General features: G+C 35.4%; 1 long non-coding RNA gene across 1 annotated transcript; it reads right to left on the bottom strand.

Moving 5' to 3' along the window:
• Positions 1-36,334: 36,334 nt before the first annotated feature.
• Positions 36,335-52,772, bottom strand: LOC125117697 (uncharacterized). Its single transcript, XR_007132691.1, has 3 exons — positions 52,684-52,772; positions 37,815-37,880; positions 36,335-36,427 (listed from the first exon to the last, which is right to left on the bottom strand). It is a non-coding gene; the product is annotated as an uncharacterized LOC125117697 (long non-coding RNA).
• Between the last annotated feature and the right edge of the window lie 19,317 nt (positions 52,773-72,089).

Here is a 72,089-nt window from a genome sequence, read left to right as displayed (position 1 = left end):
CCTCGCTCAGTGGGTTAAGGATCTGGTGTTGCTGTGAGCTGCTGCGTAGGTTGCAGACATGGCTCGGATCTGGCGTTGCTGTAGCTCTGGTATAGGCCAGTGGCTACAGTTCTGATTCAACCCCCTAGCCTGGGAATATCCATATGTCTCGGGTATAGCCCTAAAAAGACAAAAATTTTAAAAAATGGTTTGTAACCCTAAAATCAGCATTTGTGACACTTCTGCCATCATTTATAGAATGCACAGAGCAGTGAAAAATGTGAGGGACTGAATGTACACATTCCTAGCTGAGGTCAAACAAGCTGACCTTCTTATTGCATCTCTCATTTTTTAAAGTGTCCTTTCCATGGTCTATTCAGCACCACAATTTTTTTCACATTTTAATGCTTTTTGTCAGTGATTCCACTATTTAAAATGGCCCTCAAGTGCTGATGTGCTACCTATTGTCCCTAAGTGCAGAAGGACTTCATGTGCCTTATCCAGAAAAAAATATATGTGTGTTAAATAAGCTTCTTTCATTCATGAGTTGCAGTACTGTTGGCCATTTTAAATACAGTGTTAGTAAACCAACAATATATGTTTTAAAAGGAGAAGCATACATTACAAATATTATGTAATGATCAGCTGCTGAAAATGTTCTGAACTCAGGCTGGCAGGAACCTGATTCTGTATTCCCCCTAAGGAGCAATTGTTTCAGTGTTTGCAGCAACTCTGTGGAATTAACTACCAAGAATAATAAGAATCAGTTCTAATTAACACTTTGGAAAATATTCACTCTCACTAGTAAAGAAAAAAATGCAGCTAATACAAATAAGATATATTTAAAAATTCAAAATAAATGAACTTATCTCTTTTTTAAACATTACATAAGCTTCGGTGTACAGCATTGTAATTTGACATCTGTACATACTTCAAAATGATCACCATTATGTTTAATTACCTTGTAGTTGACCCCCTTCACCCATTTCGTCCATTTCTGGAATTATCTCTTCGTAAATATCTAAAATTAATGTTAAAAAATATTAGATTAACATATGCAAATATATGCTGTGTGTGACAGTGGAAATTAGTAACCTTATTCCATCAAAAAAAGATGACCTTAAAGTCCCTATGCACCTTGATATACAAATCCTATTTCTAGTAATTTATTCTAAAGATGTAATCAAAGATGTACATTTAGGTAGGCTCCTCTTTATTCCAACAGTATTTGTAAGAGGAAAAATTACAACTTAAATATTTTACAGTGGGGCAGTATGCTAAATCTATAAAATGTACATAAGCTTTTATGTATATATGTGTTTTATAATTACCAAAATTATTATGAATAATATTTTAAAACTAACATTTGTTTATAGAGTGACAATGATTCTGTTATTCTTTCCAAATGTCTGTATTTTCTAAATTTTCTTCGATATGCATATCTTTTGGAAGCCATTCCATAAGACCTATTCAGTCCTTGAAAGGTGTCATAACATAAATCTGAAGATTTATTAAACTCTTGTGGCTGTTTTTTTTTTTATTATTACTCAAATGAATTTATCACATCTGTAGTTGTATAATGATCATCACAATCTTATTTCACAGGATTTCTATCCCACAGCCCAAGCACATCCCCAAGACTGTCTCCTCCGGAGACGATAAGTTTTTCAATGTCTGTGAGTCAGCATCTCTTCTGCAAAGAAGTTCTGTCTGTCCTTTTTTCAGATTCCACATGTCAGAGAAAGCATTTGATGTTGGTGTCTCATTGTATGGCTGACTTCACTTAGCATGATAATTTCTAGGTCCATCCATGTTGCTACAAATGCTGGTATTTCGTTCTTTTTAATGGCTGAGTAATATTCCATTGTGTATATGTACCACCTCTTCTTGATCCACTCCTCTGTCGATGGACATTTAGGTTGTTTGCATGTCTTGGCTATTGTAAATAGTGCTGCAATGAACATTGGAGTACCTCTGTCTTTGCGAGTCATGGTTTTCTCTAGGTAGATGCCCAGGAGTGGGATTGCTGGATCAAATAGTAGTTCTATTTTTAGTTTTCTGAGGAACCTCCATACTGTTTTCCACAGTGGTTTCACCAATTGACAATCCCACCAACAGTGTAATAGCGTTCCTTTTTCTCCACACCCTCTCCAGCATTTGTTGTTTGTAGACTTTTGGATGATGGTCATTCTGGCTGGTGTAAGGTGATACCTCATAGTGGTTTTGATTTGCATTTCTCTAATAATGAGTGATGTTGAACAAACTCTTGTGGCTCTTGAAGAGTGAGACATCACTCTGAATCTTGTAAATGTTACAAGAGCTGAAAAAGCAGGAGTGATAGTGTCTACACTATTTTTACCATTTGAGTATTTGGGGTAAAAATAATGCTTATAGATTGTCATTGTTGTTGTTTTATTTGTTGCCTTTTTCCACCTTTCCCTTTTCAGTTTGAGAATCACTTTGATTTCGGTGTACATGCCATGGAGAATTGGTTTTGCTTTGTGATCAACTTTGAAAAGTATTTTTCTCTTAACAGGCAAGTTTAACACATAAATGTCTTTAAATTATTGGCAATTTTCTTATCACTTGAAACTGTGTTTCCCTTTTAAGTTTTGGTTTTGCATAAATCATAACAAGAAATTCTGTATTTTTGGTTTCAGTGGCTATTTTAATGTAATATATTTGAGCCCTTTCTTTTTAAACAATATCTATGTCTTGCCTATTCCAGCAGTAATTATTATTGATTTTGCCTCTTTCCTCCCTTTCCCCTATTTTTACATCTAGTTGAGTCAATGGTATTATTTTTCTTCTTCTTTACCTTTAAATGTTAATGTGATTATACCTCTATAGTGAGGTTTGTGAATTGTCATCTTTAAGACAATCAGCTGGATTATTCTCCTGACCACCTTATTTTCCTGACTCTATAGGCCAACTCCCATTATTATTACATAGGCTGTTTCTCTACTTGCTGGATTTATAACATGTACATTATATTCAGTTACCCTTACCCGCAACTTTATTTTAGACTTGGAGGGAAATATATTTGGACCTTTTGCTGAGATTTCCTTCACTGACTTCTTGTTTGAAGTTAATCATCTAACTGTTTTCTTAGAAGAACTCATGTGAATAATATCCCATGAGTTCTCACATGTTCAAAACTCTTTGACCATAGCTTTCATTCTGTAAGCACTCCTTAATATAAAATGCGTGGCTCACATATTCTTTCTTTGAGCATACCATAAGTGTTCTCTTCTGTTTTGATTGTTTATTCGTAAGTGTAAGGGAGGGATTCTGATCTCTGTTGCCTGCAGGTTCAATAAAAGCTCTGTGAAGAAATATTTAATTTAATACATTTTATTTTCAAAATAAGGAACTACATCTGATAGGGGAAAAATCACAAAGAAAACTATGCCTTTGATAAGACAATTGCCCTAAAGCCTATTCTTCTCTGATGAGTGGCTTCAGACTGTGCTCACAAAAAATATACAACAGACACATTCGCAAGCTGTTAACTAAAATCATGTTTGATTTTCCCATATTTAGATATTTAGCGTGAAGGAGCATTATCAAAAGATCTCAGTTGTAAAATTTTACCAGAAAGTGAAAATTCTGGCTGTATCACCATATGAAATGTCTTTAAATATAGTACACTGACAACACCCATTTTCTCTCTAGCAAATAAGCTGTTAAATTATTTCTGTGGCATCATGCATTCCAATAAAAAAATTAAAGGTTCCTGTTAGGAATATCTGTTTATGTAGATTAATTGACAGGGCAATTGACATCTTACCTAAGAGTTTTGAAAGAACTCAAAGGTAAATTAGGAAATCACTAGCCAAAATCCATAAACTATAGTTATAAACAACTGTATCATTGAGGAAATAGCGAATTTCTTTTTTTTTTCTTTTTAGGGCCACACCTGCAGCATAGGGAAGTTCCCATTCTAGGGGTCAAATCGGAGCTGCAGCTGACAGCCTCTACCACAGCCACAGCAACATAGGGTCCAAGTGGTGTCTAAGACCTATGTCACAGCTCAGGGCAAAGCCGGACCCTTAAAGTACTGAGCAAGGCCAGGGATGGAACCTATATCCTCATGAATACTAGTGGGATCATAACTTACTGAGACACAACAGAAACTCCAGGAAATAGATAACTTTTTAATTAGCTTTTCCATACACAGCAAAGATGTAAAAATCACCCTTAGAGGATTGCCATGACTTTCTTTTAATCTACTGTCTTTAATGATGTTGTTACAGTTCAGCCCATACACAGTCACAGGAGTTCTAGTCCTCAAGTATCATTTTGTCTATCAATCCTTAGCTCAGAAACCACTTACTGTATAAAAGGCAGACGCCTCAGTATTTAACCCCCTACTCGATACGATATCAATCTCTTCTTTCAATTGTATCTCACATCATTTTCCTCTTTGATTAGACCTCTTTGAAAGGGCTAACCATTGCTCGTGGAACATATAAAACAGAGTTTTGTCTTTGCTTATATCCTTTCCTATTTTTTTAGCCCTATTTTTTTTTTTAGGATTTTTTAGGATTCCCCCCTTTTTCTGTGAATATCCATCATTTCATTGAACAGCCAGTACAAGTCCCACAACTTCTGTGAAACTTTGCCCAAGTGTTGTCTCTTTTCCTTGAAATTATATAACTCCTGTTGAAATGGAAACAAAGAAACACTAGATTTGGATGAGAAATACTAAAATTCCAAGGCTCTACACTTTTACTTAGCACCACATTAATCAGATAATGACTGGATAGGGTTTAAGACCCAAAGGATGTTTAAATTAAGAAATCCATTATTATATTTTACCACTTCAATAGGTCAAAGGACGAATTGCTTCTATCCAGAGATACCAAAATAGTTGATAAACACATAATTTCTGATAATAGCTCTTAATAAACTAGGAATAGAAGGGTACTTTATCAGCATGAATGTCACAAAAGTTACTGGTGATTTCCTGAAAGTATATCTGTTAGTTGAGAGACAAGATAAGAATGCTGCTAGCACAACTTTTAAAATATTTTTCCTGGAAGACCTAGGCAATAATATAACAAGAATAAATATAAGAAACCAATGTATCCTAAAAGATGATGAACACAACTATTTGCAAGTGATAGAATTTTATGCCCAGGAATCTCAAGAATATTATTAAAAATATCACATGTAATAAAAATAAGCAAAATAAATAAGCAAAATAAAAATAGCTCTCCTTTGTATCAGTTAAAAAATAGTCCCAAATATAGGTTGCATTTATAATATATTAATTTAATGCAATTGAAATAAAAATCAGTGAGGAAACAGTAAATATTAAATAGAAAAGGGTATAATTGCATGAAAAATACTCATTCACTCAAATTAAAAATGTCACTTTAACCAAATTAATGTCATTGTATTGTTTTGTTTAGAGAATAAACAAGAAAGTAATTATACCCAGTGTGGAAATAAACATGAGAGAATTACAAGGTTTTTTTTTAATGCCTTTAAGTAAACTATGGGCATTTTACAAAGAAAATATGACTTTAGTAATTATAGAAACACCTGTGAAACTGGTTAATAAAAAATTAATTCAGAGAAACCTCTAAATCTACACCAAAAAAAAAAGGACTATGGTGTTAAACTATTAGACAATAGAGAGGTATTCAGAAATATGGCTTTATATGTACTTTAGATTTTTATTTTTTAGCTTTTTTAAAAATGGTTTTTAGTATGGGCAAAACAACCCAACAGAAATTCAATTAAGGAGGCTCTTAGGATTGCCAGAAGTGTGGCTTTTTGTTTTGTCTCCTTCAAACTACTCATACCCTCAAGGCAGTTTACTGTTCTTCGATATGGTTTAAGTATAATGTGTAATTCATTGAGAAAAGGAAGGGGAGAAAGAAAGAGAAAGAGAGAAAAAGAGAAGAGGGAGGAAGGAAAAAGAAAGAGGGAAGGAGGAAGGGAGTCAGCCACTGTCACTTGAATTTGGCAGAGACTCAAAGGCAGGCAGAAGAGCTGGAAAGCTTTATAGTGGAAAAAGGGATGACCTCTGATACTCCCTGTTGGGAGACTGTTAGCATGGGGAAGCTGTTGGCGGGCTAACTAGAGGTGGGTCTTCCTCTGTGGTTGGTCAGGAGTGCGTATTTGGCTTTCTCTGGTTGGCCCTAAATTGGAAGCAGGGACAAAAGTTAGAGAAGCTGTCAGATATTGGTTAAGTCCTGGTCATTTGGGCCAGTTGTTACAGGGCAATTGTTTGGCTTCTTAAACTGGTTTTCAGAGACAGAGGTTTTACTTTCTACATGTTTGACTTGATAGTAGATTGGCTTCCTAGGATGATGCCTGCAGATTGTGGGTCTAAGTTCTGTTTTTAAGTATGGTTTGGCCATTGTCTGATTGTATATTCAGTTTCTCACCAGTGTTACAATGTTTGACTAGGAGTAGGACATATGTACACTGTCAGCAGATGTGCAAATCAGTAACACTCCAGGAAGACAATTTGGTATTTTACATTGAAAAACTCCAAGTTCAAATTACATTTGAAATGGTAATTCCACATCAGGAATATGCTACTCAATTACTGATGATGTATATACAGGGACACTTACTGCAGCATTATTTAGAGTAATTAAAAAGTAAAAGGGAAAGCTAATGTCCAACAATGGGACAATGAGGAGGAGAAATTGAATGAATTAAGTTAACCTATAATTAAAATTTACTAAAAATGAAAATCATGTAAAAATTTTTATTGGAAAGAGGGTTTTTTAAAGAATGTACATAAGCTTTATAAGCAATCTTAAAATCAAACTACAATATGTCATTATAGATAAAAGATGAAAAGAGAGAGAAACCGAGCAGGAAAGAAGTTAGAGAAAAGGGAGGGAGGAGAGACAAAAATGAAGTTATATCCTAGGAGGAAAGTAATCATCTTTGGATTCTAGCAACTAAAATAGAATTTTACTATTTACCAAGTAAACTTCTAAGCGTTTTACCTGTATTTAATTTTCATCACAACCTTAGAAGGAAAATTCTTATTATACTAAAGAGGAATCTTGGGCCCAGAAAGATTAAAAAAAAAAAAATTGTGAGCATTACAGAGTCATTAAGCAGCTGGTTGGAATTTGAACTTTTGTTGCCTGATTCTGAAGTATCTACTAATCTGTAACAGTAACTAATAAATGGATGCCTATGGGATGCCTGTCACTTTATGATAGCATATAATTGATATTTATAGCTTATGGTAGTATTTTAAAGTGTAAATTACTATACTATACACATCTTCGTGGTCTATAGTTTTAAAATTTTTAAAAAGAAAAGCACAGTAGCCCCTTGTCCTTGCACTTTTTTGCCAACACATTCAGCACCTGGGGGATGGTTAGGACTGATTTTTTTCTTTATGCTAATTTTATTTAAACATAGATATGGTATGCCATTTTCTATAGGTAGAGAATTATCTCTAAGTTTGTTTTTAATCAAAGATAGCATTCTGAAGAAATATTACTGCATACTCTGCAGATTGTATACAGGTTAGAAAAATATAACATGTGAACAAATAATTACTCCCCCCAAATTATAGCATTTTGGAAAGAAGGGAAAACATGTATATTTGTGATATCAATAGTTTAGATTAGCATACCACTTTTAATATATTAATGCCTTTATGAAATGATAAAATTTCTGTAATTCAAAATATCTTTATTTCTTACATTACCTAAAAAATACTTGAGGGGATGAAGTATTTAAGAGTGTTTATACCAGATAAATTACTTAATTAAAAAATGGAGCACTCTAACAGAACTGAAAGAGTTCTAATAGAAAACAATGTTAAGAAAAATCCAATGAAAATGAGTCTAAATAAAAATAAGCACTGCTAATTCCCAATCATAATTCTGTCTTGCATGCACAGGATATCGGGACAAAAATTATACACATATTGTGTCTTTAAATTAATCTTGGAACAAATAAGGCAGTGATGCTAGAAATAAGGAACTGCTTATTGTTTCAATTCACATAAAAATGACTACAGTAAGTGATATGAATCTTAGCCCATAAATACACATTTACAAAATAATCTAACTCCTAGTCCCATTCCATTCAGGTGGAATGAGATTCCCTCTTCCACTTTTTAGTGTTCTCTTCAATTATGAGGATAACATGATCCCAGAAAAGAGTGAAGAAATGCAGTATTTTCCAAACTTTTGAACAAAAAGTAAAATAAATTTTGACGAAATATTTATCTCATCAGAGCTGTTGGTCTACTAATTTACTTAATTTTTTTGAATTCAATTTAAAAGGATTCTGCGTACAATCCCCAAATGCAATGCATATGACCTACTAAAGATTCGTGACACACCATTAATAATCACTGCTGACGTGAGTCAGATTTGCCCCCCTGATATCTCTAGCATGCCAGACCACAATGGTCCCTTGATATCCTATGGCACTATAGCCAGATAAAGGAATGTTTAATGAGGCAGGAAACCCCAGTGCTTAAGATTCAATCACTTGAGATACATCATGTAACTAATATAACTGACTTCCTACTGCCTAATTTCTCAGAAGTGTAATAAGATGTTTTATTACATTTCTCTCAGCAGACCAGGGGAAGTGCCTTTCGCTTTCATTCTAATCCTCACAAACCACCCTCCACCATAGTATACAGAGCCTGTAACAAACTTTCTTCTTGGGGTTTGGCTTTTTCAAAACACGTGACACATGTGAGTGTTACACATGCACAATTCCTGACACAAGGTATGTTTTAAAGTCACCTTCTGAAGAGGGGTTACGGGAAAATATGCGAATGATTATTTTGAAGATAGTGACCAGAATTTGAGCAATTCAGTCATTTGAATTTTCTAGGACTTAGTCTCCATTTTCATTAATGAGGTTTGTGAACTCAATCCAATTTAGCATTTTTGCATGAATCCATCATTCTAAATAGCTTAAGACTACAGGTATGCTCATTTTATTACTTTGCTTTTATGAAAGACCTATATTAGTAACTGTTTTTGCTAATTAAAAGAAATCCAGAGTATTTTTGCCTTTACAAAAAAAAAGCAAAAATAGTATTTAGTGTTTGTTTTTGCAGGATGCCTTATAGGGGCAGCATGCAACCAAGCAGAGAGAATGGCCCCGCAAAGTTCCTTCCTCAGGAACTACACTTCAGCATCTCAGCATCAAGCCACCATAGTTTTGGACTGTATCTGTGAGGGTCTGTGCTTTATCTCAGTTACCTCTCTCCATCTTTATTACCATGTATACCAAGCTAATTGCTTCTTCTCTTTAAGTGAAGCCATTCAGTTTACAAAAAGGATTTATGGAACTCTCTACTTTCAGATAGCGGAAAACCTCTATGCATATGTTTCTTCTATTTATTCATACTTTGAATAATGATTAAATAGCAGCTAAAAATACTGATAAATTATAGAATCAGTGATATTATACATGAAGTCTTGCTACTGTCCATGTAACTTTGAGCCACTTAAGCATATTGGTGTTTGGTTTTTGTATATGTACATTGGGAAACTATACCTACACCAAGGAGTTAGTGATTTAGAAGATTAAATGACATATATGTAAGAGTCCTACTGCAGTATTTATGAACTAAATGAAAGATAACCTCATCCTCCTGCTTATCACCATAATTATTATTCTTATCATCATAAACATTACTATATATTTACATAATCAACCTACATTTATTCTTTTTGCTAATACATGTAAGGAACGATACTGGGTTAATACTAGTGGGTAAGATGTGACTAAACTTATACCAAAGCCAAATCTACAATCACAAGTCAAAATATTGGTCTATCCAGGAAAGATAAACTATATTTCAGAATGCCTGAACAACACACCAACACTTAATTCAATTATTTAAATAATTCATTCTCAGAATCTAACCTGTCCTTGAAGATCTTGCCAGAGGCCTGCATCGCAATTTTCCAAACTGTGTTTATAGGGACTGTAGTCACATCAGATGCTCCTGGGGAAAAAGAGCAGGCTTCATGATAAAGTAAGTGGGGAGAACACTGTATTATGTCTCCTTTGGAAATTCACAATGCATAGTAGCATATGAAATCCTCTGAGAAATTTTTCAGTGATAAACTGTTGTATTTTTCCCCAGAGCAATAAAAAACATTTGACTGTGGAAACCTCTATAAATTATGACTTTTGAAATCCTTTGGAGCTAGTGTTATGTAAAGGTACCTAATTGTTATGCAATAAATTATTAAGAAAACACACATCTATATAAAAACTTGAAATGTCAAGTCACTAAAAAAATTTTACGAATATAAATAATATCTGTGTGCATGTGTGTATTTTAAACATTTTAAACTAGTAAATCAATTGTTTTTAAGAGGTAGGATTACTGGTGACTTTATTTTTAAATACTTTTTCTAGATTTTCTATATTAAATAAACATTTTTTAAAATAATCACAAAAGTAAATAAAGCATGGATTTATAATATATCTGAATATTAAAAATTAAAAGAATATCTTAGTAATTATTGTACATGTCTTTGTATGAGAGTTGTTAGATCACATAAAATGTCTTCCATTATTTATTACTCATATAAAGAGGTTAGTAATTTTCTAAATTTCTAATGATCCCCATATTCTAGATGCTATACAATTCGAAGTCAACTTAAAAGTACTGGTCCATGGATCTCAGATAGTACTTTTTAAGTATAACACTGCCTTAATAACATAGAATAGTTGCCAACTTAAACATGACACAACCATGAGGTACACATATGACATTAAAACAAACACATTGATTTCATTGATTACTGCAATTTAAGCATATGTAAATTTTCCATTTGCAAAAAAAAATAGGAAATTATTCACTTTTATATTACCTAAAAGTTAACTCATCAAAACATATTTTTAAAAATTAACTTTGTGGTTTTATTTATCTTTAGTAAAAATTAGAGGTGGCTATTTTACCCTGGAATAACTCATAGCAACTTTGTGGTGCTTAAACATAAAAATAACAAAACACTACTGTATAGCACAGGGAATTATGTCTAGTCACTTGTGATGGAACATGATGGAGGATAATGTTAGAAAAAGAATGTGTATATATATATATATGTGTGTGTGTGTGTGACTTTGCCATACAGTAGAAATTGATGGAACACTGTAAACCAACTAAAATGGAAAAAATAAAAATCATTTAAAAATAGCAAAACATTAACTATAATGAAAAAAAGTTAAATGAATCTACCCTTTTATATAGCTCAGTAAATCAAATGTTATGGACTACATTTCCAAGCCATTGAAAGAAATTCACTCTCTAGTCAGTTGTCAATATTTATGAAGTACCCCCAAATTTTGCAGTACCCAGAGTAAATAGGCCTATAGCAATGTTTATATTTATTTTTCTGTAATCCCTTCACATGTTTTCTTTAAGGCATGCAGTCACTCTAGGATTCAATTCATACACCCCCCCCCAAGTATCTAGAGGTAAAATTCACTTCTTCTACATACACATAAAAAAAATATGTCTTACATATTTCAGGTCATTAATATCTTTCTCTGAAATTCTTAATCTGTATTTCTTACCTCAGCAGTCTGTTAGCTCTTCTTACCAGTGCCTTACAACTGAAGGAAAATTAAGGGAAAACTGGCACTCTGCTCCTCTGGTCATTTTTAGAATTCCATTAATGAGGGACCATATTTGAGAAAGGTGTCTCACCATGTAAAGGGGGAGAGGGAGAGAGGGAGAGAGTGTGTGTGTGTGTGTGTGTGTGTATCACAGTCATGAAAAGAAGTCAAGATGCGTCATTTCTACAACAGAAAAATTAGAATCATTCTTCTCTTTGAAGGACTTGAACTGTGAACTAAAGTGTTTATCAACATTGATCAAAAATAACTGAAATCCAAAAAAGTGGAAGAAATTTTGCAAGACCACTTCCTTACTCTAAATGAGTTTAACTTCCACTGCCAAAACAAATTGACTCCAGGGAATTGTGGTATATAGATGAAGAGATATCAGTTACACTTAAGAAATCACAAACTTTCTCAAGAATGGAGCCAGAGAAAAATTTCTTCTACAGGAAAAATAAAAAGATGGGGTGAAAAAGCTAATGAAATTTGGTGCTAATTTTAGAGTTTTTAATTTTTTTAATCTTCCTATTTTGGTACAAAACACTTACCAAAAGATCTCCTCTCTTGAAAAAATTTAAAGTGCACAATACAATACTATTAACTCTTCACACTGCTGTACAGCAGATCTCTAGAGAGTATCTTGTATAATTGAAACTAAGATTTTAAAATCATAAAATGATAGGTTGTGAGCACATTGAAAGCAGTAAAATCCATGAAGACCAAAGAATATATTCACTGGGAACAAGGAACAAGAGGTATATTACCTTTTTTGCCAGGGTTTCTAGATTGATAGATCAAAGAAATATGGTAGAAAACAATTTGTGTGAATCTCAGCAAAAGATTTCATATGTTTCTTTAAGAAAGGGAGAAGGCTTGGTTGAATAACCCATTTCAGAGAGCTGAATTAATAGACTGATTTACTTAGAAAAAGAGGCATCTTTTGGCATTATGTAAGAGCCCAGTCTCAGCCCTTGATTTATTATCAAGCAGACATTTATCACATGACTTCTATATGCCTGTCAATATGCTAATCACCTAAATGAAAGGGCTATACTATTAACCAGGGGAGATTTGCATGTACTCAGGAAATGACATTGTTGGGGTTATGTGGAAGGAATTCAAGGAAAGTCTACAGAAAGTCAGTTATCTTGCTGAGTTGTTGAGTAGAAGCAAAGTTAAGAAGAGTGTCATTGGAAGAACAAATTTGCTTCTACTCAAAGTTGTTGAGTAGAAGCAAACTAAGAAGAGTGTCATTGGAAGAACAAATTAGCAAGTATAAATAAAATATAGCAAAAAGATGTACAGTTCACATGGGAAATTTCAAGTAAAACATAAAGCAAGGAAGAAAGTGGTAAAGATGTAAGCCTCGTTTTATAATCAGAATCCAGAAGTGAAAGTGCAAAATAAGTCATGCTAAAGAGTTTAGCACTTCATCTTGAAAGCTATAATAAAATATTTAAAAGATATAAATAGTACCTGTCAATTTGGAACTTTACTCTGATGAAAGGGGACTTGAAGATGGCAAGCAGGAAAAAACAGTAGAGAAGTTATTGCAGGCATTCCAGTATGAGACATGATGGTCTAAGACAAAGTCCTCGCATTGAGAATGGAGGGACAGAGGCATCTTTTAAAAATAGTGGTTGATTGGGAGTTCCCGCTGTGGTGCAGTGGGTTAAGAATCTGACTGCAGTAACTCAGGTCACTGCAGAGGTGCAGGTTTTTGATCCCCAGCCTGGCATAATGGGTTAAAGCATCCAGTGTTGTGGCTGAGGTTCAATCCCTGGCCTAGGAATTTCCATATGCTGCAGATGCAGCCATTAAAAAATAATAAAAAAATAAAATAAAAATAGTTGATGATTCATTGAACAAATATTTACTGAGTATTTGTTATGTGTATCCAGCTAGGTAGTAGGACTTTAGAGCTAAATATTACTGATTCCATTTTTGCCTTCAAGAAGAAATAGTGAGTGTTTGCCAGTTGCCAGATACCAAGTCAAAATCATATTCTCAATGACTGAGCCTAGCCAGAAGCAGAAAGGAGCTATAAGAGAAGCAGGGGAAAGGAGCATGCGGGATTGCCCCTCTACCCACCCAAGATGGAAACTTGTTCGCATTTTCATGGAGTTCACCTTTTATCCATAGAAGTTTGAGAATGTAGTGATTTTCCTAAGATAGTAAACAGTAGGTTAAGATTTGTGTTTTAGATAGATTAAATTCTAATTGAAGTATGGGTGTAAGGAGTGAAATGATTCAAGATAAACCAGAGAAGGCAGCTGCAAGACTTTTGCATTAGTTCAGAAAAGAGAAAGGGTTCAAGGGCAGCAGGATACCATTAACCCACAAAGGGAGCATGAGAGCAGAAATAGATTAGGCTGAGGAGAGAAGGTCGTGGATTTAGTAAATGCTAGTTTAAGGTGTTCCAGAGAAGAACTTCAGAATAGAAGCTGTAGCTTAAGCACTGGCAGAAAGGAACATTTATTGTTGAAAGCCCTTGGTTAATATAGATAGTAGTTGAAACCATGGGTGTGGTTGAGACAATTTAGAGTGAACCAAGAAATATAATGTCAAGATGTCCCCAGAATGGTATCATCAATTCTAACTAGTGTAAAGAAAATCAAGTAATAAAACGCCTCCGTAACATTTTGTAAAAATACAGCCTATATGGATCAGTGGGCATAGAGCAGTGGAGGTGAGCTAAGTGGTCTGTGAAGGGCCCTCTTTTGTCCATTTAGTGCCACTAATGTGCAGTGAGCTAAGTGAAGGCAGGAAGCAGAAGAAAGTAGATAAAGTCTCAACATTTTTAAACAGATAGAAGGTGGCTATCAAGTGTGAAGTGTGTGTGAAATAGTTATCCTGAAAAATGAATTCCCTTCTGCAAATTTTAGATGTTAGTGTGATTCAACAGATTTGTATTTCTGTAAGCTAGATTATGCCTTTACTTTTCCTTGGATAATGACTATATTCATAGATATAAAGACATTTTAATTCATATCTTAATAAAATTGGTTAATACAAATCAAAAATTTTATCTATCAAAGATACTAAATAGATAGAATACTTGCGTTAATGAATGTGCATATGAATATACACCATTAAAGAAGTTTAATAGAACAATAGTAGGTGCTGATTTGAAAAGCCCCACAATAATCTGGAGCATATACATGATATATGCAAAAAGTTATAAAGGAAATAGTTCTCAGTTCAAAATGTTTAAAATATCTCATACAAGTAACACCTGAAAATTAGTGGAAAAATGTAGAAGACCGTATTTATAATCACAATAGTGAAAACTAGAAATTTATCTGATTACTTGATGAATCATGGAGTATTTTAAAAATACAAGTCAGGCTTCTGAAAACACCCTTCCCATCAGAGAAGTTTTTAAAAGACACTAATATGCAAGTTATTTATACACACTCACCCATACATATATTTTAAGAACTACTCAATATCTTAAAAGCAATCACAAAATCAGTCTTCAGCTTAATCTTCATCTGCATTTTAATGATTTTAAAATATAGCCACATTATAGGGCTTGAGGTTGCATATTGCTACATTACTAGTTTCATAGCATTGTGGCTTTCCATCTTGATAGCAATAAATTCTAGTAAACAGAGCCATTAACAGCATTTTTATAGGGTCAAATGGAGCTATGGCACTAGAAGTGTGGTGCTAAGTAAAATTTGAAGGCTACTATGTTATACTCAACTATTTATTAAGGCACTAAAAAAAGGTCTTCCCAGGGATGTTTGAAAGTTTTTCATGATCTTTTCTCCCCTTGACAGTTCTAGCTTTTATGTGGCAATTTGGAAAAAAATGATTGCCTAAGATTTCGCAAAGTTTGAAGTTCTCGTTAAAAATATGAGCTGTACAAAAGAATCTGGCATTCTGAACAAAAATAATTAAAGTTAGATGGTAAGTAAAAATGCTCATGATCTTATTTAGAAATATGTATGCTATATTAAAAATTTGAATACACATAATAATAATTTTGAATATGCATAATGCATGGAACATCTTTAATTAATAAAATTCAACAAAACTGGATTCCCTGGAATATATCAAAGATGTTTCACCTTAATAAAATCAAATACCAACATAATGTTACCCTATAAAATCATCTTTCAGTTTGGAAAATCGTCATTTACTCACCTACATATCTTTTCAGGCTGTGAAAAACTTGTTATAAGTTTTATTACACACATGTAATTTCATAAAAGATGAAAAACTTCTATGAACTTCAATTTTCTATTTTGACTCATTTAGAGCACATAAAAATAGCTTAATCCTTGAAATAATTTACTGTGTAATTATATCTTGAATATCTTATATCAATTAGATTTTACCATAATTTGGTAAGATACCGTTGGAAACAAATTTCGTGCTGTCATACTACTGATATTGGAGATTATTTTAGTTTGTTCATTGGCAAACACATTTTCTATAAGCAAAAATATGTTTATTTTAATGCAAATTAGAAAAAATATGTCAAATTTCATATTCATGATTTCATAGCCACTATTTATGATGTGGATAAAGTTAGACTGTAAGTTTTAGAAACTAAATTGACAAAAAGTATTCATTAAATAATAGGAAAAATGGCACATAGATATGATGAAAATCTTGAAGGTGATGTGTGGATAATTAATATCAGAGAAGCACAGACATCGTCCATTCTCTGCATGATTACGAAAGAAACCGGGGTGCAGGGAGATGAGATGATCACACAATTTGACAAAAGTCTTAAGTCCAAAAGCAAGTCAGAGTACCTGCCTCCCAGTACACGTCCTTGGGTTACACAAGGGCAGCCACCTCCCATCTGCCATCCTCTTCACAGTTGCATTGAAACAGAGCTGAGTGTGAAAATTAGGAAAATCAAGCCATCAACTCAAAACTACCCATAAATACATAGATACATACCTTGGCACTTTCTAGAAACAAGTCATGACACATGGTCTAAAATCACCTATGCAGTTTTTTGTTATGGGTGGGTGGTCATTTTGTTTTTTACTAAATTTTGATAAAATTGTTTTGGTATTTTCTTACTGAATTGAAATATAAAATAAGCATTTATTAAGAATCTGACTTTCCATCTCTTTGTTTTATTCTGGTAACTTTGTATGCCACTGCATACGTAAATATTCAAAAAATGGTCAACTAGAATATAATTTACATACATTTATTCTTTAAATGTATTACTTAAGCATAGTGATGAGGGCTGTCCTTACATTATTGATGTATAATCTCTTCAAAACCAATGCAAGACTAAAAATTCAATTGGTGGCTGATAGCATTTGTAGTGCATTTTCTATAACAATTTTCCCCATGGATTCTAGAGAAATTCTCCATAATTTTAAAAGGGTATTCTCTTCTGGGGGATTTATAATCATCTAGGCTTTCATTAAGATATCTTGTAAGGTATACAAGCCTTTAACACAACCATAAATTCATCCCCATATAGTGGAACTTAGTAGATTTTAATGTAAATTAAAATGTTCTTTTTTAAAGTTCATAAAAGAGAAACTTTTTATGAGTGTTCTTTTTCTCCCTATGAACTCTATGTTAAGATCTGTTCACTTAGTCTGTTCCCTCATTGTCAGAGAAGAATACTTACTTGAATAAGTTATATTTACATGTGTCAAGTATATAAAGAAAATCTACAACCTATTTGACAATTGCCCAAATATTCAAAATCCAATTATATAAATTGTTTACAATGAAAACCCTACTCTTTTTCGTTTACTTTATACCATTTTATGTATGAAACACCCATGGCAATGGAGAAGGAAAAGAGAGATGGAGTATAAACTTTATCATATTATTTGATTACTGATTAACATGGCATTTAATCAGATTTTCCAAAACTAAAATGAAAAATTTCAATGTAAGATTTCCGTATGTGGGCCATTCGCAGACTCTTTCAGGAAGCCAATTAAAATTTTACTCTAACTAATTAAATTTACAAGATACTACCACACATCATTTAGAATGTCTTTAAAAATAAGGTGACTATACCATGCACTGGTACAGATGCATAGGAAGTGGGACTCACATACATCATTGATGGAAAGATAAAGTGGTATAGTCACTTTGAGGAACAGTTTCTCAGTCTCTTGTGAAGTTAATCATACACTTATTATCTGACCCAGAAATTCCATTCCTAGACCTTTGCCCAAGTGAGAAGAAAAATTTCTTTACACAAAACATTATGTGAATGTTCATAGCATAATAACTCAAAATAGGAGTAAATAAGCATATCAGTAAACATTCAATGATGGAATACCACTCATCAATGCACTAATGTACCAGTAGCATCACTGAATATCAGAGGTACCCATGGTAAGTGAAAGAAGCTGACCTCAAAAGCCCATGTACTATACAGTTAGTATATTTTCACACAAGGACGTGCACATGAATGCTTATAGAAACAATAGTCTTAAGAGCCAAAAAAACAAGAAAGAACAGAAATGTTCATCATCTGGTATGTGTATTACGTTATATCTAAACAATAGAACATTATCTAGCAAGAAAAAGAATAAACTACAGATAGATGCAGCAACATGCATGAATTTCAAAAACATTTTAAGTGAAAGGAGCCAGATGCAAAGACCACAAGCTATATAATTCCATTTATATGAAGTTCTAGGAAATGCATGTTAACATGTTGACATAACTCTATAATGTTACAGAGCAGACTATGTTTGCTAGGGTGGATGGCAAAAGACATGACTGCAAAGTGATGAGGAAACTTCTGGGGGTGATGAAAGTGTTCTGTGGCATGATTGTGGTGATAGTACAGTAGTACACATTTGGCAAAATTATCAAATTATATAGCCAAATTTAATAAACTTGAATTTTGTAAATTATATCTTAATAAAAGTGACAAAAACAAAATATGATTGAAGACCCCAAGGAGCTGTTGTTTTCATGGGTCATATTTATGACATTTAAGTTAATATTGTGAAAAAATTATAAATATGTATTTATCAATTTATTAGAAGATTTTCTATAAGCTTAAAACTGTTCTAAAATAGTCTTATTAATTAAAAATATATGTGATGTCCAAAATCATGAACATAAATAAAATATATTTCACTCTTTCAAAAAATAAGTTTACTACACTTTAACATATATTTTATGAAAAACCTATATCTTTCAAGACAAAATTAATTCCATGAGAAGAATAGCATTGTTTTACATTTTTGTAAACCTTTTTAATGTCTCACTTAATAGACAGCTAGATTCTCATATCTACTTCTGTATTTAATTTGTTGTGACATGCTTATGAATAAAATCTAGTCTTATGTAAGTATTTTAAATTGGGAGAATATTTTATAGCTTTTGAAAGTGATAGTTTCTTAAAAATGAGTTACATTGTGCAATATGAAACCCTGTAAATAAACCTGTATTATTGCATTGCACTTTAAATGGATCTAGTATTACCCATGCATGCAATAAAAAACATTGGCTGAGATATATAGCAGTAAGACCTAGTAAGCATTCCTGGTGAGGGGAAAAAAAGCTATACACGGTGAAAACAACTTGCCATTACCTCTTAAAGCTGAACAGGTATGGACCTTAGAAAAATGTCCACACCTGTGCCCAGACAGTATGAAGATATATATTGTGGTATTGTTCGTAATACCAAAAAACAGAAATCTCCCAAATGACCATTAAAGAATAATGTATAAATAAAGTATAGCAGAGTCACACAATGGAATATAATTATATAGCACTGATGAAGATTGTCAAAAATATATACAGATTTTAGAAAAAATATTGTTGGCTGAACAAAAATAATTGCTTAAGAACATGTATTATAAAATGCCATGTTAAAATCAGGTTTTATAATAGGTAGAACTGAAAAAAATATTATTTAGGGATATATGCCTTGTGACAATGATAATCACAGCAGTAAATAAGAAATAAGTTCAAAATCATGAAGTATATCTGAGAGGAAAGCATAAGGACAGAATCAGGGAAGAAAACAGTTATCTTCATCAAAGAGTAACATTTCTAAATTCAGTGCTTATCATTAATCATGATTATGATTCATAACTTACATTTAATTTGCACATGTGCTTGAATTTTATCTATGTACATGCTACAGTATTATTTTAATGGAATCATTAATCCTGAGGTAGGCCTAAGACACTGCCTTGCCCACTTCCCTGATGATACACTTTCTGAAGATTTTTGAGAAAAGGACTTTGGATCTTCTTTATAGTCTGCTGGGATCTCATATAGTCACTTATTTAAAGTAGGATGTCACATAAAGTAGTACCGTATATGATAAGATTTTCCTAATAGCATGATCAAAGAAAAAACATATTGCAACCATGTAGATTTTTTTAAAAAATCCACATAATATGCACACATGTAGACATATATCACATAATTAACGGTCTTATGACTCAACACAATTCCATTGTTCCATTAATTTCTGTTCTACACAAACACATGCAGTGCTTTACATGAAATATGCCTAGAAACTGTACCACAAACACCCATTCTTGTGAAAATAAATAAAAAGAAGGAAAGGAAGGAAACTAAATAGAATTTCTCATTCTATTCATGGCACTTCATTTTGCGTTCTAAGGGGTTCTTTTTAAACCCGTGCAAATTCATTTAAGCTCTGGTGATGCGATACAGCATTTATTTTCATGACTGTGCTATCAAATTTAACAATCAGGCAATAACAAGAGCCTATATATTTTCACAGCATTCTTTCAGGATATTAAAATATAATAACTTTGAATTCTGACCTTATTTTCAAGGTCAGATATATAGTTCTGAAAACAGCATATTTATGGTTCTGTAATTGAATATTCAGTGTTATGCAGAAAAAATTCTCTGTAGAATTTTATAGGGAACTATCACAAATATATTTTACTTAGTAAGGCTCATTGTTGAATGTGAAGTGATATAAAGAATAGAGTGTTATTTGATATTCAGCCTCACTGGAATGGTCACAGTTGCAACATTAGTAATGTTCTTTTTTTCTGATTATCTAACCCTTAAGTTTATTTTGTAGTGACTTTAATGTCTTTCAGGTTTAAGCTTTGTCAAAGAGTTAATGTACTCTAGTTATAAAGTTGCCTTTAGGAGTTGTATGTTTTGATTGTAGTAAGTAGGCTGTGTTATGTTAAGGCTAATTATCATTGACAAGTAACACGTTTGGAAACCAATAAAGAACCAGTATTTTTATATAATTATAAATGTCCTGAAAGGAAAAGAATATGTGTTTTGTTTTGTTTTTAATGGGCACACCCATGGCATATGGAAATTCCCTGCCCATGGGATGAATCCAAGCCTCAGCTGCAACCTACACTGTAGCTGCGGTAATGTCAGGTCCTTTAACCCACTGTGCCTGGCCAAGGATCAAATCCACACCTCCTCAGAGACCCCAGCTGCTGCAGTCATATTATTAGCCCACGGCACCACAGTGGGAATTCCAAGAATATGTGTCCTTTTTTTAATAGTCCAACTTGTATTTCTTGAGTCTCAAAAAACAAATGAATTATAAATAATGTGTTGATTTTCATTTTAAGAGACTTCCTTTTTTACATGCTGTCAATAGGATAAACCTCTTATAATAAATCTACTGGGGGTTTTTTGTTGTTTGCTTTTTAAGGCCATGCCTGCCACATATGGAAGTTCCCAGGCTAGAGGCCAAATAGGAGCCGCGGCTGCTGATCTGCACCAAGCCACAACACCACCAAATCCGAGCCACATCCACAACCTACACTACAGCTTGCAGCAATGCTAGATCCTTAACCCACTGAGCGAGGCCAGGGATTAAACCCATATCCGCGTGGATACTATTTCTGGTTCTTAACCCCGCAAGCCGCGATGGGAACTCTTAAGTCTGCTGTTATTGATATTTTATGCTTTTATAATCAAAAAATATATACATAATGCCAATTTTGTTATCAAAACACTATAATACCATGTCATTAAAAATACAGTTCTTAATTAGAAAATATCCATATATTTTATTTTGCATGGATATATAAATAGTAATAACAAATGATGAATTACCCTTATGTTCCCCATACTCAAAATTATCACTCAAATATATAAAGTATCTCTAATACTGATTATCTAAGAGTTGTTAAACTCTGGCCCCTTTGGACTTAATACTCATAAGCCATAACCTACAAGGCTGGGGTCTCTATAGGTCAGGGATGCCTGATTACATTATATAATTCTGTAAGCCATCCACATGTATTAGTTACATTGAATAGAGAAAGATAAACACAACCACACTTAGGTGCCAAGAACCGTAAAATGATAAATAATACTGGATCTTCTTACTAGTACAATCAGTACTACCAGTACTTTCAAGTTAAAGATGCTTGAAATATATTCCCTAGTTCCTCCATGATTCTCTACAGTTCTTTATTGGCAATCCCTAAGCTTGTCGGAATGTTGCATTTAATCCCATCGCTAGCGTTGATGAGTCATATAGATGACGATTCGGAAATAAGACTGTGAAAGCTATGTCCTGAACTCCCATAAACTAAAATGAAATTGATGAAGGCTAGCAACATCAAGGTTGAAGAAGGTAACATAGCACCAGAAGTTTGGAGTGTCTGCCGGTTAAAATGACTCTATTGTGCATCTGAAACAGTAGCTTTCTTCTTCACTGATACCTAAAAAAACGTTATCCAAAAAAATATCATTTCATCTACTAACAAATATGCACATCATTAAAAGTGAACAGTTTGGCTGTGCACTTTTCTAACTGGTATTTCTAATTTGAATACAATAAGAGATTGGTGCATATAATACCAAGTACAAAGGTTTTATCTGAATTCATTTGAAAAATAATGATGTCTCAGAATAAAGACAATAGTAAGACATTTTCCTGGATCGTTAGCTTCTGAATTATATCCTTTATTCCTCACTTTCCCCTGCATACCCTAACTCTTCACACTTGCCAAGAGACGGAAGTAAACAACCATAAACTCCAAGATTTTCCTATGAGTATATGATGGGGCCCAAAAGTGACATCAGGCTGGAGAAAGAATAGTCATCTTTGGCTTGAAATATTTCTTATGGGCCAGTAAAACAGCCTCAACATCAGGCATGCAGTCCGAATGCACATAGAAAAAGTGGCTTAGACTTATTCCTAAATAAACTTTTAGAGGCTTGATTCCTATAGAATTAAACTCTCTGAAAGGCACATTATGAAAAGTCCTAAATAAAAGTATAGCACAGGGAGAGTAAAACAACGCTTATGTCTCATTTCTCTATTTTTATTTTCTATTTAAAAAAGTAAATATATTTCAAAAATTCTACAAAAAAAAATAATTTTAAAGAATATGAAAGTTCCTGTTTTGTTAGGAATTCCCTAAATTTGAAGACTTGTATGATTTTGTTTCATCCACCCATTTTTGTACAACTTGTGTAAGAATACAGACTTGGAAGAGTCAAGTGCATTTTGTGAAAAAGTAAATAAGGTACATTCAGATTTTATAATAAACATAGAATTATGAATGAAAGAGTAAAGCCACAGGCTGAATAACCATATATCTAAAAGTCTTGTTAGAAAAGTCATAATTACTAAAAATTAAAAAACAAAATGAAACTGCATCTACTGGTCTTTTTTCACATGAATTAATTGAATTCACCTTATAATTTACCGTACTCCAGTAAGTTTTCTGGAAACGTGTATATAAAATTCAGCACAGAAAGGTTTTCTTTATCTCAAGACACATTAGAATAAAATTTAATACATCAATAGAACTTATTTTCCATTGTACTTACTGTATCTCCCTTAAGATAAAGAACATTTTGGTAGCTTCAATCCAAAGGCTGGGATCAGATCCAGGATGGGAGTGTATAGGAAGGCAGGATGTAGGACAAATGTCTTTGTAGGTTAGCATCATGCCAAAATCCTGCAGAACTGTCTCATGGGTTTTATTGCATCAGAGCCAGCTCTCCTAAAGCTGACAGAAATCTCTGTATCTCTAATTGTTATATAATTGTAGAGGAATAATATCAGCCTGCTTTGATTTAGCAAATGGAAATTTTTTCCAGCAAACTCTATATCAAGGTTCAATTGAAACAGCTGCGCAGCTCTTGCATGAACCAAACAAAGGGAGACCTTTAAAGCATAGACAAAATTCCATGCTCTTCTAAGCTCCTTTGAAATGGAAAAGAAGCATTTTCTTCCTAATGTGAATAAAGTGATATCCTCCCAAGGTCATTTTCAATAGAATGAAAAATCAAGTTACAGGGAGATTCTTCCACTTTTATGATGATCGGAATATATGACTAAAACTGAGCAGAGAGCACCAGTGATATCCTGTGTTTACACCCCACCCACTTTGTCACAGTGCCCCCTGTATTATCAGTTTATAAAGCCCTTGGTCATGCAATTCAGACCATGTGGAGAAGCGGCCCTTAGTAAATCCATGTTGAATTATTCTTGGACTTCTTTTTTTTTTTTTTTTAAATCCCATTTGCTGAACTCATTTTTAACATATGTGAAAATTATTTGTGACTACATTAAAAACTTTTGGGCAATATTGAATGATTTCTGATATAAAAGACGGAAAAAATTAGCACTCATCTGCCCTACCTACCCTCCAAGCTTCTTGATTTTTTAAATTATATTTTAAATATTAAAATGTCTCAGTTAAATAATAACTTAATTAAGCCATACGTTTATACAGTTCTCAGGGTTGCAAAAATGGATGTAAAGCAGCCCTTCAGCTCACAGGGCCTCATGTGGATGGGAACAGGTAGGTCACAACCTAAGATGAGAGGGACTGGATGAGGTGGTGCGGGGTTGGCCAGCTTTTGGAACGTGTGGGACTCTCCACCAGGAGATACAGAATGCCATGCTATCATGGCAAGTAGGACCCCATGATCTGAATTGTTGGTAGATATGAGAATATGTTCAGTATCAACCTATACTCCTTTTGAGCTTAACTCTGAACCTAAGCATTTCTATCCTGTCTATGAATTTTAAAATTTCCAAAGAACTTGGAAACTAATAGAGTAGGATTCAACTGGAGACTAAACTTTGAATCAGTCATGTCTGTTGATGTGGAATTTATCCTCACACATGTCGATTTGCATGGGATTCTTCATCCATAAGGGCACCTGGGAGGAGGAAGTTCTTTCCTAGGTAGGTGGGAGATGGGGCATTAGAGCACACTATGTGATTGGCTAATTATTCTATAAATCTGTATAGAACAGACAGCTCTCTAGGGATTAATGTGTCAGTGGAATCCCAGGAATCACAGCTATGGTGAGCCTGGAGAGAAGGAATCCCCAATGAAAGGTGGCAGTTCTCTTTTGTTGAAATCAGATGTTTCTATTAAAAGGTGACCATGCTCAAAAGAATGTGTGAAAATACTTAGACATGCTTGTGAGTGGGCATGGGAAAACTTGTTTAGGAGCCAGTGTTCTAGAATTGAACTGGTTAGGAAGATGAGCCAGGAAGATAATAGTCTAAAGGTAAATATAATCTTATTTGTAACCACAGGCTAGTGATAGCTGGAGAAAGTCAAGTTACCTTAACTTACCTAACATCAGTTTACCCAGGGACTTAATTAAGTGACTAAAAATTAAAGTTGCCCAAAATGATATCTGAATAACAATGGGAGCCCAAGTAGTCTCATTTCTCTAATTCCAGGGAGCTGCCGATAGAATGCTTTCCAGAAATAATTGTGTATGAAAATATCAGCCAAAGAACCAGTAACATACCTTTAAAATTAATTTTGTAGTATGTAAATAACTATTTAAGTACAAATTTGAGTGAAAGTCATGAAAAATGGCAATGGAATCATTGAAAAAGTGAAATATAGCATCCTCACACCCAAACTCATCAAACAGTACACATTTTCTTTGTATATTGGTTATACCTCAGTTAAGCTGTTAAATGAAAGAATAAAATATTTTTTATATAAAACAAAAGAACAAGAATGTTTAAACTAGGTAATTCCTAAAGTCCCTCAAATATTCTTTGGCATCATGATTTTTTATGCATTATTTTTTAAAAATTGAAGTATAGTTGATTTTCAATGTTGTGTTAGTTTCTGGTGCACAGCAAAGTGGTTCAGTTATACATATACTTTTTCATATTCTTTTCCATGATAGGCTATTATAAGATATTGAATATAGTTCCCTGCACAATACAGTAGTACCTCATTGTTTATCCAACCTTTATATAATAGCTTTTATCTGTTAACCCAACTTCCCTCTCCATGCCTCCCCTAGCCCCCTCCTTCTTGGCAACTACAAGTGTGTTCTCTGTTCTGTGAATCTGTTTCTGTTTTGTAAATGGGTCATTTGTTGGCTATTTTAGATTCTACATATAAGGATATCATACGGTATTTGTCTTTTTCTGACTTAGTGTGATAACGTCTAGTTGCATCTATGTTGCTGCAAGTGGCATTATTTCATTTTTTATGACTGACTAGTATTCTATTTTTCATATGTGCCACATCTCAGTCCATTCATCTGCCAGTGGACATTTGGGATGTATCCATGTCTTGGTTATTGTGACTAGTGCTGCTGTGAACATAAGGGTGCATGTATCTTTTTGAATTATAGTTGTTTTTTTCTGGATGTATGCCCAGGAGTGGGATCATATGGTAAGTCTATTTTTAGTTTGCTGAGGAACCTCCTTACTCTTTTCCACAGTGGCTATACCAACTTACATTCCCACCAATAGAGCAGGATGGTTCCCTTTTCTCCACACCCTCTCTGGCATTTATTATTTTTAGACTTTTTAATGATGGCCTTGAAAATTAATTTTTGCCATTTTTGCTACAAGGGTTAACTTCCATGATTCTTTCAATTGGTGAATCTAGACTTTGCAGTTAAAAGAACTTTTATATATTTATCTCTCTTCAAATTAAGACAACATACCATAGGTATCATATTTTCATACTACTGCTTTCTTTTGTTATTTTGTTAAAAGAGACTTCATAGTCATAAAGAATACTAGGCAAAACAGGACAACCTGGAATGTTGTTTATTTTACCCAAGTTTTGCAGCTAATAAGAAAGCACAAAGTTAAAATGCCTATGGAACTCAAATTATTATATAGGAATATAAGGGTAGATATATTCCTGATCACAAATACAAAACCCAGTTATCATCCTCAAAACTGGAACAGTTTCTGGTGTGGCACCAACAAATGCTAGCAATCACACTGAGTAACAGGCACAGAAGTATTTGTAAGGAATCCAATCAAGGCCACACCTCTGAGATCCTGACATTTGAACATCTCTTTGATAGCTTGACTATGTGAGCAGATGATTAAAACAGCTGAGGAAATAATGTCAGTTCAGATATACTCTCCTCTACCTTCTATAGCCTGAAAATACCTTTTTTATAAGTCTTCCCAATGGCTGCAGAGACCACCAGAGATAACATGCTGCCACCAAAAAAAAAAAAAAAAAAAAAAAAATTCTCAGAACATTTAGCTTTGTTAGCTATAAGGTCTTGACTTTATGGCTGTACCCAAGGGGTGTTGCTTGAGAAAAAAAATAGTAAAACATATAAAATCTATGCCATTCTCACTCATTCCCTTATAATCATAGAAAAGTTATACTGAGAAAGAAATAGAATGTTTGGAAGCTTAAAAAGACAAATAAAAACAAACATTTCTCAAAAGGAGAAAATTCTTTTTTATTCAAAATAAGTGATCAAGATGTCATACATGTCCCTTTTGAGAGGCAAGATGGAAAATGTACAACAAAAACCTTGCATATCACTGGTGTTGAAGATTCTTTAATATCTTTTCTATTCCTCTCTGCTCATTTTTTTGTCATGAAAGGAATTTCAAATGTATTTTCCTCATATCAGTGGCTACCTAAGATCACCTTTGGAGAATTAAAGGATATTTTTTAAAAGTACAAAAAAATAAAAGCATTATTGGAAAATCAGTGTGTTATTTTTGATACCAATTACTCTTCCCTGAGGAAAGAAAGAGTTCAGCATTTACTTAAGACAATTGGAAACTATACCTGGAAAAACATTGTAATGCTTTTAGTAACAAAGCTGCCAAGAGAAAATACTTTAGTATAGTTAAAAGCCAATAAAATCAATGCAATTTGCCTTTAGGAAAAATAAATCACAAGTAAAACCTCCCTTTTTCTACTGTCCCTTGAGGATTTTTTATGAGCATTTCATTGAATTTAAACAAGAGGACTTGTGCAAATGGAAGAAGACATTGTTTAACAACTGTCTTAGTATACTTACAAAAGAGAAATTGGTAACAGTCTTGGAATACCTTTAATATTGTGGGGCTAATTAAAGATGAGAAAGAACATTTGCTTATGTTGCTTTTGTAATAATGAATTGGGAGGAGTTCCCGTTGTGGTGCAGTGGAAAGGAGTCCAACTAGTAACCATGAGGTTGGGGGTTCAATCTCTGACCTCGCTCAGCAGGTGCTTAAGGATCTGGCATTGCTGTGGCTATGGTTTAGGTCAGCAGTTACAGTTCTGTTTTGACCCCTAGCCTGGGAACTTCCATATGCCATGGGTGCGGCCCTCAAAAACAAAACAAAAAAAAAGATGGAGAAGTTTTGAAGGGACATTCTATTAATTCATGAATATGGTCTAGTGATATTATTGGAGATATTTATGCATTGATACTGAAAATGTCTAAGCAACAAGATTCTGGATGAGAGTTTTTAGGACGAGATGCATATAAAAGAAATTTAGATGAGCATTGGGTGGTGATGGCATTCTGTCATAGAAGGCAATAATCATTCACTGGCTTCGTTACATCTATCAAAATGGTCCTGCAAATGAGCTCAGAATCATAGGCATATCTCTTTCCAGAAATGGAAACATCATGTGTTAAATAATAGAGATTATTATCATCATCATTCTCCTCTCTTCCTCCTCTTCTTCATCATAATGGCTGCCATTTATTGACTTTCAAATAAGCCAGCGCTGTACTAAAGAGTTATCATATTTTTCCAATACGATGACCTTCAGAGTTTCTTTTCCTTAACTGCCTCCAAAGATAATAGTGGTGGACACTGAAAAATACACACAGCTTCTCTGAAGGTAAACTTAGAGTAACAGATGGAGATCCTAAGTTGTATCACCAGGTAAAATTTGACTAAACACCAGAGTTCAATATACTTAAAGTTAGCCAAACAAGACATGTTTAATAGGTATAGAATTTCACTTTGAACAAGTTGAACAAGTTTTGGAGATTGGTTGCACAACAGTGTGAATATACTTAGCACTACTGAACTGTACCTTTAAAATGGTTAAGATGGTCAGTTTTATGTTATGCAGTTTTTAACAACAATAAAAATAATTTTTAAAATAGTATCTACTTCATGGAGCTAATGCAAATGTTAAATCATACACGCAAAGTGCTATATTAAAAACAATACCTGAAACATTGCAAGTACTCAATAATTGTCAACTATTATTACTACTTTAGGACTGAATTTCTGCTATGCCCACCATTTCTCTTTTGCCGCTGTTGTGGCTTGCTAAACACTGCCGAAGCAATGGATGAATTTTATACAAATTTGCCATTATAATGGAGAGTACTTCCAAGCTATCTCTATCCAGGAAGTATACCCATCAGAGGCATAATTCATGGCTTAATTCTCACTATCAGGAACTTCTGGCTTTTCACACTCGGACTTTTGCTATATCACCATTTCACTTATGTAGAGACTACCGAAATCCACTGAAATTAGATAAAAATATAGCTGATATTTTCTGCATGATATTTTCCAAAATTACACTGTTCAGAATGGGACTAAAATAAGTCACTTCCATAAAATTATGTATTATTACTTATGGCAGCATGTGGACAAGAGGTGTTTTCTTTGATTTTTATCTCCACTGGGATATATCATTTATGACCATCCTCTGCCGCTTCACTTAACATTGACCAACAAATGAATAAGATCAAATTTAAGGTATTTTTCATGTTTATCTAGATTTAAGATTAAATTGCAACCATCAAACATAGCTGTGATTTCTGTCATGAGTCATTATTTTTCTATATGATGGCAGAATTTGTAGGTTTGTCTTGTTTGCAGGCTTACGAAGATTGATTTTTGCATATCATTGAGAAGTGCTTTGCAATCCATTCCTGTGCAAACTATTTCCATAAAAGTGTATACTAGCCTGCTGTCACTCTTCAGTCTATTGCCACAAAAGATATACATTTTTCTGAGACATAAATCTCCATCTTCAGTGGTGTAATGGGTTATAGATGAGTAATCTAAATTGTTAAGATGAGAAAGCAAGCAAAACCTATTTCACAAAATGTCATAACATGCTGTATACCTGAAAAAGAACTCTTATGGAACCCCTTCATCATTGTAGCAGCTGTGATTGTAATCAGTTTTAAATGATGTGTTCCACTGAAAGGGTTGATCGCATACTATGTAAAGTTAGAATACCCAAATATATCTCCTTGTCTTGTTTTGTCATCAGATGAATGAAAGCTTATCTACTGCTCTTCATAAAATCTAAAAATATTCTATACACCCCATCAGTGTAAAACAGTGTCTGTCTTTGAATCCTGGTTCTCAATTACTCAGCTGTGATCCATATGTTTGATGTGTCCCTTAAAAACAAGCTATAAATACACATAAATGACATGTAGCTTTTAAAAAAGAATAGTAATTCTAGATCTTCCTCATTAATTATAGCAGTATTCCATAGTTAATAAATCTGAGTCAATATGAGAATGTAGTGCTCTTTTCTTTTAAAATGTTTCTAGAGAACTGTTAGAATTTGTTTCAGAATGATAGAATGGTAGTTTGCTTGGTCCCCGCCCTGCTATAGCAAAGCACTGAAATGGCAGGTGTTCTACAAATTTATTAAAATGAAAGTACATTTTCAGAGAGAGAGATTGCACTTGCGTGCACAGGTGAAAAAGAGGGCCTGCTTTTATTTACAGTTGTTTTTATACCCCATGCCTGAACCTGAGCAGGGACCCAATTCTCCTGTCCCAGCCTCCTATACCATGCATAAGGGCTGAGTGTTGTTTGATTTCTATGTGGAGCGTATTTGATCTTCTGATCAGTTTTGGGCAAGATGCCCTATTTGCATGGGGAACAGATTATATAGAGGTGGGTGAGGAATGGGTGACATTCCTTCCCTAGTAGGGAGTGAGCAGCCCAGGTTGTTCAAGTTGGGGGAAGGGGCATTGCACTGAGAAATGACCGGAGGCTTTGGGTTTAATCTCCTTGAAGGGGACTTGAAGTCTATAACAGATCTTTGAGATTTTCTCTCTTTATCCATAAATGGAAATGTATTGAATTTTTTCCATTGGGTTGAGGACACTACTGTCTAGTCATTTTGAAAAATATAATTGGACAATAAAGGTGATGTGTCTACTACATGTCTATTTTGCAGAACTGGAGTGTATAACTTCAACAGAGAATGTTCCTTCAGCATCCATAAAATCCTAACTTTCTTCTGAAAGTGATCACACATGTAACCATGAACTAGATCCGCCCCTTTGAATGGTCCCCACCTTTGCCTAGAGAAAGTTAAGTGTGCCTGTTCCTGCACTCAATCTTCTTTTGACCCCAATCACACAGGTTATCAGGAATCTATCTTTAACCACATGTCACAGGATGTCTAATTCTCCTAGAAATGCCACAATACCTCCCTTAGGGATCTGTGCCTTTCCTTTCTATCATCCACCATAGCCTGTTGGGTTAGAACCCAGAATCACCACTAAATTCTATCATTTCCATTCTCCATGATTTGAATTCTGATTTAAATTTGCTATTTATACACCTCTGACCTTAGACTTACCATTGGCAGAGAAATCCTCATGGGAAACTTTGTGTGAGATAATTATCGTCCACAAAACTCTCCAACTTTCAACTGTCACCCAGATTGCCCACTAAACCTTGCTTACCTGCTCGGCATGTGGCAGATCCCTGTGTGCAGAAATGCCTTCTTTGACTATACTTCTGAATTTGGGTTGGTTATTCCATATCTGTTTCTAGAGGTGGATTTCTGTGATAGGGAAGAACAAATCTGACTCCATATTTGATCTGTTTCTTTTCCTTTAACCTTACTGTAAGCTTTGTCCTCTGTCACTTGTGCTTAGTCATCCTGGCTCTGCACCTTTTGCAAAAGGATACTGCCTATAGCTTGAAATATACAAGCTAGTCTATTCTTAAGGCTGTGACCTTTAAGATTATTACATTTCTAGATAAAAAGTTGCAGAACAGAGAATAGCATCTGTTTTGTTGGAGGTTTACAGGAATATCATGACCTGACCTAGGTGGACAGCTACAGAAACAAAGGATTTTTGTACCAAGAAATTTATGACAATTAACCACTCCCTCCCCTTTCTTGTATATTAGGAGACACAATTCTGACTGATGGGAAATGGCTCTTTGAGACATTAGGCTGCCATCTTCTTGGTTTGCTGGCTTTCCAAGTAAAGTCGCTTTTCCTTGTCCCAGCACCTCCTGATTTATTGGCCTGTCATGCAGTGAGCAGAATGAGCTTAGACCTGGTAACATTTCCACCCTGATTTCTGATCATCCCTTCTCCTGGGTGGAGTTCATTAAATTACCTTATGATCTTTACCTTGTGTTTACACCTGTGTTGTGGCATGAACAATGGAATAACACATTGGGATTGAACACAAAGTGAATGATTTTAACATAGATTTTATTCACAGAGACTGTGGGATGTTGGTAAGCATAATTCACGTGTATATATTACATTTTACTATATTATTTTAGAAAATAACTACTTCAAAGGCATGTTAATAAGACAATGAAAAGCAAAATTCCAAAATAATATGGATGCTTACTGTTTTTGCATAGATAATCACATAATAAAATTATTATGGTTGTTCTTATATTATTATTAATGAAATCCTTGAGTCTTTCATACACTGTCTGCGCTTTTAGCAAAACCTACATCTAACTAGCCTAATTTAGATGCAAATCCCATTTTGTTCTCTTTGAAATTATCTTTTTATCATCTCTACTTTCTCTTTATATATTTCATTGTTTTCTTGTAATCTTAGATTGCCTATTATTACAGTCATAAAATAGCTATAATTTATTAAATATCAAATTTATAATTATATAATTTATTTCATTTTCATACCTTTAAGAAATACATATTTTAAATGTTATTATGTAACATGAAGAAGCTATAAAATTGAAATGATAAATACCTTGTCCTGAGTCTTTAGGTCAGGCTGTAAAGACGATGCTCTTTCTTCTCTTCTGTTCCCTTTTTAAATAAGCCTGGGCACTTTATCCCTTTTTAGCTTATTCTACACCTATTGCATTTATTCACAGAGTGACAGTTGTTTAAAATTGAGTTAAGAACTTATCTAGTTATTTATATATGAGAGACTCCGGTGATGATACAACTAAAACCAGGCAATACAAACATAAAGGCTTAATCTTGTGCTTCCCAGAGTGTCATTCAGCTTTATTGGACGACTGCATTCAAACATTTATATATCTGGGGACCTTGACATTGTTCCAGTGTCTCCAGGATATACAGAATGGGGAAAAATATAGCTAAAATTAAATTATGTATTTCATTACACATTTTCATGTTTTTATTGTATTAATCTACGTGGGATACACATACTCTAAAGATTTTTATATATTAATATTTGAATTATGTATATTATAAACACTATGATTATTTAGAAATGTATATCAAATACATTATTATGGTTATACACATTACGCATATGTACGTATAAGTACATATTACAAATTACATATAATTAGTAGACATAGTGTATATTAACATCCTTGTGTACATTAAAATGCTTTTTAAAATTCTGTTGCCAGTTTTCATGACACTTAAAATGATACTGTCCTTTCCTTTCTCCCAAAAACCCACTTTCTCAACATGCACACCTACAGGTACACACACATGCATACACATACATAAAAAGCAACAGTGAGTCAAAAAGTATGTTTTCTCTAAGGATTTACCAACTTGGTTAAGTTGTAGATGCATTTTCCTTAATGATTCAAATATATCTCTCTACTAGAATCCACATTATGTATGCCCATTCCTTTATATTAAATGCATAATAGCTAAAATCTATCATGTCTAAATAAATAAAACTGCTATTTAAACTTGCTTACAGAAATATTAAACTTATTTTCTCAAATACAATGACACATTATTTAGGGAAAAATAACACAATTTAGAATCTCTACAATTTAACATCAACAAACTAGATATAGAAGAAGTCATCCTCATTCTTATTTAAGATCAATAATTTAAGCCTAAAACTAGAGTCATATTTAACCAAATGCTTTCTACCTACGATCAGGAACAAGGCAACAATATCTATTCTTATTTACTCTATTTAACATCATAGCTAATTCAATAAGGCAAGAAAATGAAATAAAATTCAAATTTACTGGAAAAAAAGAATTTAAATAGTCATTTTTAGGTGACATGATCATGTATAGAAAACCCAAGAGAATCTGCAAAACAAAGCAAAAACAAATTATTGAAATAAGTGAATTTAACAAGGTTGTAGGATATAAGGTCAGTATAAAAATTAATTATATTTATATATTAGCAATGGACAATTAAAAGATGAAATGTTAAAATATCCATTTATAATATCAAAGTATTGATGAATACATTTAATGATATAAATGATTGTGATAGATATTCACAAAAGATTATGAAGAGAAATTAAAATCTAAATAAGTAATGAGATGTGTTCTTTTTATACATGAGAAGACTCAATATTGTTAAGGTAGTGATGCTGTTGGATTTCCTTGGTGGCTCCCTGGGTTGTTGTCACTGCTGTGGCTCATATTGCTGCTGTGGCATGGTTTTGATCTCTGGCCCTGAAAGAAAGTGCAGCCAGAAAGAGAAAGAGAGAGAAAGAAAGACAGGGAGGGAAAGAGAGAAAGAAAGCAAAGATGTCGATGTTGTTAAATCAAAGAAGCCAAATGCAAAAGAGTACATATTGCGTGATTCTGTTTGTGTGAAATTCTAGAAAAGGCAAAGATAATAGTGACATAAAAGCACTGAAAAAAAGCATATCAATTCTGAAGAGTTAGAGAAAATGTCATACTTGGAGATGGAAAGAAAGCTCCCTACCCCGTTCTACATTCCTTGTTGTATGCATCGCTTCCATTTGATTATTGATTAGTATCCTTTAATATCCTTTGTAATAAGCTAGTAATCTAATGAGTAAACTGATTTTCTGAGTCCTGTAAGTTGCTCTAACAAATTGCTAGAACCCAAGGAAGAGGTTGTGGAAACCTCCAGTTTATATAGCTAGTTGTTTAGAAGCACAGTTAACACCCTGAACTAGGATTTGGTATCTGAAGTGGAGGGCAGTTTATTGGACTGAGCCCTTAAACTGTGGGATCTGATGTTATCTCTGGACAAATAGCGTCAGAATTGTGTTGAAAACACATTTACACGCAGCCACACACTGGAAATAACATCAGTTTATTAATAGCTGTATTGTACTATATTGCATACAAGAGAAATCGTTTAATCAATCTTTTTTAATGTCTAGGTCTTTAGGTTATTTCCAATATTTTGTAATTGCAAAAAATAATGCCACAATGAATAGCACTGTGTATATGTGTGGTTATATTTTGTATGATTATAGGTGTCAATTATGGAAAATTCTTATAAGTAAGATTGGTGGTGTCTTAGTCTCCTCAGGCTAACAAAATACCATACAAAATACCAACCATGGGGGGCTTAAACAACAGCAGTTTATTTCTCACAGTTCTGCAGGCTTAAGTTCAAGATCAAGGTGCCAACCAGATTGCTTTCATTCTGAGTCCTCTTCTCTCTCAATTATTATAGATAATAAACACTCAGAATATAGGATATTTTCATTGCTTTAGAGACTTCACTCATGCCCCTTTCTGGGAAATTTACCCCCTTCCAGAGGCAACCACTTTCTTATTTCACTTGGCTTCATGTTTTTGAACTATACATCTTGGTGTGCATATTCACATTCCATTCATTTTCATTCAACATAATATTATTGAGGTTTATCCATGCTGCTATGTGCATCCATAATACATTCCTTTCCACTGCTAAGTATCATTCCATTGTATGAATATAACACAGTGTACTGATTTATTTTCTAAATCGATGGATATTTATGTCCAACTTGTGGCTGCTATAAATAAGGCTAGTATGACCATTCTTATGCAAGACTTTGTGAAAACCTATGCTATCATATCTCTTGAATAAAGACATAGAAGTGGATATGTAAATGCTCTGTCATAGAAATGTATTTCATTTATAAGAAATTGCCAGGTTTCCATAATGGTATATATATTGTGTGCTCCTTCTACCAACGTATGAGTATTCTAGCCACTATTTTTTTAATCAACATTTGTTCATGGCAATCTTTGTGTATTACATATTTGTGTATTTTAAATTGCTTTCCCTAATTATTCATGATTAATATTTTTTCATGTACTTCTTGATGTTTGTGTATTTTCTTTTTTGAAACGTCTATACGAATCTTGTGCCTGTTTTTGAGGGTATTGCCAGAATTCAGCCTCTGTCTGCCAGTGCCGAATTGAAACACAGAGACAGAGTTTTGTGTTAAGGAGAAAAAAAATAGCTTTATTGCTTTGCCAGGCAAACAAGGGTCCCAGCCGGGGAATGCCCTAAGGACTGTGCCCCCCTCCCCTGCCATTAGAAAGAATTGCAAGGTGTTTTATAGTAAAAAGGAGAAAAATGGGTTTTCATATAGGAATCAGGATTGGGACAAACATGCATTCCTCTTCTTTCTTTGGGAGAATCTTAGTCATCAAACCTGGAGTCAGGAGATCTTGGTATGATCATGATGGGGGTCTTCTGGGTCATTGCCTAGAATAACAGTACTTGCAAAAAGGGCATATTGATCAGAGATTAAAACAAACTAGGAAAGTTCCTGAAAAACATCATGTGCTAATAATCATTAACCCATAGGCAGTTGTGCTCAGGCACCTAACCTTTAGTTTATGGGTGATTGTGTTTAGGGTGTAGTTAAGCCAGGGAGGAGGACAAGGAAGGACTCTTAGCTGTCCTTGACTGTTCCTCCCTTGTCTTTGCATCCCCTTCCTTCCCTGGTCAGCAACTGTCTGAACCCACACCTAGGAGCTCAGGGAAGTCATGGTGGCTGAATGAGACCCATTTCCTAAGACGAGAAATGGGGGACACAGAAGGGCTTTTGCACCCAGGAGCCCCGCAGGCTGATGTTTGGTTTCAAGGGGAATTTTGCTTTTTAATGTTGATCTGTAAGAATTCATTATATAGACTAGACACCAATCCTTTGTCAGATAAATGTAGTGTGAATCTTTGTTCCAGTCTGTGGCTTGACTTATTTGTTTTCTTAATGGTGTATTTTAATCCAGTTCCTTGTTTTATCTCTGAAAACCTGATTTAGATTTCTCCTGTGGCATATAACATAGGGCAAGATCCTGGCAGTTTCTCAGAACAAAGAAGGGCAGTGAGGGCAGCCTGAGCATGGTTCACTTCTGATTGATCCCAGGGGCGTAGAGTCACTTCCATTCAAGATGCCGTGACCTTAAAGTAAGCGCTAACCTCCTAGAACTGCCCAGGAGACCCTCAGCGTGACAGACAGACCCTCAGCATGCCTTTTTTTTCACTGTTGAATCAATAAAATAAACTTGTTTGAAAGCATTGCTTCTGCAAGTATAATATTTAGAATCAGTTGATTGTTGTAACTATAGACTATATATTATCAAAATGAATAAAATGATGTGAAGGTTTGTTTTTCAGTAAGCTGTTCCTTCTTTTCTTTCAGGTAACCAGAAAGAATAAAGGAATGTGTGAGGTGTGTACTAGTAAATCACTGGGTTTCTGTGGGATTAGGTTTAGGCATAGGAGTGACTTTTTTTTTTATCACTAAACTTTTTCTTATATGTAGCCCTGGTCACAGGGGAATTTGCCCTTTGTGTCCTCCAAGTTGGACTACCATGAGGAATTTTAATCAAGAGTTTCTTGAAGCGCGTCTCATAAGCTTGCCTAGTTGCAACCAGGGGAGAACACAGCTTAGAACCTGTTAACTGCCTCTGATTGCTGGTGGTGTGTGCCCTGAGGGAACAGTGAGGAGTGCTGTCTGCGAATAATGCCTCCAGCTATGTCAACCTCCCAAAGTGCTTCATTTGATATTAATGGCTGAATCAAAACTCTTATTTACTGAAAATCCTCTTTTAGTCACTTGAAAATGGAGAATTTAAAAACTTTTTAAAAAAAATTCCTTACCTTATCTCCAGCTTTTCCATTTTCTGTCTTTATCCATTTCAATTTGAAAGTCAGGGTCAGGTCAGCCTGAAAAGAAAAGGTAAGCCTACATATTTCTCTCTCTCTCGCTCTTTGTTTTTTAAGCTACAGAGACTGCTAAGTATCTATGTTACTCTTAAGACCAAAAAAAAAAAAAAGAAAGAAAAACCAAACCAAAAAATAAAATAAAACAAATATAAAATAAAACAAAAGTCAAAACTTAAAAAGGCAAAGATAAAAATTAAAACAAAAAAAGCACCATTACTCTTAGGACACTTAACCTTAAAAATCCATTTCTTTGAAGTATATACATATGAAGAATATACATACTTATGTTTATGCATAATGTATAAACATATATTACCTTATGTAGGTGTAAATGGCAAAGATTTAAACAGAAAATTGTAGCCCCAAGTGGCAGAAATTAATGGTGCTAGTTATAACACATTTTGGCATAGCTATCCCTTTGAAGCCATTGATATCATAGTACACAGACCATAAAGTTAAGTATTTATGGCCTGTGCCATGCTTAGCCTTCCCCTGAATGACGAGAAGATAAATGCAAAAGTAGAGCCTTTTCCCTAACAAATATTTTATAGGCTGCTAACAAGAAGTCACATGCAGAATGGAGTTTTGTGTCAGCTCACGTCCCTTCTTCTGGCTCACACTCTGATGCTAATGAGTATGACAATGGCCAAAGGTCAGTACCAAGAGCTAGGAGAATAAGGAGCTGGGGTCCTAGATGATAATAACAGGTTTGACCAGATGGTTCCTGAATGCTCAGTTGTTCCTTTAAGCTATGAACATACCCATATTGTGTGTGCAGCAAAGAATGTAGCTAAAGTTATCTAGGTAGTTTATTAATCCAAATGCAAAAGTTTATTAATTTTGTTTGTGCTTTTGTAGTAAACAAAGCCTTCTGGCAACTGGTAGACTAATATCTAGATAGTACATCTTTTATACTTCATATTTGCAAAATACTATTTTACAGTATTGTTTTCATTTTAATTGAGGAAACTGAGGATTGAAGAAGTTCTGTAGTTCTTGTTTTTAATTTTTTTTTTGTCTTTTTTGCTATTTCTTGGGCCGCTCCCGCGGCATATGGAGATTCCCAGGCTAGGGGTCCAATCAGAGCTGTAGCCACCGGCCTACGCCAGAGCCACAGCAACGCGGGATCTGAGCCGTGTCTGCAACCTACACCACAGCTCACGGCAACGCCGGATCGTTAACCCACTGAGCAAGGGCAGGGATCGAACCCGCAACCTCATGGTTCCTAGTTGGATTCATTAACCACTGCACCACGACGGGAACTCCTGTTTTTAATTTTTAATTATAGCTGATTTGCAGTGTTCTGTCCATTTCTTCTGTACAGCAAAATGACCCAGTTATACATTTATATAATTCTTTTTTCACATTATCATCCATCATGTTCCATCACAAGTGATTAGATATAGTTCCCTGTACTATACAGCAGGATCTCATTGCTTGTCCATTCCAAATACAATAGTTTGCATCTACTAACCCCAAATTCCCAGTCCATCCCACTCCCTCCCCCTCCCTCCCCCTCCTTCCCCCTTCCCCTTGTCAACCACAAGTCTGTTCTCTATGTCCATCAGTTTGTTTCTTTTCTGTAGATAGGTTCATTTGTGCCATATATTAGATTCCAGATATAAGTGACATCATATGGTATTTTATTTGTCTTTCTCTTTCTGACTTACCTTATTTAGTTTGAGAGTCTCTAGTTCTATCCATGTTGCTGCAAATGGTATTATTTTGTTCTTTTTTATGTCTGAATAGTATTCCATTGTGTATATGCACCACCTCGTCTTAATCCATTCATCTGTCTTTGGACATTTAGGTTGTTTCCATGTCTTGGCTATTATGAAAACTGCTGCAGTGAACATAGGGGTGCATGTATCTTTTTCAATGAAAGTTTTGTCTGGGTATATGCCCAGGAGTAGGATTGCTGGATCATTATAGTTCTTTATTTTACAAAACTAGTGGGTATCAGGTTATTGATTCAAATATGCCTTTTATTTTATTTATTTTTTTTTAATTTTTTTGTCTTTTTGCTATTTCTTTGGGCCGCTACCACAGCATATGGAGGTTCCCAGGCTAGGGGTCTAATCAGAGCTGTAGCCACTGGCCTACGTCAGAGCCACAGCAACGCGGGATCTGAGCCGCGTCTGCAACCTGCACCACAGCTCACGGAAACGCCGGATCCTTAACCCACTGAGCAACGGCAGGGACCAAACCCGCAACCTCATGGTTCCTAGTCGGATTCGTTAACCACTGTGCCACGACGGGAACTCCTCAAATATGCCTTTTAATCTGTATAATATCTCTTTTTATAACATCCATAAAATATAGAATGTTGAAAGTTAAACCTTCCGTAATTAAAATTTTGGCAAAGCAAAACATCTGAGATCAGTAGGTTGGTAGTTAAGAACACTGTACATACAGTTGCACTGGAAAGGTGTGATGAATGGGCTTAAATTCTTGGATCTGGTCTGGCAGATAGAGTCCCTTACTGAATTTCTAAGAAAGGTGCATCATTGAGGTATAGTGGATAGCAGCGTTGAAACTGACAGCACTAACGGCCTGAACCCAGCCAAAACCCAGACTGGGACTTGAACCCACGGTTTAAAATTAGAATCACTCACCCTGTGTCTGGACTCAATGAGGTTCAGGTTCTTCATGTCTCTCCGCAGAAGGAATTCAGCAAGAGACAAAGTGATAGGCAAGAAATAGACTTATTAGGATAGGATGCTTGTGAGAGATGCAAGTGGGCAGGCATGGAAATTCTGCCCAGAGGATCTGGTAGGCTACAGTTTTACCATCCAAGGGGTGTGGGTGTTAGAAAAGCCTACCTCTTCCTGAGAGAAGTAGCTCCTCCCTAGTATCCAGTGAGCTGTGTATTCAAATCAGGAGGAGGGTGGTCCTCAAACTCCTGCCCTTGGTCAGAATCTGAATGCAGGCCTCATCCCATTCCCCAACCAATGACCTGAAACAGTTCTCATACCTCCACTGGTCAAGGAAGCTTTCCTTGTTCTGATGTCTTTTTTAAGCAATTTATTAACATGCAGTGATCTCCCAATATCCCCTAGATGTCCCTCTCTATCTGTGATCCTTTATTGGAACGTCTGCAACTACCTGTGCCTACTCCATCCCTATCAATGTCATGAAGAGAGCTAAACTCATCAGAGGGCGTGTGAAGGAGTGGAGAAGTACAGCCGGGAGTCGAGGCCTCATCAGACTGTTTTGGGTCTTGGAGCAGGTTTCAGCCTAAATTGGTGTTAATTGATTAAAAAAAATCAGAAGCCAGTGTGAATGAAAGTTTACCATGGAGAGTTAGGAGAAGGTATACTTCATACTTAGGTCCAGATAGCTGGGAAATACGTTAGAATTCAGATATACTGATGTGGTCAAGACACTTTATGGAGACATTTGGTTCTCAATTGTTGACCCTGCTAAAACGCCACCAGAAAAACATGTTGATCAAAGTTAATTTTATTAGATTTACTATAATAAAGGGGAAAACAACCTTGACAGAGTCTTAATTTACTCTCAGAATAGAAAATTAAGGCAGAGGATTTGTAGAGGGCTAAGGACAGAATTGGCTGATTTTAAGGGGGTCTTGACCAGACATCAGAGAAGATTCTTCCTGCTCCTGGGCCTTGGCCTCCCTTTCCTTAGAGCATTTATTTTAGAAAACTGTACCTGTCCATTCTGCCCCTTTAGGATATACATTTTTTAAAGACTCCTGACAATGTTATAACACAGGACTATTTTTCTCAAGGACGTAGGATCAGTCCTTTTGAAATCTAATCATCAAGGATGATGGTGTCCCATCTCCTTGTCTTTGTGGGAGGATAAGAGGAACTTAACTCCAATAGCAGCCTAACTTCAGCAGGCACCTTGGTCCAACTCGTAAAACTCTTACAAGTGGTGTAGTGTAACCAAAACAAGATATCTTTAAGGAAAATAAAACCAGAACACTATTTTGATCTAGTTCTTAGAGGTCTTGTTCACCAAGCCAAGGATTTGGGGTTTTAGCCTATGAATAATGAGAGGCCGTTGAAGTACATTAAACTAAAGAGAAAAGTGGTCCCATTTGCATGCTAGGAAGTGCACTTGGCAATGATGCAGTGGTTTTGAAACATCTTTGCATATATATCCCCTACAATATTTTGGAAAAAAAACTATCTCATAAAAATGTTTTCCCAAAACCAATATTTTGAATTGACATCTTGTGAAAACATGGGAAAAGAAAAACAAAAACAAAAACATAAAACAGAATGATGCCTTGATCACAGCAGCATTCTCGGGCAGGTGAGTTTGAGGAAGAGGCACCCATGGGCCTGGAGGATGTGGGAGAGGATTCCCTTTAAATTATCTAGTTCCATGTATTTCTTGGCAAATCTTTACCTCTCGCATTGACATGGATAGAGCATTTTGAAGACAGCTGAGGGGCAATGAAGCGGAGACTACGAAGACCAAAGACAGAGATCAGTAGAATCTTTTTATATTAGCTCAAAGTTGTTTGGTATAGGAAATTAGACAGTGGAAGTGGGTTTTAGATGTTTTTGCATAACAAATCACTCCAAACTGGTTAGCATAAGATGATAGCCTTTCGTAGTTACTCATGAATCAGGTAAAGAGGATAGTATTGGCTGATAATGGCTTGACTTATTCTTGCACTATAATGTGCTAACAGGTAGGCTGGGGCCTCCCTGGTCTAGGAAGGCCTCATTCATGTCAACTGGCTGCCTGGAGAGATGAAGGTTGGGGAGATGAAGGTAACTAGGCTGCGTGTGTCTTATTATCCATCAGGCTGGTCCAGGTTTGATCATATGTTGGTGGCAGAGTTCCGAGAGAGCAGAAACAAACAAGACATCTGAGAAGCCTAGGCTTGAAACTGGTACAACAATCACATCTGCTACATTCTACAAACACAAGCATGACCTAACACCAGGCCAGAATCGAGTCAGAATATAGATGCTAACCTCTTGGTGAGAATTATAGCAAAGTCGTATTTCAATAAGCATGTTCACAGGGAAGGATTACTTTTGTGGATGCTTTTACAATCAGCTGAAGTGATGGTATAGAAAGCTTCTCTAAGATTTTAGAATGAGACCATTTTAAAAAGAATGTACTTGCAAGAGGAGGTAAGTTTCATCAATGGGAAGACGGTTTAGCACGTGGAGATGAGTGAAATTACTGAAGTTTGGTTAATCTAATGTGGTAAAATAGACTGAGGAAAGAAAGAGTAGAGGTGAAAGAAGAAAATACACAGGATTGTGTGAATCCTTGGCTATAGGAAAGTTCTCACTAAAATTCACTGTAGTTGAATTTTACTTAAATATGGATTTAATTAAAACATTTAAATGAAAACTATCTTGGTCAATTAAGCTATATTTAAATCTGGCAAACTTTATTATGGATGCAGAAACATTGAATATTAGTCTTTGAAAAGGCCTTTGAAGCCATCTAATCTAGTTTCCTCACTTAATAAATGAGAAAATAGAATATATTATTCAATAATACATAGACATGATATTATTTTAACCCATAAGTAAAGAGCATTTGATTACACAACTGTGTCCAGAACTAGTGGTGACAGAGATCAAGTATTTTCAGTTGTGTGTTCTGAGAAGTATTGTCAGGTATGACTAAAAGAAATCTACAATGGATGTAAAATTCAATTTTCATCATTTCTTCAACCACTTTCCTTTTCAAGTCTTTAATAACTGATTTTCATGTTATCCTAAATCACAACATTTAAGAATGAAGGAAAGCTTGGAAAAAAATCTAGTCTGGTTGTTCTAAAACCATGTTTTTAGGACTTCACAAATGTATCCTATGTGCTGCTGAGAGGGCAAGGCTCTAGACTTAGTCTAGAACCCAGAGCTATTTTTCTATTACTTGCCTTCCATTTCAGGGTTTGGTGTAAGTTTTTTTTTTTTTTTTAAGATAAAGTTTTTTAAAGATACAACTGCATTTCAAAAAATTAAACCCCTCAATGATCTAGTCTCACACCCTATTTTATGATTTTTATTTTTTCCATTATGGTGATTTACTGTGTTCTGTCAGTTTCTCCTGTACAACAAAGTGGCCCAGTCACACATACATTTTTCTCACATTATCCTCCATTATGTTCCATCACGAGTGACTAGGTATATTTCCCTGTGCTATATAGTAGGCTCTCATTGCTTACCACTCCAAATGCAATAGTTTGCATCTATTAACCCCAGACTCCCATAGTCTGACACACTTTTAGATGAGAAGTGTGAAGTATAAGTAAACTCACTTGATGAGGGTAATAGAGCTAGTTGTTGACAAAGCCGGGGCAAGGACTTGCTTTCCCAACCCCCCCAACTCACTACCTGCTTCTAGTTTGAGACAGGCAGAGGAACAATAGCAGCGAAAGGAGAAAAATAATAAATGGTATTCAAAGGCAGAACATGAATCCTAGATGATTGCCTAAGAAATATAGAAATATAGATAGGACTGCAACCAGAACATATATCTATTATGTAAATAGAGTGATAGATGCAGTTATAAACACATATGTATGTAGGAATGTCACTGATCACTGTGTGTGCTCTCTCTCTCATAAGACGTAGCTCTTTGGATTCACAGATACATGAAAAGAATCCATTTGCAAGTCTTTTATTATCCCTACTTTTGCCTTATTCTCTTCATCAGATAATCAGTGTTCTGTTTAATCAAGTCTCCTGATTAATAGTAGCTGTACATATTTTGCAGATAATTAAATTTCCAAACATTAGAATTCAAGTAAATACCTTTGACATTAAGTCTATACCAAACAAAATATAATTTTTCTTTGTTGAATCAACAACCCTAATAGTTCAGGGTTATTACGATAAGCTTCATTATCATCTTTCTGCTGAATTGCAAAAGGGTCTAGCCAGTGAGTTCCTGGAACTCCAGAATACCAGACAGTACACACATTGTATGTAAAAGAAGACAAGAGGAAGAAATTTCCTTTTATGTGCATCCTACATAGTTTCCTGTTTCTTTTTTTTTAAACTCATTTACAAACATTAATTTTGGATAGTAAATAAAGGCTGAGGAAGAAGCAACCCATTAGCATCATGGTAGTTACAGATGGAGTTAATCATGTGGGAATGTTTGGAATACCGAAAAATAAATTGTTACACAGCGAGGCCTCTGTCTTACACAAATGTTTGGTATAATAGAAGTCAATTAGTTCTTATGGTATTTTAAAACAACATCTAGTGAAAAAAAAAATAGTTATGGAGGATTGAGGGATAGTGTAACCACATTAATAAGCACGTAACTTAAATATTCATTCCACATGTAAACAAAATAATAGAATTTGGTAATTCTCAGTCTTTCAGTATTTTCTGAAGCTGAATTTGGAAAGGCAATGTGATCTCTGAAGCAGACAAGTTTTATTAAAACAATAATTCTATTCGAAGAAGAATTTTCCTATGCCTAGAATGTAAGCTATTAGAAAAACCTCAAGGCGAAACTTTTATTCAAAACCAGTTTCTCCTACAAGGTAGGAAAATAATAAGTTTTCGAGTTGCAAAAAGTCATATGTATGTGTGTGTGTGTGTGTGTGTACATACATATATACACATATATAATTTTTGACATGTTTGAAAATGAAAGTCAAATTTCTGATGGCGTCTTTGTAGTTATACCCAAAGGATATGTGTGTGCGTATGCGCACGCGCTCATGCGTTAAGTTCCTGTGTGTATGTCTTATGATGGAGGAAAAAATTATCAAATTTTTTATCCACAGTCCAGGATTCTTTATTCATTCAAAAAAGCATTTGCCGTGGGTCCACACTGTGCCAGTGCTGTACTAAGCACTGTTTCATAACAGGGGTTTCCGTTAATCGGTCAGCGTCGTGAGTCATATATCAGAGAGGGCTGAATTGCCCTTGTGATTCTGGAGACCTTTGTGTTTCTACATGTTCTTTTTTATTCACCAGTCATTGCTACAGTTAAATGTTTTAAATCAATATGAAATTTTAATGATTTTAGGAACAGGTTACCAAGATCAGACACTTTGTTAGTCATTCTCCAGGTAAGGTGCCAATAGAAATACCAGATCTTCCCTACATATAAACTCAGCTTGAAAATTCCATAAATGGGGCCTGAGAACTTGTCTTTTTGGTCTAGCCCATTGGTCTTCAAAAATTTTGCTCATACCTTGTTGAAAAGATTTTAATTTTTAATTAAATGAATTTCAATTTTGAATCTCAGGTTTTATCACATTTATCATAGTTGCCAAGATTTGATTTCTTTAGAATCAGGAGTTCCCATCGTGGTGCAGCAGAAATGAATCCGACTAGGAACTGTGAGGTTGTGGGTTTAATCCCTGCCCTCGCTCATTGGGTTAAGGATACAGTGTTGCCGTGAGCCGTGGTGTAGGTCACAGACGTGGCTTGGATCTGGTGTTGCTCTGGCTGTGGCACAGGCTGGCAGCTATAGCTCTAATTCGACCCCTAGCCTGGGAACCTCCATATGCTGCAGGTTCAGCCCTCAAAAGACAAAAAAAAAAAGAATCATAAGTAAGGATGACCCCTACCTACTACAGAGAACTGACACCCACCATGAAACATCTTAAAATACACATGATCAAATTTCCTCTAAATGGTCAGAAATTTCACATCCTTTCTTTTCCTCCTTTAACTTATATTTCCATTCCACTTCTTTTATAGAAATAATATAATAGTAATGTAATACATGATTATCTTAGGTATTTTTGGTTTTATCACCTTTTCATACCACTGCATTGCCTAACTCCGGGGGATGTTATTCACATAATACATATTCCTCCTTAATTCTCTGAAAATAAAGTATGTTAATTGAAATTTTTTTTCTTTTCCCAATTTTTCATAACTATAAGGGCTTGATTTTTTATAATTTCTTTGGAGGTTGAGTCATAGCAATAATTAATAATACACAATACAAACATAATTATATTACATACTATGTAAATTTAAAACAAAATTTTATTCAAAATTAAAGATAACTGGACTTTCTTTTACAATTAATTAATGTACCATCAATTATTGGCATTAATTGCTAGAATATGAAAGAGTTAAGTAGTTATTCTGCCCCTTCTTAATTTTCACCTTCAGATGTGAGATCTGAGAAATTTTGTTCACATAAAAGAGTAGATGGGTCTGGAAAGATTTTTGCAGCTAAAGTCTCTGAACTACCAAGGTGTATGCCAAATATCACCTAGATATCTTTTTTTCACACTTCATTTTAATTATCTGTTAGTGGATAACTTGATTGGTTCTCCTTTTAATTTTGTAGGAAGAATGAAGCAAAAATACTTGGTTTAAAATCTAATTGTTACCCATCATTAGACTCATTTATTTCTTTCAAAACCAACACTTACTGGAGTTCCCATCGTGGTTCAGGGTTAATGAACCTGACTAGTATCCATGAGGACATGGGCTTGATATCTGGCCTTGCTCAGTGGGTTAAGAATCCAGCGTTGCCATGAGCTGTGGTGTAGGCAGAAGCAGCTTGGATCCTGTGTTTCTGTGACTGTAGTGTAGGCCAGCAGCTGCATCTCTGATTTGACCCCTAGCCTGAGATCTTCCATATGCTGTGGGTGCAGCCCTAAAAACACAAAACCAGCACTTACTTTAGTGCCTCCTATATATATGTGTGTGTGTGTGATATATATGTATATATGTATGTGTATGTATGTGTGTATATGTGATATATGTATATATGCATATATATGTGTGTATGTGTGCATATATATATATATAATGCCTCAAGAGGCTTACTTGTCTTTTGTACAGCATGAGATGAATACACCAGTTTGGAAGCTAGCAGGCTTTATCTGTTTATTTTCTGCCCTCTCTATTATGAATGTACTGAGAATGTATTGCTATATAGGCACTATTAGTTAACCTCATCCTGTCCAATATGTGCAAAGGTAGTGAGATATGATTATAATGGAAATGAAGAATAAACAACAGAACATTCCACATTAATAAAACATTACAAAATTGAAACTATTCTAAAAGTCAAAGTAAAAATCACTCAAGGAAATGACAATGTCTCAATTTAGAATATTAAGGGATAAAATGTTTAAATTCATCTTTAGTGACTTTGCAATTAAAAACAGTCTTTCAGAACCCAAACTACTATCAGGTAGAAAAGCTACTATATTACCAGAAAGGCAATGGAAATAAGCAACTACTTATTAATATTCGGTGCCCATAATCCCAAAGATTGGGTTCTTTAGTAAATCTGAACTAGAATAAATGGCTTAGCCACTACCTATTGGACTTCTACCATTTCTCAAAGTTAAAGCTTACTACTAACCCTTACCATACCAATAATTTCCAAGCACCTAACAATTAGTGTGATAGAAGAGAGAAATAAGCTGGCTCAAACTATGCCCCAAGAGACTGAATTGGACTTGGCTTTCTCCATCTGCCCCATGAGTGTGGAGAAAGACTCTGAAGTCACCATACGCATCTGTGACATCATTTAATGTGAAATAACCCTGCTAGTGTAGAGTTAATCTAACAAATGCTCAGAATATGACTAAATCATGTATTTCAGCCTATTAAGTGGGAGTGAGAATGTGTAGACAGAATCCCACTTTAATGCAAGATAGATTGAATATGTGCAAAGAATAGCCAACTTCATCCATTCCAGGTATTAGATTGGGCTGTCCAATATGGTGACTAATAGCTACATGTGGCTATTTAAATTCAAATTGATGGAAAGTAAATAAAAATAAAATTTAAGTTCTTCAGTCATGCTAGCATTTCAAGTCCTTAATAGTTCCATGTGGCTAGTGGGAATCTATTAGTACAGAGATAGAACATGCAGGAATTGTGGCAGGAATGTTGCATTAGGCAATCATCAAACAGGTGGAAAACTAGTTTTGAAATTTTATAATAGATACATGGGTTCTTTGTAATAAATATCATAATATTAAATATTTAAATATTACAATGTATTGGAGTTCCCATTTTGGCACAGTGAGTTCAGAATCCAACTACTGTAGCTCTGGTCACTGCAGAGGTGCAGGTTCAATCCCAGGCCTGGTGCAGTGGGTTGTTTTAACAGATGTTAGCATCTTTAAAATCACATAAATATCATTTGATGTGTGAAAAGATGAGATTTTGTACTCGCCTGAAGTTTAATAAATTTCCAGAATTGAGCAATTTATAGGAAAAGGTCAGGTCTCTAGTGTTTAAACCAATCTCTCTATGTAAAAATATTTTGTGCCAAGTCACTTATCTAATATGGATATGCAGACAATTAAAGTGGGTAATTGACTAGTCATTTTAATTTTGACTTTAAAAGAAGTGCATCATGATTATTATATTGTGATTATAAATGTATATGTGTATATGCACATGTGTGTATTCGTGTGTGCGTACCTGTGTATGTTAGGAGTTTTTTTTTTTAATCAAACTCTAATTTACATATCCATTTTAAGCATATAGTTTGATGAATTTTGATAAATATATGACTAGGTAGCTGTACAACAATCAGGCTGTAAAATATTTCCATCATCCCAAAAGTTCCAGGGGTCACATTTGCAGCCATTCTCTATCCCAACCCCAGCCCTTGGAGACCATCATCTGCCTTATATCACTGTGGGTTAAGTTTGTCTTCCCTGGTTTCATATAAATGGAATCATGCAGTATGTATGCTTTAATGTTTGGCTGCCTTCATTCAGCATAATATTTTAAAGAATTGTCCACATTGTTTTGTGTATTACTAAGCAGTACCTTTTGATACTGAGTAGTTATTACATTGCATACTTCAATTTGTTTAATCATTGACAAGATGATTGACAGAAGGTTCTTTCCAGTTTCTGGCTCTTATGAATAAAGCTGTTATGAACATTTGCACACAAGTTTTTAATTAGAAATATGTTTTCATAACTTGTGTAAATAATTAAGAATGGAACTTCAGGATTATGTGATGTTTAACTTCAAAGACTTTTTCAAGCTTTTTAAAAAATGAGTTATATTCATGAGTGTCATTTTCAACAGCAATATATAAGACTTCTGTGTCTCTTCTATTTTTAATTTCCATTTCTCTGATAACAATAGAAGCATCCTTTCAAGTGCTTATTGGTCATTTGTATACCTTCTCTGAAGTATATGTTGAAATTTTTATTGCATTTTTTTGTCTTATTTAGTCATACATATTCTTTATATATTCTTTACAAATTCTGGATACAGGTAAGCTACATTCAGTGCATAAATAGTTTCTCCCAGGTTGTGGTCTGTTTGTTCATTTTGTTAATAGTGCCTTTCAAAGAAGAGAACTGCCGAGTGTGGTGTACTCAGCCTGGCACCACCTTGCTCCTGTCCATGCTGAGTTGGGGTGGAGGCTCAGCTCCTGCTCCAACCCACTAAGGCCACAGTGGGGAAGTGGAGAGTATTGCCTGATTCTGGCAGGAAGGAATGGAAGATCAGCTCCTTGTTCAACCTTGGAGATACCATCCCATAGGGGAATCTAAGTGTGACTATGCCACTCACTTCCCTAAGGACTTGGGGAGATGGGCTGGAATATCAGTTTTTCATTGGAACCCTGTTGGGAGTGGGGGTTGCAAATATTTTCTTAGTGTTTAGCTGAATTAAGGTGGGTTTTGCCAAAAAAGGATTTCTGTTTTTAGGTGACGTTTTCCCCCATTCTTTGGCTAGAGAAAACAGGTTTTTCTTAAAGATATATCTGTGCCTATTGACAGTTCTGAGTTAGAGGCTTCTGGACTGCACTATTTAGAACAAATGGGAAAACCAAGGAACTTACTGCCTTGTATTTCTCAAGTCCCTGGGTTCCTAAGGAGCATGTCTTCTGCTTTCCACAGACTTCCTATGCCCACTGGTTATGTTTCTAAGGGTTTTAGTTGTAAGGAAGAGGCATGGAGGTAATATTTCTATTTGTCAGGAAAAATGTATTAATTTTAAACTCTCACTTACAATAGAATCAAAATATCAAATGTGTAAGAACTCTTTCATCTAATGACTAACTTTCATATAATAAAAAGGATGTCAGGTTTTACCGCCCAAATACAAAATTTACTGAGAGAAATTAAAGGGGCTATTGCTCAGAAGAAAAGCAAATACTTTGCTTGTGGATTTGAAAACTCACATTGAAAAATATTTTTTCCATGATGTATACATAGATTAAATGCAATCCCAATCAAGTCCCTAGATGCATTTTCTGGACATGAGTGAAGTTTTTTTTTTTTTTTTTTAATTACATGAGAATTTAAATAACCTGGAAAAATCAAGACAACATTGAAGAAGAGAATAAAGTTGGAGGACTTACACTGAAAGATTTCAAGACTTACCAGTAATTAAGGCAGCACAGCATGTTCCCAAGGATAGACATACATTCTAGCGAAATAGAAATCCCAGAACAGACCTGCCTATATTTGTGACAAAGCTAACATATAGTGCAGTAAGAATTTTTTATTAGTAAACAGTGCTTGGATAATTGTCCATTTGTATGGGAAAAATAATAATCTCTACTCTACCTCACATAATTAAAAAGCCAAATATGTTATAGATAATAATATGAAAATTATAATACTGAATGATGCAAAAGAGAAAAATTTCTTTGAAATAGGCAAATATTTATCAAACACAATGCCCCTAACCATAGAACTATATTAGTATTAAGAACTTCTTGCCATCAAAATACTCCGTTGAGAAAGTGAATAAAGAAGCCACTGAATGGGAAAGATATTTGCAACACATATGTGTGATAAAGGAATTGTAACCAAAATAGAATAAATCAGTAAAAAGGCAGACAACCTGATAAACATATGCAAAATATCTGAACATATACTTAAAAAATATTGAAATGGCCCCACAATACACCCGCCAGAAAGACTAAGCTGGAAAAAAAAAAGAAAGAAAGAAAGAAAAAAAGAATAGCCAACTATTGAGGGAGGTATTTGACGACTGTAACTCTCATGCATTTCTGGTAGGAGTTTATCTTATCACTTTGGAAAACTGTTTATCATTATCCATGAACATATTCACATATTCATAGTCTATGATATGATAATTACATCCTATGGTGTATACCCCCAAAATATGCACATATTTTTTTCAAAACACATAAAAATAAAGTTCCTAGCAGCACTATTTTTAATAGCCTAAAATTGGAAACAAGCCACCACATATATACTCCAGTATTCATACAATTAAATTCTATGCAGAAATGAATTTACAAACTGTAACCACCCAAGACGACATGAATTAATCTCACAATTATACTGAGTAAAAGAAACATACACCAAAAGTACACATTGTAGATTCCATTTATACAATATTATAAAACGAGCCATCTATGGTGGTAGACTTTAGAATGATGGTTTATGCTGTGCTGGAGAGGTTATGACTGAAAGAGAACGGAAGGGGGGCTTCTGTCATGCTGGTAACGTTTTATTTCTTTGTTACAGGGGCTGGCTACATGCGCTTGTCTACTTCTGACTTATGTGTGTTTCTGTGTGTATGTTATACTTTGGTACGTTTATTTTTGAGTGCATGAGTATGTGTTTAATCACTTCCCACAGTCTACACTGTTAGCACTCTGATTCAGGTAGTCATTATCCATTGCCTAAACCTTAGCCCCCCCCCCCCCACTGTTATCACTCTTTCTATCCTAGCATCTCTTTATTCTCTGATTCTTTACAGAGCATCAGACTTAACCTTTTGAAATGTAATTAGATCATATAGCTCCTAAGCTCAAAGCTCTTCAACAGCTGGCTCCCCTTTCCGATAAGAGAGAGAACTTGTAGAGCCTCCATGCTCTACAAGGTTAAATATTTTTTACCTACCTCTCTAAGCTAATTTCCTTCCAAATTCTTCATTCAGTCTCCAGCTATATAGGCTCTCTTGCTGTTTCTCAGCCACACTTACTGTGCTCCAGCTTCAAGGCATTTACGCTAGCTGACCTCTTCCTGCTGTGTGTGTGTGTGTGTGTGTGAGCGTGTGTGTACACTTTGTTACTTCCTGTGGGTTTGTTCTTAACTATCACCTTCTGTAGTCAGAAGGGAGGTTGGGCCTGTTATTTTCCCAGACATTGAAAAAAAGTACCATCAGTAAGATAAGGAAGAAAAAGATTTGTATTTTTGAGATCTATCTCATAGTAGGAGAACTTGTGGACATTGCTGGAGGAGTTAAGAGATGCTCCTTGGTAAGTGGGTAATCCTTCTTCCCCAAACACTGTTGTTTTGACCGGAAATTTCACCCCAGATGGGTAATTGCCAGTGGTCATGTTTGATCTTTGTTCCTGACTAGAAGATCTGAAATGAGAGAATCCTGGACTCTCAACCCTTAGCTTGGTTGCTAGAGATATATTAAACAGATCACATACCTTTTCCTCTCAACAGAATCTTTTAAAATATAAAACAAAGATAGACACATCTCAACCCTGCCATCTACCAGTATACCTTATTTCTCCAAGATGCATGTTAGTCTGTAAAACTAAATAGCAAAGAGTCTTTAGGAGCATTTGGTTGGGAGAAATATAAAAAGCACATTATAGGGAAGCCTGGGCAAGCCCCAAAGCTGAGATACACCCCTGTACACTTGAGCAGGCCTTATCTTTTCAGGTCCTCATTTGTCTTCTTACAACATTCCCACTGAAGTGTTCATACTCTTCCTCAGCTGCTATCATTCCGATGCTCCTGCAATTTGACAAGGAGAGGGCGTCTTCAGTGTGTGTCAACATGAGCAAAGTGGGCCGTGTTTGGGAATGTCAAAACACCTCATGCCATGAGCATGACACCATTCAGAAAAATGCCCCTGGGAAGCCTCGGGACCTCAGTGAGTATAGTTTCCGCAAATCTCATAGTTCAGTTGATATTTAGCCTATGAATTATTTACAACCAGTAAGAAATGGGTTTGCCATCTTAGCCAGGTGGCAGGTTTGGGGAGCAGGGTTGTATAAAGATCTCCTAGCTTTGATTATTTTCAAGGATTTTGTCTTGAACCATCTCAGCTTTACTGCAGCCACTGCCTATAGTTGAAGATGATGATTTAAATATTGAGATAGCAATGGCACTAAAGACTGCATCTTTTTGATACCCCAGGGAGTTAAAGTGTCTGGATGCTATATCTAACGCTCATACGTATTAGGTTCTCATCCTGTACTTTTCATATTGTACACTGCATGAGCCCTCCCAGGGTCTGTTTATGATCTTCTTACTAACTAAGACCTCGGCTTACTTGGGTTGATAACCAACCTCAGTATCAGTTCTTGTAAATATCAGCTTCCCTAATGCCCACCGATACAACTGGCACCAGATATCAGGTCTGTACTTTAGTAACACACCTATTTCTGGACCCAACCTTCCAGGATTCTTTTGATGTTTATGAGTAGCGACCTTGCATTCCATTCTAGGTGAGAATGAAATCCCCAAACCATTCACATGTGTATATGACCTAATTAAAATGTGTTTTCAGTTGTTTTCATAATATATGATCAAACTAGCCTGCTTAGTGTATTTCTTGAGAGATATTTGATATAATCAGAAAATTTATAAGAGCAAGCAAAATGGACTTAATTCCATTAACATTAGCTGGGAAGTAGGACAAAATTAGCAAGATCGTTGCCCTTGCTAGTAATTATTGGGATCGATTCTGAGTAAATCATACCTTAGTCTAAATAAATGTTCTTTATAGCTATTAAGAAGGAATTATAACAGATATTTAATTAATTTTCTCTGAAAAAAAATAGTTCTGTAAAATGTTGTTCCCTATCCAGCTTCCTGAAATTTGGTACTTTATAGAACTCCATATATACTTATAAACCATTATATCCTCATAACTGAACCAATTTCATCATTCATCACAGAAGAATTATGAGTAACTTATACTCATAAATTGACCATTATGGATAATTACACATTACAGTGTTTATGAAGATCATTGGATTTTTCAATAAGACATTACAGACACTAGATTTGAAACACCCTTTAATGCACATCATGTTAAAGTACAATAACAACTTACAAAAATATAGTTGTGATTAAAGTTTGCTAAAATTCAAGCCTTACTAAAACTAATCTTATAAATATTTGTAGAGCATCAGCTTGTAAATATGGCCGTAGTCTACAACTGTTCAACTTCAGCAAGAGCATATTAAGGTCTCTTTTGTAGAAGAAATTAAATTCAGTCCCACTTGAATACACTTCTTTGGCATAACTGATTAAGATTTGATAACAAAAATGCATTTTGGATGGGTTTAACCAACTGTAAATGATCACCCAGGGACAAGGCCCTGAACACATCTGAGCAAAATCAGTATCTTCCCATCTTGTACAATCTGAAATACTCTGAGAAACCAGAACATACAAACCTCTATCTCAGAGACTTTACCAGGAGAGTTGAAATTCACTTGCTACTCACATATTCAGTTAAAGAATGGAGGTCCTTTATTTGAGATATAAATGTTGTCTGAGAGGCTATTATTTATCATTTTTCAACCATCTAATTATTATACGGATTATTTAAACATTTGCTAAGACCTCAGATGCTTACTCTTGGGATGATACATTTTGATCAGGATAGAAGATGTCCAAAGTACCATACAACAAGCATCTTTGAGCCTGGTAACCATGAGCATTTAGGGGCAACTTCAAAAGACCTCTCAGGCAGAAAGAGTAGGGAGCAGAAAAGAGGATAGAAAAGGATAGAAATAGAGACTTAAAAATGTAATTCACATGTTTCAAAGCTGGAACATATTTTGTCATTGTACAGATGTTCAGAATCTATTTAGAGATGTTTATGGAGTCACTTCTTCAGTCCATATATATATATATATATATGCAGGTCAATGATTGCTGAGTAGTTTGAGTTAGCATTTACATGCTTCCAGCATATTAAATATGTCATTTATTCCACCTTTGAATCTAGGAAATTGCCACATGACAGGAGAGATGCCAGTTTGCTATTTTATATAACAGGCTGACTGCCCAAACTCTGCAGTATGGGAGAACCTCTGATTCATCTCTCTGTATCACACAGATATTCTTATTGCCTCATGTCTATTATCATAGATGTTTAAGACTGTATGAAAGTTACCATTTATCAATGACAGTATCTGGATGAAGAAAAATGAGACATTTGAGTCTAAAGTTTGTTTTTAATATTGCTTTTATTTCTTCAACCAAATAATTTTTTTTCCCTTCATGCTCTGCATATAGTTAGAAATACGGTCTTTCGGGCAAAGGAAAAGCGTATCTGTCTCATCTCCGGTTGTATTATCTGCTGCCAGGACTGCCTTGGGAAAAATAATTTCATTAAAACATTAACATAGACAGCCTGACTGCTCAAGACTCATTCCTGGCTATGTCCTTCTCTATGCATAGTAAAACCAAAGCAATTAAAGTCATCATGTCACATTCAAAGTATGTGTAAGTACTGAGGTGGGAGAGGACCAATATGTCCCTGCCTAGCATCACAGGAAATTGATAAATCCATGAAAATTTGGGAAGGGAGAGTATGATTCACTGAAGTTGTTGATCATGCTTATAATCCCACATGAGTTATGAAGCTTTTTATGACTTTAATTGTATCATGTAGTCAGAAGATAAAAGAAGAATGTTTTCCATCTTCTAAAGGCAGACACTTAATCTCTGCAAAACCAGCAATGGAGAGTAGGATGCTCTAAATCACTAGGAAAGAATGGATCACTCTGAGAGACATTTGTAAATCCATGGACACCTTCTAAAATACCCATGCAATTTACTGTTGTTTATAAAAGTAAAATGAAACCAAAAAGTAAAGCCTCAAATGTACTACACTCAGCCTGGGTGTGCGGTTCTCAGAATCAGTGGGAGTTTTCTTTTGTGGTGAGGCCCTAAATTAACAGAGACAATGTTATTCATAGAACAAGGACAACAAAAAGCTGTCAGCTGTACAAGCAAAATGCCAGGCCAATAAACTGCCAGCTATCTGCCAATGAATATTTATTTAGAAAATACCTTCTGGGAATCCTTAATTTTCAAGATGCTATAGCCTCATAGCCACTGCCACTTGTACTTAATACCCAATCCCATAAACTCTCCTACTCCAATCTGACATGAAGTTTTCAGCCCAGTTGGATTAGTCCCACCATAAATAAAGGTTTCCTATCAGTTTATTTGCCTTCCTTTTTTTTTTTTTTTGGTCTTTTGTCTTTTTTGTTGTTGTTGTTGTTGCTATTTCTTGGGCCGCTCCCGCGGCATATGGAGGTTCCCAGGCTAGGGGTTGAATCGGAGCTGTAGCCACCGGCCTACGCCAGAGCCAAAGCAACGTGGGATCCGAGCCGAGTCTGCAACCTACACCACAGCTCACGGCAACGCCGGATCGTTAACCCACTGAGCAAGGGCAGGGACCGAACCCGCAACCTCATGGTTCCTAGTCAGATTCGTTAACCAATGCGCCACGACGGGAACTCCTGCCTTCCTTTCTAAGGCACTCTTCTGGCTGCTTAACAGAGTTGTACTGAACTTTATTGTTAATATTTTTATTTTGTATTTACTTTGCTATGTTTTGCTCTAAAGAGTTTACATTCCATACTCAGTTGTTTAACAATCTTATTAGATAGATATGATTGTTAAACTCATTTTATGTTGGAAGAGAATAAACAACAGACTGAATTATTTCCCCAAATCCACACAGTTTATAAATGCGAATTTAGGTATAGAACCAAGGATTGTTTGGTATAAACTACTGTGCGTTGCTGCCTCATACTGGCCCATGATGGCTTAAAGATGAGCAAATAATGGAAGTAAATATTGTGGTTCTTAGGAATAAAGATGTTGCAAGGTATTGTCCCAATAAGAACACCAATTAATAGATTCTCAAAAATTATTTGGAATGAAAAAAACAAATGATTGGGTTTCTAGTCAGGCATTTAAAGAAGCTTGAAAGTCACTACTCTATCCTAACAACAAGTAAAATCTGAATAAACTGAAAAATGAACAATTCTTCTTAGCTGCATAAGAGAAGTGAAGTCACAGGGCAAATGCTGTCTCCCAAACTTGAGCAATGAACAGGTGAACACAGAGTCACTACTTACTCACAGAAACCTAAGGAGCAGGAACCTGTGCCGGGTCAGGGAACCCAAATTCTAGCTAATGAATTGCCTGGAGGTTCGGTGAAGACATCTCTGAATTTTAAATCTCCAGCAGGACCTGTCATAGGAGTCCCAAGTTGGACATTAGTTTTATCTCCAAGATCTCTCTCAGGTCTTTACAGGGAATATGGAGGAAAAAATCCCCTTCTACTTCTGGCAGGAGGGGAGGGGAAAAGAAACATCTTTTTAAAAACTATTATTGTTTTTATTTTTAGGGCCACACCTGTGACATATGGAAGTTTCCAGGCTAGGGGTCTAATCAGAGCTGGAGCTGCTGCGCTAAGTCCCAGACACAGCAACACAGGTTCTGAGCCATGTCTGCTCATGGCAGACCGGATCTTTAACCCACTGAGAGAGGCCGGGGATTGACCCTGCAATCCCCATGGATGCCAGGGTTCTTAACCCGCTGAGCCACAATGGTAACTCCAAGAAGCCACAACGTTTTGTTCTTCTTAACAAGATCTGCTCTCAGGAGGAGGTATTTAACCAGAGCCTAACCTGCTGGGGTAATATCAGAGCACGCCTAACACAGGAAAAGGTAAATACCCAACTCCAGCTGGCTCTAGCATTCCTAAGGGCTGGGGAACTGATATATGCCTTTCAAGTTTACAGTTCAGAAACAGAGACTCACTAAAAGACTCACAACACTAGAGCCTATTTACAGCAGCTCCTTTTACCCAGTACATCGCGACTGGCTATCAAGAAAAAATTCCAAGACATACTTAATGGCAAAAAATACCTTTGAAGAGACCAAGCAAACAGCTGAACCACACCCACATTATGGCAAGAATGTAGAATTATCAGACCAAGAATTTAAGACAACTGTGATTAACATGCTAAGGACTCTAATGGATAAACTCAACAGCGTACAAGAACAAATGGGCAATATAAGCCCAGAGATGGAAATTTTAAGAAAGGACTGAAAAGCTAGAGTCAAAAACACTGTTAACAGAAATGAAAAAGTGACTTTAATAAGCTTGCCAGACTGCAAATGGCTGAGGAAAGGACATCCGAGCTTGAGTATAACTGAATAGGTACCTACCTCCTGAATAGGTATCTTCCTAAACTGAAGAGCAAACTGGGGCGGGGGCGGCGGGGCGGCGGGGGCGGGGCGGGGGGGGGGGGAGGAACAGAATATCCAAGAACCGTGGGACAACTACAAGATGTGTAACTTACACGCAATGAGAATTCCAGTCAGAGAAGAAAAAGAAATACTGAAAAATTAATGACTGAGTTCAGGTACTCCTGCTTTTGCTTTATGCCACTTACTTATGCAGAAAACCTTCATGAGGACCTGTTTCAGCTAACTGAAAAGAAACCCAAAGAGGATCTTCACTTTTACGAATGAACGTGAAAAGCAAAAACAGCCTTCAGCGTTCTGCAGCAAACCATTGTGCAGCACACACCCGAGCAGAGCGGCATGGAAAAGTTCCCTCTCCAGGAACTATACTCAGCTACAGCATCAAGCCACCGTAGCTCTAAACAGTCTCTATGAACATCTGCCTGTACTTTATCCCGATTTATTTTGTGCTTCCGTTAGCAGGATCTGTCCTAAGGTATTTGCTTCTTCATTTTATACCATTTCGACTAACAAAAGGTTTCATGGGGATGCTCCACTTTCAGATAGTAGGGAAACCTAAATTTTCCCAAATTAATGTCAGATACCAAACCAAAGATCGAGGAAGCCCAGAGAAAACTAAGAAAGATAAGTTTTAAAAAACAAAAACAAAACCCCACTATACCTAGGTGTAGCTTTTTAGAATGACAGAAAATAAAAGATAAATCTAAGAATCCTGAAAGAAATCAGAGGGAAAAACACTTTACCTCTAGGAGAGCAAAGAAGATAAGAATTACATCCAACTTCTCAGAAACCATGCAAGTAAGAAGACAGTGGAGTGAAATATTTAAAGTGTTGAGAGAGAAAAAAAAAAAAAAAACTACCCACGTAGAATTCTCTATCCCACGGAATTATCTTTCAAAAATGAAGAATTTCCCAGACAAGCAAAATATGAGGGAATTTGCTGTCAATACAGCTATATTGCAAGAAATGTTAGAGATCTTAGCAGACAGAAAATGATATTGTCCAGAAACATAAATAAATCTTCACAAAGAAAGGAAGAACATGTTGATGAAAATGGCATTACTTTGTTCTTTTTTATAGATGAATTACAACCAACTTCTCAGAAACCATACAAGTAAGAAGACAAACGGAGTGAAATATTTAAAGTTGTTGAGAGAGAGGAAAAAAAAAAAGAAGAGTTCAACTTATCTCTGAGAACTGTTCTGTAGATAAACTCAGATCTCCAATTTGCACTATTCCACCATTACCCTGCCTTCTTTTTGCCCCATTTCTTCTTCTGAGGGAAAAGTCAGTACTATTCCATTGTGTATATGGACCAGATCTTCTTAATCCATCCATCTGCTGGTGGACATTCAGGTTGCGTCCATGTCTTGGCCACTGTGAGTTGTGCTGCTGTGAACATAGGGGTGCATGTATCTTTTTGAATTACAGTTTTGATCAAATATATGCCCAGGAGTGGGACAGATGCATCATATGGTGGCTCTATATTTAGTTTTCTGAGCAGCCTCCTTAGTGTTTTCCATAGTGGTTGTACCAGTTTACATTCCCACCAACAGTGTAGGAGGGTTCCCTTTTCTCCATACCCTCTCCAGCATTTGTTATTTGTAGATTTATTAATGATGGCCACTCTGACTGGTATGAGGTGGCACCTCATTGTAGTTTTGATTTTATTTCTCTAACGATAAGTGATTTTGATAATTTTTTCAGGTGCCTACTGGCTATCCATATGTCTTCTTGGAAAAATATCTGTTTAGTTCTTCTGACCATTTTTTTTGTGTTTTTTTTTTTTTTTGATTGGTGAATTGTATAAATTGTTTGTATATTTTGGAGATCAATCCCTTCTCTGTTGTGCTATTTGCAACTATTTTCTCCCATTCTGTAGGTTGTCTTTTTCATAAACAAAGTGTGTAGAGTAAAAAGGATGTCCCTGTGGATATGGACTAATGAAACTTGACAATGGACCAACTAATGTGAGGGCAGTTCAAACTATCTCTGAGAAATGTTTTGAGGATAAACTCAGATCTCCAACTTGTGCTATTACCCTGCATTCTTTTTGCCCCATTTCTTATCCCAAATCAGTATGTGCTTTTATCTCATTGCTAAAAATTTATGTAAAAAACCATAATATCTATTTTTATGAAAGAAAACTAAAGCTTGTGCCTGAGAAAGCAAATGAAGTACTAAAATAATACCTCCAAAAAATAAAACACAGATTAGTCCTACTATTCCATCTAATAATGAGCTCTGAACTTCTCCTCTTGTAAATTGTGGCTTTCTATTCCTCCCACGTGTGTTTGGTTCTCTGAACACATAAGTGTAATTTGTTATTGCAGCAAAATTCCTGGCATACATCCGCAAACTATGTTTACTAAACTCAGTGTGCAGTCCATGAAACATCACTGGAACTATTATAAAATGGTCAGGATACTTTGTGTTTATCCTGTTTATTTTCCACAGCTCCCACTGAACTCTTTTGAGTCCCCAGAAAATATATTTTTCACAGTAGAGCCTTAATAAAATCCAAGAAAGGATAGGTCTCCACTGAGGTGACCTAGGACACCTCCTCTCAGGGTACCTGTCAGCTTACCTGACAGGTTACCTATAAAATATCATCTTAGAAAATCTTGAGAATGAGTTATAATTTTTCTATTTGCATTTTCCTAAAGAAAAATGAATAACATGCTCCCTAGTTGCTTAAATCTATTATTAATACTCTTTAACAATGCATTGAGGCATAGTCCTTCTCATGATAGGTCTCAAAGCAATGCACTAGAGACCTTTTTTATTTAGTAGACACTCCAAGAAAATTTTTTACATTGATGTTTAAAGTAACAAAGCCCATAGCTAAGCTGCCAGGCTTTTAATGCTTATATGTGGAAGTAGAAAAACTATAGCAAAACCAGTGTTTGAAAAGAGAGGTTATGTATGGCATGAAGTGATGTTATCAGGAAGTGATTGGCCATAATGCCATTGTGCCTGTTACATTTTACTAGTGTCTGACAGTTCACTATTAAACCTCTAATATATACGTGTGTGTGTGTATGTATGTATATACATATATATAAGTATAGGTAAAATATACTTTTTTGTCCTACTACTATTCCTCTCAATGCACACATGATGTAGTGAGCAGATTGCTTAACATTTGTCCCATTAGAGATGCCCAGTGAATAAATAGATGTAAACACTGTGCATTTAGAATTGTAAGTCATATATCTCAGAGTATTGATAAATTTATCTGATCTCTCTGAGATAATATTTTAATGAAGAGAAAGAAAATAAATGTGGGTATTGGTTGCCTTGCAGAAAAAAAGGAAAAGGAGCATCATTTTAAAATGGAAGAGTTCAGTAAAACATGCACAGTGAAAGGACTGCCTTCTTCACAGTTTCACAAAGGTCCATCCCCAACTGAGGCTAATAGTTAGGTTCCAGAAGTTGGTTTAGTCTTAGAATGAAGTGTTTTGTTTTAATTGAATGGATTGAATGAGCCTAGTACTCATTTTGTATTTAGAACAGATTTCTAAATTAATTTTTTCATTCCCTCCTCTCATCTGAAAGCATCTAAGGTAACGCAATTTCGAACAATTTAAGAACGAATGGCTTCAATTCAACTGCCCTATATTTTATGCCTTTTAAAAAATTAACTGTTATCACAGCTCAGTGTGCCAAGTGTCAACCTTATCAAATTTCTCAGCGCCCAAGAAAATGAATGTAATTGCTTCCTCTCTATGATATATTGTATATAATTGGCTTCCTATCACAAAGCAGCTGGAAAATATTCACAAATTCTGAAAGAAGCCTGTATTTGCATTTAGATCATAGGCTCGAATGTGTTTTTCACTGTAATGTAAGTTGTGACAAAAACAAAAATAAAGTTTTGGTTGATATAAGGAAACTAACAAAAACAAATAGAAAATTCATCAATACTTTTGAAACTTTTTTTTTTTCTAAATAAGTAAAGCTACTGAAGTCAACTCTATAATGTATTCCTATTAATGTAATTGCAATTGCATATCACTTCCAATGCCTTAACCTTAGTAGGAGTATTGTATTGAGATTTAGATATTCTCCGTACCACTTAGAAACCTATGTGGGACATAATTTATGGAGCATTTGTAATTTGTCTGGCCTCCTAAATGAGAGCTCATCCCCTTATTTACTTGATTGTACCCTTTCATATTGACTATTAGCATGCTCCAGGTATCTTGGATAGTGACACAGGGGAACCAGATGGACTCACCTGTGTGAAATGTAGTGCTTATCTGCTAAGGGAACTTAGTTGACTAATGCTCCTGGATACTCTGTTCTGGACCCATCATTGCATTTATTCCCAGGTCATGTTTCCCATGGGCTGCTTCCAGTCAGTGTAAAAACATAGCAGAGGTACCAAAGAGGTTCATTCTTGCCCAACCTAGAACTCCTCTTGTGGAGGACATTAACTCAAGGACTCGCCATTGACGTGGCTGAATTTTCTTAGAATTCTGCTGCAGGCTGAAATTGTACACAATCCTCCATTCTTCTCTCTCTTCTTCATGGGCGTCAGGCCTGCATCACTAAGCTCTCTCCACCTTCTAGTTCCTCTCTGTTTTCTTTTACCAGCACTTCCCCTAGTAAATATCCTAAATGTCTAATTCCTTCTTGACATCTGTTCTCTAAAGCTCCTGAAAACACACTGTTTACTCCTGACTGGAGGATTTATAGCTCATTTTCTATCTGGTTTGGAGCCCTCCTGAGTGGAACAGAACCAGGTATAAAACGTGAAAACCATGCAAATCTGTTTACCTAGATCCCCACAGGTTTGGCAAGTATAGGCTATGTACTCCTACCCCTGGGCCCCATACTACTTCCAGTTACCTCCCAGTTCAGTGGTCAATAAGCTTTTTTGAGGTTAATGGCCTTCTGAGGGTCTAATGAAATATATAGACCCTTCCCCAGAGAGAAGGACACATGCACACAAACACAAAATATAGCATACATTTTCAGAGGTTTTATGTATTAGAGACCCACAACTAAAAGCTACTCTTTAAAAAAAAAGAAAAAGCAGTCATAATAATACTTAACTATAAATTGACAAGACATTGTTGAGATATTGGTGAAATCTTACAAAGTATATAGATTATAGTATTAAATTAATGTTAATTTCCTAATTTTATAATTTTACTGCAGTTATATGAAAGAATATGTTAATTTATAGGAAGATATAGTAAAATATATAAAGATCAGTGGGCATCATGTCTGCGACTTTCAAACAGTTCAGAAAAAAATTGATTTATATAATATACAATAACAGAAAAGGATATGGCAAATATTGTAAAATGTTAACATTTGGGACATAGGAGTGAAGGGAATTCCTAGTAATCTTGCAACTTTTTATGAATATGACACCTCAAAATAAAATGTTTTGAAAAAAATTAATACCAAGTGATAGACAAAAGCATTATTTTTAGTGTTTTATTTGTGGCATATGGGATCAATCACCTTTATTTATTGTCCTAGCCAAAAATACACATTGTAACATGGTTGCTGTTGTATTCTATGTCATCATCAATAAATAACTAATAACTCCAGATAAATAATTATAAGCTAAAAATTATAAACTAAAAATAATTAAATTTTTAAAAATCACAAATAAAAATCTTCTATTGGTAGTTATGTTTAAAGAGGAGTTCCCATCATGGCGCAGCAGAAGTGAATCCAACTAGGAACCATAAGATTGTGGGTTCGATCCCTGGCCTCACTCAGTGGGTTAAGGATCTGGCATTGCTGTGAACTGTGGTGTAGGTCACAGACGTGGCTCAGATCCCACGTTGCTGGGGCTGTGATGTAGGCTGGCAGCTGTATCTCTGATTGGACCCCTAGCCTGGGAATCTCCATATGCTGCAGGTGCGGCCCTAAAAAGAAAAAAAAAATAATAATGTTTAAAGAAATCAAGATTCTAACTAACAAGCTAATCTTTGATCAATGAGCATAAATGGGTGAGAATGATCATGTGTGTTTATGTATTGAATGTATTGGAGGCAGAGACTTTCTGATGGAGCCACCATGTGTATCTATGTCTTCTCTTTCTGAGCTTTTGTCCTTTAAGCTCTCAACAATATCTCTTGATACCATGTAGCTATCCCTGAGATCTTTTCCCATATCCAGCATCCACAAAATAGGTGACTATCAAAATTACATAAATTAAAATCAGAATAGAAAAACAGAGAAGCCTAAACTGTGGGTAAGAAATAGAAAGATTACAAATTTTTATCAGCACACATTTGCTAAATAACATCACTGAATATAGAACAATGCAGAAGAATTACACACAGCAAAAGACCTGACTCCAGATTTCTGCCTGTTAGTTGGGACAAAAGGACTCCTCTAGTTCTGAGGCCATTCTCAAGGAGCCAGAATGTGTCTATAGTTAGTGAAAATTGTATAACTTACATACCGTTGCGTGATCCAAATACACCATCTGTTCGCAAGACATATGCTCATACAGATGTGAGTCTTCTCTGAAGTTATGCATCGGCTTCCAGGATGACTAAGGAAGGGGACAATTCTTTTTTTTTTTTTTTGATTGTCCTCAATTCAGAGAATATGTCAGTGTATGAAGATAATACATAGTTTGTGATATGGGATAAAAAGAGAGTCTTTATAGAAGCAATAATCCAAATTAGAGAAGTTGCTTGTAGATTTCCCACAGAAGCAGTATGGATCTGATTCCTAGTAGATCCTGTGCACTGCCACCAGATCCTCCTTCAAGACTGAAAGACTTACTCCCCTGATGCTGGATAATAGAGCTCAGATGTCTGTCCTCTCAGCTGATTGTCCTCGACTGAGCAGTTACCTTCCCCCAAAAAACATACTTTTCCAGGAGGCATGACTGGTTGACGTGGGAATCTAAAGGCCCAGCCTCCTTGTCCTATCATGGGACAACTCAAATGGGTCCATATAGCTTCAAGGTTCCCTTGAGTCAGCTGAGGTGTTGTTGTGACTGCCCTATGGCCCAGTTTCAACTCCATTCATTTCCCTGGTCTTCCATTTCTACACACATATTATTTCCAACAGCACTTATCAGTTAATTCCTTGCACATGTCTGTGTGTTTAGAATCTGTTTTCCTGGAAACCCAACCTACTGCAGTTGCTACTGAAAATGGTTAAGGAAAGAGATTCTAAGATGAAATTTTGGATCTATATCACACACTGCTTGCCTAGCAATGAGGACCCCTTCCTGGCAGCAAATGGAATATTGATATTCGAGGTAGTGGTGTAGTCTTAACATTATCATTAATGGTAAACTTGAATGATATCCTGATGGAAGGAAACACACTGGTCAGTGAAATATAACAGGTGGTTGAAAAAGGTATAAGATGGGCAAAGATGAGCTGATTCTGCAAAGGGAGGAATATGACTATATGTTGAAGGAACTGCAGGACCCAGCCACCTCGTAAGGACAAGAATCATGAGAATGTACATGGAACTGGATTCTGGAGGTGCTGGTGCAAGAGGGTGGGAAGAAGATGAAGGAGAGTTTATTGAAATGGAAACACACTCCTGAGATCTGGAGTTAACATCCTCACCTGGACCCTGGAAGACTTTGAAAATTTGCTGTGAGAATGGCTTCTGAAAGCTTGAAAAAACTAATGGCCACACCAAGTGAAGGATTAATGCCAGAACTACCATGACAGGCAATGCAAAAAAAGAAAAACTAGACATTTTTCTTTTAGTTGTTTAAGTACACAAGGATGGCATTAATTATGAAAATATAACTGAAAGACAATTTAGTCTAATCTCCCCAATGTAGATGTTGCATATACGTTACAAATAGTTGTTACTGAGAATCTACTTGACAGTAAAGTTAAAAAGTGCTATTTATACCTAAATACTTAAGTTGTAGTGAAAAAGAATGGCCTGTCTTAAAAATACTATTTCTTTTGTAATTATAGTATATATTAAGAATCCTTTGGTAAATCACAAAACTAACACCAATTTTCTATTTAAATCAAGATTTACCATTAACACATACACACAAAGAGAGTGCTTGTCAAAAGCACCAATAATAAACCAATTATTTCTCTGGAAATAAAGGATACAGTTCCTGTGGCAAATTGCATTTTTCTTGTAGTTTGCCAGCCAGAAAGTAACATGTCACTCTCTTCTTAATGGCAAGGTTAAGGTGAATCCAAATAGAGGTGAGGATTCTCTATTTCCTCCAAACATTCATATATCTTATTTTTGTGACATTTTGGAACCCTTCAGTAAGAACTTTGAATGTGAAAGTGGAGGTGATGATTGAAGGGCCAAAGTACAATGACAGTGCCAGACATGAAGATAAGCTGGATTGTAGGATGATGAGGGATTCAGGGAGACTCCTATCTCTCATCTCTAGCAGTTTACTGGACAGAAATATAATCCATCATCAGAATCATCAGTCTTAGTGCAGAGAGAAATCTATTCAGACCACAGGCTGGAGAAATCTCATGAGAATCACCATAAATGATTGGGCTTAAAGAGTTTCACAACAAGCCTGTTTTATATCCAACAATCTCTCTCCTCTCTCTCACACACACACACACCACATCTCATCTCTCCAATGATAGGAAGATGGCTAGTTACTACTCAGAATGAGTAATTGTCTCTTCTCCATTGCCAAAGACCTGATCTGTTAGAATCTTCATCGTCCTTTATTTTCTTCAATATATTTGAATTTCTTATTTTAAGAAGTGTGTCTCTCTACCTAAAAGAAGATATCTTTGAACTCTTAATGAGATAGATATGTGCTTAGCATCTTTCTTTATAAAATCCCTCATTTATTTATATAAAAATAACTTGTAAATATTGAGATTAACTTCCAGACATGCAGGGAATTAGGGAGGAGTAGATCACAGATTTTGCTGACATTTGTTAGTCTCTTGATCAACTCAATTTGAGGATGCTGTGTCATCTGAATTCAGAATTTTTCATTTATCTCTTGAATTAACAATTCTCCTATAGCCCATCAACTATAGTCCATTTAAACAATGTCTGGGATAGGATTTTTTAATTGACTGCATTAATATTTTTGATGGAAAACTTTCCCTAAAATTTTATATAATGATAATTTGAAAGGAAATGTTTGGATATGATGCTTTAATGTAGAGATTTTTGGACTAGTGGATAACGACATAGATGAGATGGGAAAGCCACATTCTAATTGTCTAGTTTACAACTTGAGGCAAATTATTGCAACTCTACCTGCCTCATTTTTCTGACTAACAGAGAGATGATAATAGTTCCTATTTTATAAATTTGTTATAAGAATGAAACAGATTAAGGTTTAAAAACACTGAGCCTAGAACCTGGAACACAGTAAGTTTTCAATAGGTGTGATATTTTAATCTTTAGTTTAAATATTGTGGAAATTATAGATCATGTTCAATAGGAAGGAAGAATAATTATTGACAAGTTTTTGTGTATTCAGATTCTTTCACTCCCTCTTCTAAATTCAAGATTCATTCGCTCAATACATAAAAAGAAACTGATAACTATAGAGGCTCAGAAATGTGCCAATGTCACAGAGTATAGTGAGAACAAAGAGGATTCAAAGGCAGGTCTTTCCTACAGCAAAATTCTTATCACCATTTCACTTTGTCTTTCAAGTTATGTTTCAGATACACAAAAATTAGCATGGACTGAGAATATTTATGTGCCATATTTTCATAAACATTGTTCTTTATGTCCTCTAATGGCATACAGTTTTACCCCAAGGGTCAATTAAGATATAACAAAGACCCAAGGCAAAAGTTTTGTGACCTCTTTAATAGGTCATTTTCATGTTTTCCCCTCTCTCACCCTCTGCTGGTGCTGGAGAAAGACAGCCTTCAGTAAGAGTGCCTGGGCATAACATGATACCAGATTAGTGGAGGGAGGAGTGGATGCTAGAATCCTCAGGGAATTTCATGACGAAATGGTTTCTGACACTGCTCCATCCTCTGGAGGCTTAGTAAAGCCGTAGGCTCAAATGGCTTAGTCATTTGCTCCTTGGTGGAAATCACTAGCTTGTCTGATCCTTCACGCCCTTGGGATACACCAACCATCTTCTCAGAAACCTGGCTATCCCACACGTCCTCACATCCATCTGCCAGGAGAAAACACTTTATACAGAGCAGTTGAATATATAAACAGTGAGTAATATAATTGATGTATTTTGTGAATGTACACACACGCACAAATGCACTGAGAGCATAAAGTAAGGTGTGTTTGTGTGTTTGTAAAAGATCATATCAGTATGTCATCCTGAGCTCTTTCTCTGAACATTACCAACAGGAATAATATTCTGAAAAATTCTTTGTACATGGCTTGCATTTCAGGTATAATGAAATGCAACCCAAATGTAAAAACCAAGGTAAAATTAAATTCCCCTCCTTGCTTTAGGTTGTTGAACCAACTTGAAACATTTGGATGGATAATCACAAATTTGCATGGTGTGTTGAGAGAATGGGACATGTAGGGTACTCATGATTCTGGTTCAGGTTATCTTGGGCACCTCAGAGAAATAAGCAGTCATTTTTCAGAAGATGAAAAATATGCTACCAAGGAATGCCTTCTGACCCAGAGTGAGGCCCATATAAATCATGACATCATGAACAGAAAACCAACATTGGTTTCATCTATACACTTCAAAATTCAGAGCCTTGATGGCTTATCCAGTTCGGTTGCTGATTTGTAATCGAGCCTCCCCTCACACAGACAGCACCATAATTTTTCTCCACAGGTTGTGGAGACACAGACATTTATTTAATTATAGTTAATATTCTCAAGGAAAAAAAAACAGGCATTTCAGTTTAAGTGGATGATAAAATTAAGCTTTAAATAAAATAGATCATGTTATTTATATCTGCGAGTTTTTGTATCTTCCTCATCATATAAGATATTGGGGTTTTTTTTCTGATACTTCCTTAAGTCATTGATTAACTCCCTCCTTTTCTTTTTTTTTTAGGGCCACACCGGTAGCATATGAAAATTCCTAGGATAGGGGTCAAATCAGAGCTGTATCTACTAGTGTACATCACAGCCACAGCAAACTCAGATCTGAGCAGCACCTGCAACCTGCACCACAGCTCCATGCCAGATCCTTAACCCACTGAGCTGGGCCAGGGATTGAACCCACATCCTCGTGGTTACTAGTCGGGTTCGTTATCCCTGAGCCACAACCTGAGCTCCTAACTCCCTCCTTCTCTCTCTTCTTAACATTCATGTCTGGCTTGCCCATTTCATAGAAGATGCTATTGGGAAAATGTTGTTCAGGGAGAAGGAGGCAGGAAAGCTCTGCATATAGCAGGTTTTGTGATTCTATGACCATAAACAAAATTTAAAATCTATCCAACTCTCTTTCTGACCTAGGACTTTACAGTTTGGCATCAGTGAAACAAGAGTTATTGACTCCTCCAGAATCTTAGAAAATTTGTGCCAATGTCACAGCCCAAAGCAACATTTCCCTTGACACCTCTTCAGCTGGCTTTTTAAAAAGATATTTTTGGAGTACCTAGCTTACTCTTCCTCCTTTCCTTCCTTTTCTTGTCTTTTAAATTTTTAATTTTATTATGGTAAAAACGCTTAGCATAAGACCTACCATCTTAACAGATTTTTAAGTGTGCAATGCAGTATTGTTAACTCTAGGCACAAAGGTATGCAGCAGATCCGTAAAACTTCATTTTGCAGTACTGAAACTTTATACCTGTTGATTAGCAGTTCTGAATTCATCCCATCTTGGGGCAACCATGATTCTATTTTCTGATCCTATTAGTTTGCCTCTTTTAGATACGGCATATAAATGGAGTCATGCAGTATTTGTCTTTCTGCAACTGGCTTATTTCACTAAGGAAAATGTCCTTAAGTTTCATCCATCTTGACATATTACAAGATTTCCTTTTTCAGACTCAGTAATATTCCCTTAAATGTATGTACTTCATTTTCCTTATTCATTCAAACAATACTTAGGTTGTCTCCACATCTTGGCTGTTGTGAATAGTGCTATAATGAACATGATAGTGCTAATATCTCTTCAAGATCCCGATTTCATTTCTTTTGGATAAATACACAGAAATGGAATTGCTGGAACAAATGGTAGTTTTGTTTTTAATTTTGAGAAACCTTCATATTCTTTTCCATAGCACCTTACACAGCATTCTTTCTATATCTCCTACATTTTTTTAAGAAAAAGATGCCATGTAACAAATTTATCAGTAAGCATCTAACAGCAAAATAGAAAGGAATTAATATGCATTGTAGGGGCATCATATATTTCCGTTCATGATTCTCTTATTCAGCAAATGTTTATTGAGTGTCAGTTATGTGTCTGGCACTGCTTAAGGCTCTGGATATTCATGAGCAAAAATAACAACAAAAATCCACCTCTGTGGAATTCCCATTCTGTTGGGAAGGGTAGGGGAAAGAGTGGTAATAAATTTTTTTAATTTATAATTTGTTAGAAGGTGATGAGTGCTTTGAGGGGCAAAGTAGAGTATGGCAGGGATGTAAGTGTGGGATTTTAATTGGGGTAGTTATGGCAGGTTAAGATAATACAACTTTAGCAACAATTCAAAGGTGATGAGATACCTGGGGGGATTTTATTAGAAGTAAACAACGAGTGTGAATTCTTAAAGCAGGACATATTTCGAGGACGAAGGCTAATGTAACTGGTGCAGGAAAGTGACAAGAGGGGAGTAAGGAATATGATCAGGGAAGGAAGATTGCAGTGATGGAGGTGGAGGGTGGGGAGTGCACATTATTTAGGACACTGTAGGTCCTTGGACAGACTTTGGCTTTTAGTCTGTCTGTCTGTCTGTCTGTCTTCTTTCTTTCTTTCTTTCTTTCTTTCTTTCTTTCTTTCTTTCTTCTTTCTTTCTTTCTTCTTTCTTCCTTCCTTCCTTCCTTCCTTCCTTCCTTCCTTCTTCCTTCCTTCCTTCCCTTTCCTTTCCTTTCCTTTCCTTTCCTTTCCTCTTTCCTTTTCTTTTCTTTTCTTTTCTTTTCCTTTCTTTTCTTTTCTTTTCTTCCTTCCTTCCACTGCACCT

The sequence above is a fragment of the Phacochoerus africanus genome, chromosome 16, assembly GCF_016906955.1.
Source record: "Phacochoerus africanus isolate WHEZ1 chromosome 16, ROS_Pafr_v1, whole genome shotgun sequence".
Classification (NCBI taxonomy): Eukaryota; Metazoa; Chordata; class Mammalia; order Artiodactyla; family Suidae; genus Phacochoerus; species Phacochoerus africanus.
The sequence above is the reverse complement of the archived record's forward strand: the minus strand, read 5'-3'. Positions and strand labels throughout refer to the sequence as shown.